Source organism: Chenopodium quinoa, unplaced genomic scaffold (assembly GCF_001683475.1).
Source record: "Chenopodium quinoa cultivar QQ74 unplaced genomic scaffold, ASM168347v1, whole genome shotgun sequence".
Lineage (NCBI taxonomy): Eukaryota > Viridiplantae > Streptophyta > Magnoliopsida > Caryophyllales > Amaranthaceae > Chenopodium > Chenopodium quinoa.
The window spans coordinates 503,607-572,195 of NW_018742556.1; the positions used below are offsets into that span (position 1 = coordinate 503,607).

At 37.6% G+C, this 68,589-nt stretch overlaps 10 protein-coding genes and 1 non-coding gene across 17 annotated transcripts; 7 read left to right on the forward strand and 4 right to left on the reverse strand.

Annotated features, from left to right (window-relative positions):
* Positions 1-1,206: 1,206 nt before the first annotated feature.
* On the forward strand, positions 1,207-2,707 carry LOC110720282 (protein PIN-LIKES 2-like). Its single transcript, XM_021899284.1, has one exon. It carries the CDS (start codon positions 1,234-1,236, stop codon positions 2,602-2,604), a length of 1,371 nt encoding a protein of 456 aa, XP_021754976.1. The 5' UTR covers positions 1,207-1,233; the 3' UTR covers positions 2,605-2,707.
* Positions 2,708-4,147: 1,440 nt separating this feature from the next.
* On the forward strand, positions 4,148-7,482 carry LOC110720346. 3 transcript variants are annotated; one of them, XM_021899363.1, is made up of 8 exons: positions 4,148-4,603; positions 4,899-5,292; positions 5,562-5,633; positions 5,735-5,802; positions 5,979-6,117; positions 6,402-6,482; positions 6,570-6,662; positions 6,995-7,482. In XM_021899363.1, exons 2-8 carry the CDS (start codon positions 5,152-5,154, stop codon positions 7,082-7,084), a joined length of 684 nt encoding a protein of 227 aa, XP_021755055.1. In that variant the 5' UTR covers positions 4,148-4,603; positions 4,899-5,151; the 3' UTR covers positions 7,085-7,482. The 3 variants fall into 3 exon arrangements, with proteins under 3 accessions (XP_021755055.1, XP_021755054.1, XP_021755056.1); XM_021899362.1 differs by having other exon boundaries at positions 4,148-4,514; XM_021899364.1 differs by lacking the exon at positions 4,148-4,603 and having other exon boundaries at positions 5,206-5,292; positions 5,525-5,633.
* A 3,252-nt stretch (positions 7,483-10,734) lies between these two features.
* Positions 10,735-13,715, forward strand: LOC110720347 (pentatricopeptide repeat-containing protein At4g02820, mitochondrial-like). Of its 2 annotated transcripts, none has more exons than XM_021899365.1 (2): positions 10,735-11,185; positions 12,051-13,715. In XM_021899365.1, exons 1-2 carry the CDS (start codon positions 10,832-10,834, stop codon positions 13,305-13,307), a joined length of 1,611 nt encoding a protein of 536 aa, XP_021755057.1. In that variant the 5' UTR covers positions 10,735-10,831; the 3' UTR covers positions 13,308-13,715. The 2 variants fall into 2 exon arrangements, with proteins under 2 accessions (XP_021755057.1, XP_021755058.1); XM_021899366.1 differs by having other exon boundaries at positions 11,107-11,185; positions 12,056-13,715.
* A 903-nt stretch (positions 13,716-14,618) lies between these two features.
* On the forward strand, positions 14,619-16,968 carry LOC110720348. The gene is made up of 7 exons (XM_021899367.1): positions 14,619-14,777; positions 15,086-15,159; positions 15,304-15,366; positions 15,454-15,501; positions 15,616-15,669; positions 16,500-16,557; positions 16,663-16,968. Exons 2-7 carry the CDS (start codon positions 15,115-15,117, stop codon positions 16,701-16,703), a joined length of 309 nt encoding a protein of 102 aa, XP_021755059.1. The 5' UTR covers positions 14,619-14,777; positions 15,086-15,114; the 3' UTR covers positions 16,704-16,968.
* Positions 16,969-17,828: 860 nt separating this feature from the next.
* Positions 17,829-23,324, reverse strand: LOC110720349 (EEF1A lysine methyltransferase 2-like). The gene is made up of 7 exons (XM_021899368.1): positions 22,971-23,324; positions 21,840-21,977; positions 20,929-21,129; positions 19,954-20,050; positions 18,902-19,005; positions 18,528-18,579; positions 17,829-18,358 (listed from the first exon to the last, which is right to left on the reverse strand). Exons 1-7 carry the CDS (start codon positions 23,192-23,194, stop codon positions 18,143-18,145), a joined length of 1,032 nt encoding a protein of 343 aa, XP_021755060.1. The 5' UTR covers positions 23,195-23,324; the 3' UTR covers positions 17,829-18,142.
* A 3,481-nt stretch (positions 23,325-26,805) lies between these two features.
* Positions 26,806-27,972, reverse strand: LOC110720350. The gene has a single exon (XM_021899369.1). The coding sequence runs from the start codon at positions 27,804-27,806 to the stop codon at positions 27,291-27,293; it is 516 nt and encodes a 171-aa protein (XP_021755061.1). The 5' UTR covers positions 27,807-27,972; the 3' UTR covers positions 26,806-27,290.
* Positions 27,973-43,731: 15,759 nt separating this feature from the next.
* Positions 43,732-55,040, forward strand: LOC110720351 (DNA ligase 6-like). 4 transcript variants are annotated; one of them, XM_021899370.1, is made up of 19 exons: positions 43,739-46,190; positions 46,295-46,412; positions 46,536-46,617; positions 48,129-48,231; positions 48,320-48,416; positions 48,492-48,594; positions 49,166-49,279; positions 49,484-49,531; positions 49,822-49,919; positions 50,011-50,076; positions 50,491-50,650; positions 50,728-50,835; positions 51,823-51,872; positions 52,227-52,261; positions 52,370-52,431; positions 52,516-52,677; positions 52,775-52,863; positions 53,041-53,140; positions 54,549-55,040. In XM_021899370.1, exons 1-19 carry the CDS (start codon positions 43,949-43,951, stop codon positions 54,855-54,857), a joined length of 4,146 nt encoding a protein of 1,381 aa, XP_021755062.1. In that variant the 5' UTR covers positions 43,739-43,948; the 3' UTR covers positions 54,858-55,040. The 4 variants fall into 4 exon arrangements, 3 of the variants coding, with proteins under 3 accessions (XP_021755063.1, XP_021755064.1, XP_021755062.1); XM_021899371.1 differs by lacking the exons at positions 52,227-52,261; positions 52,775-52,863; positions 53,041-53,140; positions 54,549-55,040 and having other exon boundaries at positions 43,732-46,190; positions 52,516-52,641; XM_021899372.1 differs by lacking the exons at positions 51,823-51,872; positions 52,775-52,863; positions 53,041-53,140; positions 54,549-55,040 and having other exon boundaries at positions 43,732-46,190; positions 52,516-52,641.
* Positions 55,041-55,200: 160 nt separating this feature from the next.
* Positions 55,201-58,297, reverse strand: LOC110720353 (RNA polymerase-associated protein LEO1-like). The gene is made up of 6 exons (XM_021899373.1): positions 57,769-58,297; positions 57,588-57,638; positions 56,178-56,413; positions 55,958-56,098; positions 55,612-55,671; positions 55,201-55,525 (listed from the first exon to the last, which is right to left on the reverse strand). Exons 1-6 carry the CDS (start codon positions 58,004-58,006, stop codon positions 55,448-55,450), a joined length of 804 nt encoding a protein of 267 aa, XP_021755065.1. The 5' UTR covers positions 58,007-58,297; the 3' UTR covers positions 55,201-55,447.
* Positions 58,298-60,447: 2,150 nt separating this feature from the next.
* LOC110720354 (2-hydroxyacyl-CoA lyase-like) lies at positions 60,448-64,883 on the forward strand. Its single transcript, XM_021899375.1, has 2 exons — positions 60,448-62,028; positions 64,190-64,883. Exons 1-2 carry the CDS (start codon positions 60,634-60,636, stop codon positions 64,502-64,504), a joined length of 1,710 nt encoding a protein of 569 aa, XP_021755067.1. The 5' UTR covers positions 60,448-60,633; the 3' UTR covers positions 64,505-64,883.
* A 97-nt stretch (positions 64,884-64,980) lies between these two features.
* Positions 64,981-65,053, forward strand: TRNAE-CUC. Its single transcript has one exon. It is a non-coding gene; the product is annotated as a tRNA-Glu (tRNA).
* Positions 65,054-65,369: 316 nt separating this feature from the next.
* Positions 65,370-65,807, reverse strand: LOC110720300 (extensin-like). The gene has a single exon (XM_021899302.1). It carries the CDS (start codon positions 65,805-65,807, stop codon positions 65,370-65,372), a length of 438 nt encoding a protein of 145 aa, XP_021754994.1.
* Between the last annotated feature and the right edge of the window lie 2,782 nt (positions 65,808-68,589).

A 68,589-nucleotide genomic window follows, 5' to 3' on the forward strand; every position in this document is an offset into this window, starting at 1 on the left:
TTATTTACAGACTTATTTTTAATTAATCTATTAACTATTATTAAAACAAAATGTTCTAATATCATCAACCCTCAAACTATCTTACGTGTCATTCTCACATTAAATTTTTTCCCTCCAATTTTATGTGTGATGTCATCAATTATTAAATTTTTTTAATCTACAATTTTGACTTCAATGCAAAAATTGTCTATATAAATTTCAATTAAGCAAGTTTTTCTCATAAATTATAATTTCACATACCTAAATTGTTTGATATTTGATCGTGATTTCAAATTTTTACTTCCTTAAATGTAAATTATTCGTATATCAATTTTAAACTTTTTATGCAATGTAATACAACAAAATATGAAGATTAACTCCAACCGAGCAACGCACGGGGATAACCTAATTAATAATAATCCACAGCTAATTAGCCAAGTTCCAGTAACTAATGGTGATAAATAAATCTGATTGTTTAAGAAAAACTCATAAAAATGCCACGTATTCACATCTACAGCATACTGCTAAAAATACAATTACACTTGCACCACCATTATCGTACAAATCAATTACTCCATAGAACTTTCAAATTTCGAATTATTAGTATTTTACAATAAAATACTAGTACATGCCCGTTTGCAAATTGCAATCAAATCACATGAAGATATTTGGAAAAAATATTTCATATTAAAAATAATATACGTGCTTTAGAAAGAAAAAAAAAATATACGTAAAGTTCGTAATTGGTTTAACCATTATATCCTTATTAAAATTGAGTGATGAAAAGAATTGAAAATGATAATGATCCAACTATATATAGAGGTTTTTACTTAAAACTGTGTTGTATATTCTTACTTATGACCTTATGAGGTGATGATTGGTTAGACAATATGATTATATTATTAATTATTGATTATAAAGGAAGCTCCTCTTAATTCTTTTAGCTTAAAAGTCCTTTTTAATGCATTTGTCCTATCATTCCTAAGCCTTTTCAAGGTTGCCTTAGGAATATTTCTCTGCTACTTTAATTTGAAGCAGTCCATAAAATGTTACTTGTTGTCCATTTCCTTTTAATTCAGAAAGACTTTAATTCCATTTGACTTAAAAATGTTGCTATTATCATCTTCAACCTTAGCTTAGCTTGCTAAGCATGTATGCCCTGATAATCTGATACTTATATTGCTTGTTCTTCCTTTAAAATTCTCTTTTTTTAGGAAACTTGGTCGTTTTGAAATTTTTGTAACAATTTCTAAGATGGCTGAATCATTGTTTTCTTTGAATGAGAGTTTGTATAGTGCTATAATACCATTACTAAAGCTTATCACCTTAACCTTAATTGGTGTTCTTTTAGCACATCCGAAAGCCAAACTTGTACCAAGAGCTACATTTAAGCTCCTAAGCAAGCTTGTATTTGTCCTGTTTTTGCCCTGTTTGATTTTCACCAATTTAGGCCAATCTATCACCTTTAAGAACTTCACCCTTTGGTGGTTCATCCCTTTAAATGTCGTTCTCTCAATCGTTATAGGCTCGTTCTTAGGGTACCTTGTGACCATCATATGCCGCCCTCCAGCTGAATATGTCCGGTTTACTGTGATCATGACCGCGTTAGGGAACATGGGAAATCTTCCTTTAGCTATTATAACCTCGGTTTGTCATTCAAAGAATCATCCCTTTGGAAAAGATTGTGAAAAGAATGGTGTGGCTTATGCTTCTTTTGCTCAATGGGTGGCTGTTGCTCTTGTTTATACCTTTGTTTATCATATGATGGAGCCTCCTTTAGACTACTATAAGGTTGTGGAAGAAAATGATTTTGATGATGAGATTCAAGATGAGGAATATGATACGATAATTCGCGATGATAATGAGCTAAGTATGCCACTTCTTCATGATGCAGAGTGGCCAGGGATGGATGATAAAGAAATTGATTACTCTAAGACACCCTTTGTTGCTCGAATCTTTAATTCTTTATTGTTTGATTCCCTTAGATCACTACCCGAGTTAGGGACACTTGAAGAAGGCCAAGAAAATGATGATCTTAAATCAAGTAGGTGTTTTCCAGAGCCAAAAGTGGTAAGAAAAATCAGGATTGTAGCAGAACAAACACCAATTAAGCACATTCTTAGCCCTCCAATAGTTGCTTCTTTCTTAGCCATAATTATTGGTATGGTGCCTGAGCTTAAAGGGTTTGTTTTTGGTGAGGATGCCCCTCTTTCTTTCATCACCGATAGTTTTCAATTCATGGCTAATGCAATGATGCCCTTTGCTATGCTTGTGTTGGGTGGGATGCTAGCCGAGGGTCCAGAGGAGTTTAGGCTCGGTATAAAATCTACTGTGGGGATCATTGTCACGAGGCTCTTGGTGCATCCTTTAGCCGGGATTGGAGTGCTTGTTTTGGCTGATAAGTTAGGTCTATTGGTTGAAGGTGATCAAATGTATAGGTTTGTGATTTTGCTGCATTATGTTACACCTAGTGCTATATTACTTGGTGCTATTGCTAGCTTAAGGGGTTTTGCAGTGCAAGAAGCCTCAGCGCTTTTGTTCTGGCAGCATGTACTTGCTGTTGTTTCAATTTCTGTGTATATTTTCGTGTTTTTTAAGTTTCTTCTCATGTCTTCGCTAATTTAAGGGTTATTCAGTTTTTGTTAGAGATATGCATGGGAGATCAGAGATATTGAAAATATATTGATGTGATATAACTTTCGATATCTCTAATATCTCATCTCTTACAGGTTGTAAGTGATGACTTTTGTTGTAAAAACATACTAATTTATATGATTTGTCACATGAGATTTGGCTTGAAAATGACGATTCCAAATCATTTTGGAAAAAGGGAGAAGCGCACAAAACAAAACCTTCATTATGGATGTATTCAATCAATGTGTATTGCTTTTGTGAGTGTTGAGCAACTAAACATGATTTGCTTTTATAAATATCCATGATTTTTTGTTGATCTTCTTTTATTGGAATAAAGAAGATTATATTTCCTCAATTTGATGTTATAAGTCAAACTATACTGTAGCTAATTTTTATTAAATCTTTGAAGTCTGTAAAACTAATGTAAATTGAATTTGATCATGGTTTTAGATATAATCTTTCAAGATTTTAACCAACTAATCTAACTGACATTGTAATACCCCTTATGATTGCTTTAAAAAGAGTTTGATATACTACTCATATCAACAATGCATCTTCCTTTTAGGGAGCTCATTTGCTAAGATACTCCATAGTTAAGCGTGCTTGGCTGGGAAGTTTTCTTGGGGTGCGCATGAGTGAGGACAAAATGCGCCAGAAGGACTTGTGTTGGTTTGTGGGGACAGTTGTTGGCCCTCGATGCGCATTTCATGACAATAGGCTCCTCCCTAATTTGTTTGGGGTCGGGGTGTTACAAATGGTATCAGAGCAATCCTGCGACAGCGTGCTGGCCGTGGATAATTAATCCAGACCCTTTTCTCGGGGTGCGCATGAGTGAGGACAAAATGCGCCGGAAGGACTTGTGTTGGTTTGTGGGGACAGTTGTTGGCCCTCGATGCGCATTTCGTGACAATAGGCCCCTCCCTGATTTGTTTGGGGTCGGGGTGTTACAGACGTCCACATATTTTAGTATATGTTAGAGTAATAACAAGCCACATTTATATGCATGTCATTGTACTAGTAATTTCAACTCCGTTCAACCAACCATCAACTTCAACTAAATGCGAGCTAAGCTAGTTATACTCATATCATTTTAACAAATGTAGTTAAAGGCCTTGTTTGATAAAGAGATTTTTGAAAAACTTTTAATTTATTGAACACTATTAGAGGTTTGACCATTTTTAAAAACTACTTTTGTTGTTTGGTAAATAGCTTGTTAAAAGAGCTTTTTAGGGTCAAAAAGCTTTTTTATAAACAGGTATTTATCAAACACTTTGACACAATCAACTATTTACATCCAGCTAGTCAAATCATCTAATATAACGAGCTAGTCAAATGTCAAACCAATTAATACAATCAATATATCAACCAGCTGAACAATATATAAATATGTGATTATTATTTTCGAAGGGATAGAGCAACTCGAATCGAATTGGGCTAATTGACCTTAAAAGACGAGATCCAAACAAATGAAAGCCCAAAAATTGGAGGAAGCAAACCGTCCACATACTCCACACCACACTTGTTGACAGGCTTGGAATCGTACGCAATGAGAATTCCAATCACAAATTCTGTTATTACATAATTCCCCTAAATTCCGTTGCTTTAAATCCAACTTTATTCAGAAAACAATTGCAGTAACACAATTATAGAAAGATTCGTTACTCGAATAATGCCTTCCTTTTTTTCCTTTCTTCTGGTTTTTGTACACTCTTATTTAACATAATAACAAGAACAACACGAAGAAGAAGATGAAGATTGTAGGAATAGTAATTTCTGGGCAAAGAAAAGAAAACTACTATTTAAGGAAAGACGGAGTATAGATAATAAAATCCAAATAATACCTTGCTTTTTTGGTTTGTTTAACATAATTTAAAGATAACTATTTCAAGAAATCATCGCTTGTAAGTCTTATTCTCTCTCTCCCCTCCCTTTAATATGCCCTTGCATGCCATTAATCTTCTCCTTCCTTCTTCATCAATCAATTTCAAAGGTGGGTTCTTTGATTTTTTTTTCTGGGTTTGTTCTGTTTTTATTCCTGTTTCCCAGAAATTTTGGATTATGAGATTAATCAAGTGAATGAGTTGTATTAGTAGCTTTGTTTCTGACATGGGTTCCTTGTAATTCCAACATATGTTTTTTGAACATTATATTGTACGAAAAATTAACTATCTCTTATTTATTGATTTTCGTGTCATATTTTTGGAAGAATTAACTTTTATGGGAGTGTTTTGTTGTTGATTTGCCCATTTATTTCTTGCTGATATGATGTTGTAAATTTAATGCAGGGATTTGCTTATGAGTTTGGGAGATTGTTGATGGAGAAGACATTTTGGGTGTCAAGATTACTTACTTGATTATTGTGATTATTGTGGATTGAGATTTAGTTGTGAAAGTACCTTGGTGTTGAACAAGTTTGGGAAAAACATTTTCCTTGGAGATTTCACTGGATGTACATATGGACATTTTGTCTGTTGATTAATGAACTAGCTAGTATTTCCTATCAAAGTAAAAAGTGTAAACAAGACAAGAATTGTAGGTATGGAGAAAAGTTTTTCATTTGATAGGATGGATGCAAATGATGGGTCATTCCCTAGAAAATTAGCTCAGTGTAGGATTTGCCATGATGAAGATGAATCGTCGAACATGGAAGCACCATGTGCTTGTTGTGGTAGCTTGAAGGTCGGTATAATGTCATGTTATAGTTGATTGTTGGTGTGTTCAATTGAATTTTGATTTGATCATTTGTCTTGTTACTTGTGTATGACTGAAGCTGTGAAGGTGTTTGTATTGCCTTGTTTACAAAAATGTTCTGATATGGAAATTTGTGTGTTTGATCATGGTCAATATATGGTGTTCTTGTGTTTTGATTTTTGTATAATGCTTTATATGCTTGTGTAATTTATGTGTTTAGATCTTCCAATCGAACCATAATGTCTCAATAATTGCAGTATGCTCACCGTAGATGTGTACAAATGTGGTGCAATCAAAAGGGTGACACTGTCTGTGAGATTTGCTTGCAGGTTCGCTCTAATCTTCTCCAATTATTTCTTTGTGGTCTAGTCTTTTGGTTAACTGTCCACTGTATTTAGTATTAAGTCTCTTCAATTTTATGAGGTTGCAGCCATATAAGCCTGGATATACTGCGCCACCCCCTAGATTGCCCTTTGCTGTCATTCCCGTGCGTTTGAGGTACCTCTTTCCTCTATATAAGTACATGCCAAGAGGTCTTGTTTATTGTTTCTGAGAAACATTAATATTGCTATATTAATGATGTTCCTGTATCTCTGAGATTATCCTCTGAAAGAGCAGAATTGCTGGTGCAAAGCAACTAGTAGTAAATTTAATATTTCTGCTAACTTCTGTAGGGAACCTTGGGAATTTGCAACAAGTAATCAATATAATCATCCATCAATAATTGCTGCACAGAATTTCTTCGATCATAGACTTGATGACTATACAGCTCCCACTGCAAGCATAATTTGTTGTCGGATCATTACAGTCATAGTAATCTCTCTTTCTCCTTGCTTGGTTTTTGCATATCTAAACTTGCTTGAATTGTAAGCATACTTCTGTTATCACACGAGTTAAAAAATGTCAATACAGTTATCTCCAGTGCAAATGAAATTTTTTATCTTTTCTTCTGCCACCATACTCAGTGGGTAGAGGAATGCAGTGTTACGGAGAATATTTACACACCTTTCTTCATGTAGTTTTTGTCTACACGGAAGAATGACAATCATTTCATGCATTGAGGATGACTGATTTTGCTTTTGTTTCTTTGTAAGCAGTTTATGATTTTGGTTGTTCTACGCCATACTCTTCCAATTGTATATAGTGGTGCTGGAGAATACTCTTTTACCTTATACACAGTGAGTTACCTTCTTACTTCAGCCCTTTTACCATGGTGGTGGTGTGGATATGTCAGTATAACATTCAGATTTTTAAACTACTTGCAGTTATTGATGCTGAGGACCATTGCTATTCTTCTGCCGATGTTTGTCATGCTTAAAGCATGCAGTATTATACGCCATCATCGGAGACACCGACAGGTCAGTGAAGTATGAAATCACTTCTTCAGTCTTTCAGATGTGAAAGCTTTGCCTTCTTTCACTCGTATGGAATATAATCTGGAGTTTGTCCATTTCCCTTTTTTTCCCTCAACTGCTTTAGATTGTACTTCAAATTTGAAACATTTCGTTGCAATCTTATATTGTTTTGTTTCAAATCTAATTCATGATGCCTTAGTAGAAAGATTATATGATCACTTCTTTGGCCATCGATCATTTCAGCACTTCTTTTGCCATGTAGAATCTGTGAGCGATAAGAAGATTGCACATACTCTTCACGATGTAATAATATTTTTCCTCTTTTACCCTACCAGACACCTGCAGCATTTTCTCACGCTTCATCAGATGAAGAAAATGAGCTAGCACAGCCACAGATTTCAGCTCATGTTATCCGCATTCAGTAATTTTCATGATGATCGTCATCTGAAAGTGCAGACCCTCACTGGCAATTTCTCATTCATCATAACATTCATAAGCGCCTGACCAATGTCAAATCAAATGAATGATATTTGTCAAACCGAATGCACATATTCTTGGATAAAGCATGAATGGGGTTGTCAAAAGTGCTGTTGTGGTCTTGTGGAAGTCATTGAGGAAAGAAGGATGTCATTTCTTCAGCATATGACTTCATTAGAGGGAAATTGTATCTCGCGTTCAGCAAATGTAAATAGTATTATCTCAGTATCTGTATATAAACTCATTTATAAGAAGCTCTTTAACCTCAGGCCTTTAATGGTTAGGAAAATCCAAAAATCAGGTTGGAAAAGGTTCAACATGCAAAGTACAAGCAGTCCAGCACAAATGTTGCTTTGGCAATTGTACAACTCCAACACACCCCTGCCCCTAATTCTTCAACATTGCATGATACCTTATATTGTAGTAAGTCATTGATCTAGCTAGCTAGCGGGATGGTAAACCACCAAGAGTGGTTGAAATTAGCATTCACGCTAATCATGCATAGGGCGTCTATAAATTCTAACATACGTAGGGACAAGATAAGTATTTTTCTAATCATACGCGGAAATTAGAAAAAAGGGGGATGTGTGTGAAGTGTGAGGGCTCAATAATCCACATGTGTGACTAGAATAAATTCTTCATAGGCAATCGCTTCACATGTGATACATAGGCTATTGCTCGTAAAGAAAATTGGGGTTTAACTCTCGACTTCACTTTCCTTTGTTCGTAATTGGGAGGAGGCGGCTTCTAATCTATGTCTCTTTCTAATTTTAGGAGGCTTATAATTTTCCTTAATGGGTACCCCTTAAGTTTGGAACTTCGGATAGTGGTCATAGTGCAAGTTATACTCATACATGGTTGGTTATCAGATACAATATCAACTCGGTCTAAATCAAATCCAATCCAATCTATAATTGTCGCATTTTATACCGTATATGTTATGACTTAAACCTTATGTAAAAATCAAATGAAGAAAACATATCAATACACTACGAGTATAAAGGCTACAACCAAAAAACCGATACCATATAAAGAAAAAGGCAGAACCCAAACAAAAAGCTCACTAGTCTACTAAATCATAACAAATTTTAGTTACCCAAAACTTAAACCTCTCTTTGCTGAAGTATTGAAAATGCTACAACGCCGCATCGGAGCAGCCGCCATTTTCGCCGCCCATCGTTTTTCAACGACGGCTAAGGCTTTATCGGCGGAATCTTTCGGCAAGAAAACCACCGTAACCCCAGTAGCAGAGGCTTTGACGTCGGAATCTTCCGGCAAGAAAACCACCCCAACAACCTCTTCTTCTCCAGGTGGGGGCAAACATACTGGGAAGAAGGCTGCTCGCACTAATACACTGGGTTAGCCCTTAATTTTGGAATGTTTAGACTTTTTTCGCCCGGAAATAATAATTGCCGAAATGTTTACCATGGTCCCTAATACCCTTCGGGAGTCCAATTAGGTGGGTGGAACCATCCACTTTGCCTTTAAACGTCCAATTTACCGGTTTATAACTTGCACCGATTTCATTAACTCAAGCCTACTACGAACATTTATGACAACAAATAATGATCATATATGGTTCCAAACGACATTAAATGGCCCCGAGATGTATCGCTTAGAATTTCAAGTCTTTTCGACACCGGGCCCCGAATCCTCCAAAATTTCTCAAAAAGTGTGGATATTAGCCTTCAATTTTGAAATTTTTGACTTTTTTTTCGCCCAGAAATAAAAATTGCCGAAATGTTTACCATGGTCCCTAATATCGTCTGGGAGTCCCATTGGGTGGGTGGAACCATCCAATTTGCCTTTAAACGACCAATTTACCGGGTTTACAACTTGTACCGATTTCATTAATTCAAGCATATCACAAACATTTATGACAACAAATAATGATCATATATGGTTCCAAACGGCATCATATGACCTCGAGATGTATCCCATAGAATTTCAAGACTTTTCGACACCGAGCCCCGAAACCTTCAAAATTTCTTAAAAAACGTGGATGTTAGCCTTCAATTTTGGAATTTTTTTGACTTTTTTTCGCCCGAAATTAAAAATTTCCGAAATGTTTACCATGGTTTCTAATACCTTTCGGGAGTCCAATTGGGTGTGTGGAACCATTCAGTTTGCTTTTAAACGGCCAATTTACCGGTTTACAACTTGCACCGATTTATCGGTTTTTACAATGGCCAATTTAATTAACTTACACCGAACCCGACTTGAACCGAAATTGACCCAAACCCGTTTTAACCCGTCAAAACCCAAATTTAACCCGACTTGTTACGAACCTGACCTGAATTCAACCCAACCCGTTCCTCACCCAACCCGAATTTAACCTAACCTGTTACAAACCCGACCCGAAATCAACCCGACTTGTTATTGACCTGACCCAAATTCAACCCGACTTGTTATTGACCCGACTCGAATTTTACCAAACCTATTACTTACCCAACCCAAAAATTCAAACCGATCTATTACTAACCCGACTCGAAATTAACACGACTTGTTATTGACCTGACCTAAATTCAACCCAAATTGTTCCTGACCCGATTTCAAATCACCTTAAATGCAATTTAGACCACCTTATTATTGTTGATTAAAGCATTTTGTCTTGGGAGACCAAGTCGGTCCAGGCCAACAAAAGAAAGGAGCATCATCCTCAAATATAAGAGTTAAATATAGTATATATCTGTTGTATGGTCAAAGGAAATAATTATCTTCCTAAATTATAGACTATAGTTCCCTAGTATATTGCCATATATATTATTGTTAAAGGAAATAACTAGCTTGATAAAAATGATAATTATCTGTTTATAGTTAGTTGAGTCCGAATATGACCTGACTTGGAAATGACCTAAACTGATTGTAACCTGCAAATTATTGACTTGAACATAAACTGACTTGAATCCGGAAATGACCCAACATGAAATTATTGACTTGAATCGAACCCGACTTGAACCCGAGAATGACCCGACTTGAAAATCCGGGACAATATAAGTATTTTCCTAATCATAGGCGGAGGTTAGAAAAAGGGAATGTGTGAGAGGGCTCAATAATCCATATGTATGACTAGAATACATTCTTCATAGGCAATCGCTTTACATTGATACATAGGCTGCTATTCATAAAGAGAATTGGGCTTTAATTATCGACTTCACCTTCCCATGTTCGTAATTGGGAGGAGGCGGCTTCTAATCTATGGGCCTGTTCTCATGGACTGAACTGAGCTGTACTGAAATGAACTGAACTTATTAGAACTAAACTGAATAGAAAATAATCGTATGAGAACGAGCCCTTTTTTCTCTTTCTAATTTTAGGGGGCTTATAGTTTGCCTTTATTGGCACCCCTAACTCCCTAAGTAAGTTCGAAACTTCAAATAGTACAGTCATGCTCATTCATGGTTGGTTATCAGATACAATATCAACTCAATCTAAAATCAAATCTAATCCAATCTATAATTGTCAAATTTTATACCGTATATCTTATGACTTAAACCCTATGTAAAAATCAAATGAAAAAAACATGTCAATCTACTATAAGTATAAAGACTACAACCAAAAACCCGATACCACATAAAGAAAAAGGTTGAACCCAATTTGGATTAAACAAAAGGCTCACTAATCTACTACATCAGAACAAATTTTAGTCACCCAAAAGGCCAAAACTTAAAACTCTCTTTGCTGAAGTATTAAAAATGCTACAACGCCGCATCGGAGCAGCCGCCATTTCTGCCGCCCGCCGTTTTTCAGCGGCGGCAGAGGCTTTACCGGCGGAATCCTCCGGCAAGAAAACCACCGTAACCCCGGCAGCAGAGACTTTGACGTCGGAATCTTCCGGCAAGAAAACCACCCCAACAACCTCTTCTTCTTCTTCAAGTGGAGGCAGAGATACACTGGGAAGAAGGCTGCTCGCACTGATACACCCAAAACGCAGCGCAGTGGTCACTATTCGTCAATGGAAAGAGGAAGGTCATACTGTTCGCAAGTATGAGCTTAATCGTATTGTTCGTGAGCTTCGTAAACTCAGGCGCTTCAAACATGCCCTTGAGGTTTATCTCTCTCTCTCTTTCTCTCTTTTCATATTAGGGTTTATGTAGGGTTTTAAAAAAAAAATATGATTTTGTGTTTTGGGTTTTTTATTTTAAAGTTGAAATTAGTTATATTTGTTAAAATGACTTATGGTTGTATTTTATATGTGCTAGATTGGAAATTGCTTGGAATTTGTATGTTAATATAGCATTGAGACATTGATTGAGCATTTGGATGAAGTAAACACTTGGAAATATATGCAAGTTTTAATATTTTGTCATATTAATCTGTGATAAATTGATACATTTGGGGTTATGCCAATCTAGCATCATCATTGCTAGAATTTGATATTGTTTTTCTAAATCCTATGATCTTATTTGACGAGGATTACGTTTTCGTGAACAATCACAATCCTACAAACACCTAGGAGCACCGGTTTCGTGTAGGAATTGGTAGTGAGGGTCGAAAAGGGGTAATAGACGGGTCAATTTGGATTAGCAGTAGTGAAAGAGTGGATTAACTTGTCAATTAAGTTGTTTGATGCTTTGATGAATAGACAATAGCTAGAGAAAATTGACCCCAATCTGTTGATTATCAGGATTCAGGAATGCTGCACTCCCTAGAGATTTTTAGGAAGAGCACTTGTTGCTTTCTGATTATAGTGAGCTGTGTCCTGTTTGTGATGGAACATTAGATTTATGAGACGAAATGAGGTGATTGTATAAATGTATAACCTGTAGAGAAGTGGTGACTAAATTTTAACGTCAGCTTGTGGTGTTGTATATGCTTAGGACTTACAAGCATTATTTCATGAACAGAAATTTTTCGTGTATTTGAAGATATGATGCTATATTATTTAGAGTTTTAATTCATTTAATTGCTTAGATTAGTGAATGGATGAGAACTCAAGAAGATATCAAGCTGTTGTGTGGAGATTATGCTGTTCACTTGGATTTGATTGCTAAAATCCGCGGCTTGGACAGTGCTGAGAAGTTTTTTGAAGATATACCTGAAACAATGAGAGCTGAACCTACACTTTCTGCACTGTTGCACACCTATGTACAGCATCGTGCCTATGATAAAGCTGAGGCACTGATGGTTAAGATGGCAGAATGCAGTTATGTGAGCTCCCCCCTTCCTTATAATCACATGATGTCCATGTACAAGGAGATTGGAAAATTGGAGAAGATTCCTGAGCTGATGAAAGAATTGAAAAAAAATACAAAACCAGATATTGTCTCATACAATTTGTGGTTAACCACATGTCAGTTTCAGAACGATATTAAAACTGCAGAAAATGTTTTCCTTGAAATGAAGAAGGCCAAAATTGAACTTGATTGGATGACATTTAGCATACTGACCAGTTTGTATACTAAGAAGGGAATGAATGACAAAGCTGAGTGTTCTTTGAAGGAAATGGAGAGCAGGATATCCCGCAAAAATCGTTCTGCATATTCTTCTCTTATCAGTTTGTATACAAATTTAGGAAAGAAAAATGAAGTCTATAATACATGGAAGAAGATGAAGTCAGTGTTCCGCAAATTGAATGATTCAGAATACACCTGCATAATAGCTTCCCTCATAAAGCTCGGGGAACTGAAAGATGCTGAGAAATTTTACGATGAGTGGGAGTCAGTTTCGACAAGTGGCGACTCCCGTGTCCCTAATTTACTCATTGGAGCCTACATCAACGCAAACCAGATGGAAAAAGCTACTGAATTTTTTGATCGATTTACACAAAAAGGCATTAAGCCTAGTTACACCACTTGGGAGCTTCTCACTAGTGGTTATCTTAAACTGAAGCAGGTAGAACAAGTTCTTGACTGTTTCAAAAAAGCCGTCACCAGTGTCAAGAAATGGGAACCCAATTTGACATTCATCCATGAGATTTACAAGCTTTTAGAGGAACAGGAGAGTATCAAGGGAGCTGAAGGTATGCTTACAGTGCTTCGTAATGCTGGGTATGTAACAACAGAGATCTACAACATGTTGCTCCGAACTTATGCAAGTGCTGGGAAGATGCCACCTATAATTGAAGAAAGGATGACAGAGGACAAGGTTTTGTTAAATGAAGAGACCAAGGAACTCATCCGACTAACAAGCACGATGTGTGTTGCTGATGTTTCAAACTGTTTATCTTGAGCTTTAGCAAACTTGGTCTTTTTTTTAAAATGCAACAAGCAAAGAAGTGTCGTGGTCACGGCCTAAATCAAGTTAAAAGTTAGAGTGATGCATCTGGCAAGGTCACTGAATGTGCTTGAATTGAAAGCATCTGCAGCAAGAACAGTTGATTGATCAGCATTTGAGGGCTGAAAGAATGCATGACTTATGCAGATGCAGTTGAAGATAGCAATTGAAAGTTTGGTACTCGAGCTTCATGCTTTATTATATTTTCAGATCTATGTCTATGCTTTTACAGGTATACAACCAATACAATACTCTAGTTATCTGATTGAGAATTGCTTAAGCTACTGAGTGCCGATTTTGATGGTGAAATTGAAGTTTGGACGATTAAATCAGTGATATTATTTACTGATGATCTTTGTTCCATTACTCGCATCATTTCTGGCTTAATTTGGTCCTTTGTTCTTCATCTTTACATAACTGCTATTGTTCAATTGTTATATAAGTAGGACTAGCCGACTAGCTACCATCGGATTTTCCAACAGGATCCAAGAAGAGAATCACTTATGGTTTCCTACTAAATGATTTCAATCCGAGTAGAAAATGATTTGTGGATTTTCCAACAGGATCCAAGTTGACGTTTTGTGTAACTAACCACAAGGCTGTATTTTTAATGATCCTTTCATGATTTCAAGTTTGGACAATCCTAATTTGTTTTGATTTATGTATGCAACCAATTTTTTTTATTTTTTTTTTTCTCTTTCTTTTATTTCAACTAGAAATCAATCTTCTATTTCACTTTTTTTAATCAACAAATCAAAGAGCAACAACAAGGATAATGTAATATTCAAACGTGCTCTATTGAATTTGGAGTGCTCCCACCACTTTTTGGAAACAGGGGCTTGAGTGTTTGACCAATAACTTTCAAAGTTTCAATACTAAGGTTATATACTTGAGTTAACTTTTAACAATATACGGCATGAACTAACGTCTGTTACTTTTTGTCTCAATTTACTTAATAATAAATCAAAATGGAGTAAATTTACATTAAACTTAGCGTATATAATTAAGTGTACCCTAAAACAAATATCATGTGGTAAGATGGATATAATTTTGTGAGTCATTTTTAAAGATAGTTCATATGACGACTCACCTTTTTTTTTAGGCGAAAACGATTGTGTCAAATATTAAAATAAAAAAATCAAATTCGAAATAAGATCCATTGCATTTCATCAGCAAGTCAATAATTAATAATTTTATATCCTCAAAAAAAAAAAAATTATTTATTGTCAGAAGATCTACAAAAATAAAAGATAACTTCACCTTTTTCTCAAAAAAAAAAAAAAAAAAAAAAAAAAAAAAAAAGGAAAAGACAAAAAAAATAAACAGAGGTTTTACATAAGAGAGATAGATAGATACAAAAGATTTGCTGCTGAGGGCGCCATAGCTTTTTGGACAGGGCAAGAACATTGAATTTGAAAACCCCAGGTACTTTCTTTCATTTTTCTGCATTCAATTTTTTCAGATGTACCTTCTTCTTGTATAATTCATTTCTGGGTAATTTTAAATCAAGTTAGATTAGGGTTTGTGCAATTGTTAGAAATTTCACCCAATTGGATTTCATTGTGATCTTGCTATCCTGAGCTTTGTTTTTGGTTTGATCCATTTCAAGAACACATTATTATATGGTGATTGTTTTTAATTTTGGTATTATTGATGGTGTAATTGTTACTGTTATAAATTTTCTCAGAATTTGTTTGATCTTGTATTTATATGGGTTGTGATTGAAATTTCAGCAGCAGAAGATATCAAGGAGTAAGAAAAAATGGAAGAAGATGGTTCTAGGTCAATGCCATCTACTCAAGAGCAGGTTCTCTGAGCCCATTTTCTTGATGGGTTTTTAAATTTTCATTATTATTTTACATTATCTTCAATTTATTGAAGATCAAATAAATGGGTTTGATTTTTTGAGTTGTAAAATGTTGATTTTTTTGAAAATTATCTGAACTTACAGGAAGCAACGCTTAAGAAAAAGTATGGAGGAATTGTACCTAAGAAACCACCACTCATCTCCAAGGTATGAACATGTCATTTGGAATATGGGAATCCCTTAATATCAATGTGGTGGATTAATAGATGAACTGAAGCTTTAATTTAATCCCAGGATCATGAGAGGGCATACTTTGATTCGGCCGATTGGGCTCTTGGGAAGGTACCTTCTTGCACTTTAATATGTCCCATTAACTAGCTTTTTAGTTTCATACAAAGATCTTATGTTCTGACTTCCAAAACCGTGTTAATGCTTTTTTTTTGTTTGGTGTCACAGCAAGGCGTAGAAAAGCCTAAAGGGCCTCTTGAGGCACTTCGGCCTAAGCTGCAGGTATTTGTCAAACTTCACCTTGTGAAATCCCTAATGCAATTATGTGAAATTCTTACAGTATTAATATGAATGATTTGTGCTGTTTCTTTGTTGCTGTTAGCTGTTACTTATCCTTTGCAGCACCCTAAGAACATTGAGCTAATCTCTATGTGGTACCCTAAGGAACTTGAGCCAGATTTTGGTTTTGAAATTTTAGTCATGTACACTACATACCAGGCTAACAATGTTATCAAATATTGCTGACCTGACATTGATATCCTTATTATTTTATTTTATTCTTGTTGTTGCTTGTTCGTTGTGTGCTTTACAACGTATGAAATTCTAGTTATCTTCTTACTTTATCAAGTTAAAATTGCTATACTTGCTTCTTTTGAACCAAACATCTGCCAGCTAATTGAAAGCCTTGCATTGTAATTATCCTGAACTTTGAGATGGTTCCTGTAGCATTTGGATCATCGATTATATTTTTAGCAGCAAACTAATTTGGGGAACTATTGACTACGGTCTGTTTGATAGTATTGAAGTATAGGCTGTAGTCTATTCTTTAAGGATCTTATGTGCTTAAAACCTAATTACTTCTTGATAAGGGGTGCTACTATTTTGGCTGTAGTCTAGTTACTTTGAGAAATCAGCTAACCCGGCTGAGTGCTTAATCTTATGTTAGATGCCTTTTGTATATCTTGTTGCTTAGTGACCTTGAAATTCTGCTTGCTTCTTTGTTCGCTGTATTCCCTCCTCAAAATGATTGTCACTATAGCTGTCTATTCAAACTAACAAGTGATTAGTAATCTGGATGATGGTGATACCTCATATTGTCTCTGTCTATGCAGCCTACTCAGCAACAAACACGGTACCGTAAATCTCCTTGTGCTCCAACAGATGGTGAAGGTAAGTGCTACATTAAAAACCTTTCTCTTATTACTGATGCTATGTTGTTTGTACATAGGTTCTGTACTGAGCTGAATTTTCATGTTCCATTTTTTGTTGTTGTAGATGGAGAAAATGCTGCTTCTGAGGAACCAGCTTCTACTTAAATGAGAACACACTGCAGCTTTTCTATATTGATCATTGTTACTCGATCTCTTTAAGATAAAATGTAATGCTCTGTTGTTTTTACTTAGAATAAGACTTCACAATTGACTGAACTGCACTGCACAATTATGTGCTGATGCTTCAATCGTAATTTCTCTTAGTTCCATGGTTATTTTTCTGATGTGGAACATTCTTATATGCAGTAGAGTAATTACACTATTCCTGGACTAATCTAGTTATTATTGAATTGAGTCATTGAGAGCTTTACATACAGATCTACTTAAGTGTGAGCTCATGTATTGTTTGTGTACTGCTTTAGTTTACGCACAAAGGCATTTATAATTGCGAAAGAAAACTTCAAACTTAATGGATTGTGTTGAGATTTTTCTAATTTTTTGTCTCATGCTCGCGTCTATATGGCAGCTTGTCTTTCCCCTAAGAGAGGGTGATTTGAGACATTCATATGGTAGTAGGTTTTCTTTGAACGATGTCCTGCAGGACAGTACATTAGTATATTATGGAGAGTTTGCTCGTTCTTATACTACTAAGTAAATATTAGGGCATGAGCAATAGGTTTGTTTACTTGCCACATCATCATCATACAAACCCCACACTTGACAAACCTTTCATCAACAATAAATAAACCTCTTCAAAGGTATATGGGATCTACTTACAACTCATTAAATTTATCTAAACAATAAAATAAGCCCTAACAAGATTTATTTTTTTTAAAAAAAAAAAAAGGAGAAAGTGGGCCATTTGGAGCAAATGAACCGAAACCTGTTCCTTATTTTGCTTTTCCCACAATAAAAGGTTTGTCAACAAACCTCAAAAAAGTTTCCACAAATCCAATAACAAACCTCTTATTGTGGATGCCCTTACGTATCATTTTACTAAACTCGAAAGTAACCCTTGCACTCTTTAAACTCAATTTGTTTGGGCAGAACACACTTAATTCTTGACTTGAACAGTTTAACTGGTAACATTTTATCCACTAGGCAAACAATTTTCCTGGCCTAAGAAATTATTTCTGTGAACACTACAGCACAAGAGGTTGCTTGACGTAGTCTCATTTTAGCACAACTGCACAAACCTAGTATTTCGAAGTTGTGAACTGCACATATATGTGAAAGTAAGGGAGATAGAGAGACAAATTCACCCTCTTTGATAATCGCAATTTAGAACAAATAATAAATGGAATCCAACAGGTTCAATTTACAGGGCATGCTTTTTACAACATTAGACTTCCCTTGTGTTAAATTTGACGATCCACAAGCGAAGTTGTTAACTCGAAAATGTTTCAACCATTGAATTGTAAACAACTTCAATCAATTCGCAGGCACTTTCATTTACAGTCAATATTTTGCCACCCACAAACTTGAACCATATAATAATATTAAGTTAGATGAAACATAGGCTGATATTAAAAATCTACTGATCTTCAGTTGCGGAGAAAAGCTACTGTAGCAACACGTGATCCCTCGACTCCTCCAAACATGAATGTCGGATAAGATCGTATATGGTCAACGTATTGGAAAGGAGCAGATGTTAGAGCACCCTGGTCTAGTGAGGTGTCTGGTTGGACAGCAGATCTTTGATTAAATCTTTCTACCTCTTGCATCAACTCATCTTTAGTACTGTTACACGATGTGACAACCTGCACATTTCATGGAAAGAAATCAAGCATGGAATAAGAAACAAGCAGGAGATCTTCAAAACAAGGTCAATCTTTTACCAACAAGGACCATCAAGAGCTAGAAATAAGTTTATACTCCTATAGACAAATAAAAGAAACCTGGGCAATAAAAATAGTAAGCAGAACTTACTAGTATTCCACCAGGCGCTACTAATTTTGCGACAGAATCCCAGTACATAAGCCTGAAACAAGAAAGCGAGTATGGGTAATTGTAGCTCAAAAATCTCAGTCAGTGTCACATAAAACAAACTGAATAATTGTAATGTCCTAATTGCTAATGTACTGCATAGGATTAGCAGTACTATGGGATACAAGATTACTAGTACAGTGATCTACTTGAGAAAAACTCTGTAACAAAATATGATGTAAGCCATTCACCAGTTCTTGAGAAGACAAGGTATACAAAAAGAGAGGAGTGGGTTATTGAAAAATAACTCTCTATGAAGTTAACAGTTGATCACCAGCTCTCTAACTCTTGAGAAGATTTAAAAAAATAAAGCCAACCTTTTAATAGGGCCATCAGGATGCAGGCCAATGGCATCCAAGGTTCCTTTATCCATCACAAGCTTAAACTGTTTTTCCAACTTGGTATCAAGAACATCATCAACCTGGGTTAAAACATTGAACAAAATAGTAAGACTAGAGCATTGCAAGGTCATATATATTTTGGAACTAAACATCATTAAAAGGTTCACCATAATATTGATGATGGTACAGTCGTACAGGCATAGAAAACAAGAGTAGTTCTCACCATCGAAGTAAGATGTTGAGACTTGAGACAAACTGAAAATAAGTGATCCAACTTTATAAAACCTACACAGGTACCTAGGCATACTATTTCTGTTTCCAGTTTAATTCAACAATTTCCTTTCTGGTCTATTTCAACTTCTATAATTGTGGCACCGTGGGCTCCCCATATCTTTCCTCATCCATTCTATTTGAAATCTCAGCAAAATGTCATAGTAACGAAAATTTGGAAATGGAGGGAGTAATATACATTGAACTATCTAGCCCTCTACCCCAAAAAAGGCAAAAAAGGGGAGAGAGGTAGAGAAGATGCCCCAAAACCACAGATTCCTTGAAAAAGGACAAATAAGCAAAAACAAAAAGAGAAAGGGTACAAGAGGAGGATTGTGAAGTGCGTAAGTGCTCTGTAGTTTCAACACAAACAGTACACTAGGCCTGCCCTGCATGAGACAGCATATACAATGGAGAACAACATATAAAAGACTAGTAAAACACATATACCTTCAACCTTGATAAACCCAAAAGGGGTGTTTGGTAAGTGGGGATTGAGGGTGGGATTGGGAGTTTTAATCCCAATATTAACACTAGTATTTAAATTGGTATGACTGAGTTGCTAGCTCAGTATAGGAAAAAATAAGACTCTCTCTCTCTCTCTCTCTCTCTCTCTCTCTCATACTACTAACAGCTAAGCTCAACAGATGTTGCAGATTTCTCCTCCTTCTAATCCTAATTATGTTTCCAAAAGTTATTTGAAAGCATAAAATATTTAATAAACCAGCTGATGAAAATATTTTGAATTAGAAATTTACCGAGAAAGCAATGTTATTAAATCCATCCCTCTCAGCAAGAGCACGAGCAAGGCCTATAGCCCCTTCACTGTAGTCAACGCCAGTTAAATTCGAGAACCTGAACCACACAGACAAAAGGCAGAGTCAGCAAATCTAGCAAGAGGGGGAATCAAGCGTGCATGCTTTTATTCTAAAAATATAAAAAATGGCACTCCATATGACAAGCAACAAAAATCCTCTAAAAACACCACTTATTCCTCTCTTTTGGCTTTTACAAGAAATAAACTTCAAACCACTCACAATCACCGTGCTCTCACTTAATAACTTATAACTCATATTTCCCAACATATCTTAAGAAGATTCTAAAAATGATGAGTAATTGTACGTTCAGTATACATTAAGATGCAAAAATAGTAGACCAGGAACTACATTAATCCCATAGAGCTTGCACAGTTAGTGGGAAAATAAATAAATACAAGCATGTCATCATCCCACATAATTTTTATTTATTTTTCCTCATGAGAGAGAGCATACACCAGTAACCAAACCAAATTGACCTGCACAGATATGCAGAACAAGCTAGACCCCAACTATCAATCATCCAGGAAGTAGACATCCAATAGTCAAATTTCTAATCAATAAGCTTATCTCCTTTCACAGATAGCATCAAACCCAATACTTGAGCAAATTATAATTAAGCATTGAATTCCATAGCATATTTTACCACCAAATATTCTGAGCATATTAATCAAATCCTTGATTACAAATAATAAATACTAGTGCCTATTCATCAAAACAACAGTAATCAATGTGTCAAATTTCTAAATATTTAAAAACCAGAAACCCATAATTGCGAATCATTCCCATTGCAATCAATTTCCATACATAAAGAACATTAAGGAGCATCAAACCAAATAGACATATTACTATGGGTGATAATCAAACTAGAGTTTAGGTAGTGCAAAATGTTGGAGACTAACAGTATGCAATTAATACCCATGCTTAGCAAGCTCTTGTAGAAGCAGACCGTTGCCAGTTCCAAGATCAAGTACGCTCCAACTTGACAGGTCATGAGCTGCATGATCATCATGTTCCGTCTTGTCATCACCAACATGATTTAACAAGCGACGCCGAGAAATATCAATGCATAAATTCTTTGTCCATGAAACAACAGTATCCATGACTTCAGGTCCAAACCTGACAGCAAGTAGCAGTGAGAAAATAAATATATGGCATCCAAAATCTCCGATCTAAATAATCTTCGCCTATGAGAAATTGATTTTGTCTCACATACAAAAAATCTACCAATGGGGTGAGGTGGGGTGGGGGTCGAGACTATTTTCAAAGACAGGAGAAATTTGAAAGATACTTTAGAGCTTATGTTAGGAGAAGAATCTATATTATATTTCTATCTACTACAGTGAAACCTTTTGGAGGGAGTTTTGCTCCTAAATCTTAATTTTTATCTATTTTTTTGTTATTAATTGATTTATAGATAATTTTGAAAGTCATTTTGGGTCTAAGACTTTGTTGTTGTTCAAAAATAATACTTCCTCTGTTTTTTTAAGTTGCATACCAAAAATATTGAACATACCAAAAATCAAAGGCTTGAAACTATCGACAAACAATACAGTCATCTGATTGAATGTTTTTAGAGCAGTTAGCAGTATCATAGGATATTATAGCTAACTATAACAAGACAATATCTATACTGGTAACTCACAATAAGCACAACCATAGCATAATAGAGCAATTATTTGGTTTCAAAAAAAAAATAATAGAGCAATTCTTTTGTGATGACTATACAAGCATAAGTAGTGAAAGGCTGAAAGCATGTAAATGAATTTTCCAACTAACATCAGGAAATTTGTGTGCAATATTAACAGAAACATGACAACAAAACGCACCAAATTTCACCAGCATGGCCATGCTGGCGGAAATTCTCAAGCTCGTCAGAATATGTCGCATCCCAATAGCTCTGAAGACCAAGCATTGAGGCTATCCCATCACCATCTTCTGCGTCTTTCTCTGAATCCTTATCTGAACTGTCGCTCACCAAAGGAAAAAAAACCCAATTTTTCGTTAACACAAACAAACAAACAAAAAGAAATTCAATTCAGCAAATAGGCAATAATTGTTCCTGTGAAGAGAAAAAAATTATTAAGAAGATTTCAACTCAAAATTATCGCAAAAACCTGGTGTATAATTAAATATCAAAGGTGTAAAATGTTAAAAGTAATGACAAATGAGCTAATTAACCTAAGGCAAAACTCCAATAAAAATATAGCGAATAAATTTCAGCAAGCAAACACTCCAATCACCAGATACATACATCAATTGCAATGAAAGGAGCCTAACTAAACATGATAGCGACCGATCAATTTAGCAAAATAAACCTCAATTCAGACAGTTTCAACCAACAAAATATGCTATCAAGCCAATAAGTGATCAAACAACAATATTTGATCAGAAAAAAAAAACAAATTTCAATGAAAACGAAAAGCAGAAAGATACCTGAAGTAAATGGGAGAGCAAGATAAACTTCAAAACGAATTGATCAGAAGTCAGAACACACATTTGAGCAAAAAAGGATACGGGATTAACGGAGTAACACATTTTGCAGAATGCAGACATTGAACACAACAAATAAACCTAATTCACAACAACATTAACTGTTTGATTAAGCAAATCCATTGATAAATATGTCTGGAACACCAAAAGTGGAGAGGAAAACACCAAATTAATCTAAGATTCAATATCAGAAAACAAAATGCTCAATTTTGCATAATGCTGACATTAATGACAATGAAAAATTAGCTAATTACACAGAAAATTTATCTGATTACACAAATTTCAACAAATTATCCAAGGAATCCCAAAATCGTTCAGCAAATTAACACTCATATCGCAAAATGCATACATCGATCACGCCGACAACAATATAAACCCTAATTGCACAAACACCTAATCAAAATACACAAATTCAAAAAAAAAAAAAAAAATGAAATCAAAAGCATAGAAATCGAAGGAGAGAGAACCTGTAATCAGAGGAAGGGCGGAGATTAGCGGCAGCGAGAGCTTCGGTAGCGTCAGCATGACGCTGCTCATCATCCAAAGTACTACCATACTCGCTCTTAATAGACCAAGAATCGGCGGCAATAGAACGATCATCGTCGGAAATGAGATCTCCGGTGACCGGAGTTCTAGGCTGTTGAGGAAGCTCCGCCGTATCTTCCGCCGGAGGAAGCTTGATTCCCGCCATTAATGGAGAAAAATCGGGATTTCTGGGGAAGATAGAGATAGGGGAGAAAAGAAGGATAAAACCCTACAATAGAGGAAAGAGAAAATTGATTGGATGGAGTATCCGGTGAAATGGAATGGAATAGAAACTCAGTCTTGATGTTTGACTAGTCCTTATATTTTGGACCCACGTTTACATACATTTTTTGAGGGAGGGTGTTAATTGTTTAACCCATTTCATAGGAAGATTGATTAATTAATTGATTATTTGATTGATCCATCATTCAATGTGATTGCTTACACTTACACCCAACTTTGATTCAAAATTTGAGGATCATGGAGTGGAGGACCGGAGTCAAGAGGGACCATCTCCTCTAGAAGGAACCTTGGCTCGATTCTCATCCCACCCTTCCTTCTATGATAAGATTTTAGGAAGAACACCTTCCATATTTTACCGTGGTGAAAAAGATTTACCCCGAGCACTTACCGCAATGAGAGGAGGTTGCTGGTCAACCCACCAAAGTCCGGGTTTAAGGTGAAAAATAATGTTAACCATGTGTATAAAAATAATTTTTGATGAATTCTAGTAATGAAAACGTGTAACTTCTGATCTCGCATATGCTACTTAGTATTTATTTATTGACTGTTATAGCAATCATATATTCATATGTTGTGGTATACTGGATTACCGATAGTGTCTAGTTTATACAAAGACCTTTTTTGTTCTCTTTGTTACCATGGAGTACTCAGCTTTCACATCCAAATAAGAAAAGTTTCAAATGACAATTAAGAAAGTAATTCACTAATTTGCTATAACAATTTGTGTGGCTAATAAAAAGGAGGCAGCCAACAAAAACTAGATAAGGTTGAGTAAGAAGAAAGGTGCATGTGCATTACGTCTAAGATTCCATATTCCAAACTTCCAACTTAACAGCTGCAATAACATAATAATCCATCATTATAGATTTATAGCTTGATAAAATGATACTCATGATCAACATAGATAGAAGACAATAGAACCGACGCACGAAACATGGGCCCTTTAGTCCACAACTAGTGGACCACAACATCAGACAGGCCCAACTGGAAAACTGTCCATTATACACACAATGGCCCACTTATACGGTATAATACAAATGAGTACTAATAGTATACTTTTATGTACTATGAATCCTCACCATCAACTATGGCCCACTGGACCCTTATTGTGTTTGAACCACATGGTTCCAAATGTGTCATGGTCCCATGAAAATATGCAATGTAGCTCAAGATATGGAGTCATTAAGTTGTGTGTTTCAATGCTCTTTCTAGGAAAATGCTAGTTTGGTTTGAGGAATTGACCTCCTCATAAATTTGATGAGGAAATGAATAGGACCACTTGTGGTTCTTTAAAGTTTAAGGTTAAGACCTCAATTTCATGTTTCTAGATTAACATTTCCAAATTCTAATGCATTTCTCATGGTCGTTATTGTATATTGCGTACGAAGTATCAGATCCACCTCTTTTAAGTACATTCGCTATTGACCAATAAAAAGCAAGCTAAGAGTACATTAATCAATAATTTAATGTGGACCTAATTGCTAGAATGTTGAAGTGTTAAAAAAATGATGATGATATGTACTCTCTCTCACGAATATTTTTGAAATAAATCTATGTTTTGACCAACAATTAATTTTCACACGCAATTAATGTGAAATTTTAGAGGGAATACAAATAATTAACATGATCAACATGTATTGTTTATATCGAGGTATTTTCGAGATTTTACCTAGGGCATAGAAATACGTGGAGATGACGGCGATAAGCCGATAACTATAGACGGCTAAAATTGAAGCAAATGGTTTCAATGAAGATATTTTATGTTATACATATATTTTCATTCAAGTATTTTCACATATAAGTAAAATAATTTGCATCCATATTATCAAAAATATAATTTTTTTAAAAAAATTTAATTATTGATTAAAGTTTAACGTCCTTAATTCTTAATAGTCAAACGTTGGTATTTAACTTCAAATGGAACAAAATTTGCATGGTATTTAGCAAATTGTAACAATCAAGGTTTAGCAAATTTCAATCGATATACACATTGTATTTGTAGCTAATAAATTAGTTAATTTAGAGATCAGATAACATGAAAGCGAAAAAAGTAATCCATGGCGCTTCATTAATGTGGGGGGTCAAATATTGATAAGAAGATCTGAATTGGAGCAGCCATACAACGCTTTGAAGCTACTTAATGCGTTATAGACGATATTACGTGTTAAAATTGTCAAACAATACATGCATAAAGAAAGGGTAAATTCCACTTTGGACTACTTTTATAACTAAATTCAACCAATTTCACATCACCAACAAACCTCCTACCATATTAAAGCTACCATACATATACCATTCTACTAATTAATAATAATAATAACATTTGAATAATAATTAATGAATTATTATTATGCGTAGAAAATGGGCATTAATTATCGTTTGTTAAATTGGTCGTAATTTACGTCGACAAAACTCAAAGTACAAACCCCATATGACTGCCTATTAAGTGGCAATGCCATGTTTTTCATCCTTCATTCCTCTGTTTTGTGAGTTGTGAGCCTTGTGACCCTAGCATTATTTTGCGTGTGGACTTTTTCTGTTTATTTAATGGATAGGATTGAAAGGATTTTATACATACAATATTGTTGCATATATTGATTGAAAGGATTTTATGATGGACTATTTGATCATTTATGAGATGATGATAATATATATATATACTCGTATATTACCATATCAGTATATATAAATATTCCATAAATAAATAAAAGTGTAAAAATAATATCAATAATTTTAAATTTATTATTACGGAATACATGACTATATTCTATCACGCTCTTTCATACATAGGTTACTACTCTGAAAAAACATAGCTATCAAGCCTATTATCATTAACATGAAGATTATGAAGGGAGTCGCTATAAATAATTTTGAACTTATGGTCTATAACTATGCAACAGTGTAGATAAGTAGATACGTCTATCGCCACACATTGCCTCTAGCTGGGATACACATACAAGCAACGTATGGTAGGCTGATAATAGCTAGTGAAGGTTTCATCATTAGGAAATTAAAAAAGACTAATAACATTATTATCATTAGTAAGGCCATAACTTATTGTAGTTATTAGTACGCCATCGCGCATTGTTTGAGAAATTTAACTTGATAAATTACAAAGTGTACTATTTTAAGGTGTTTTCATTTGAACTCGATGAAAATAAATACTACCTCCGTTAACTATTATTTGCAACAAAGAGGTATTATTTGTTAGATATAAAATATTCTTCTTTTGCAAATAATAGGTAATGGAGGTAGTAGATTATAAGTTGAAAGAACTTTAAGAAACAATAGAACTAGTATATGTTATTATAAAATTTTTGTTTTAATATTTTAAAGGGTGTTTTAATTAATCAAGTTGATCATATTAATAATTAAATTATTTTTCATTGAATAATTATTTTGGATGTAGCTTCCTATTATCAAACATGTCCATATGCCATCCAGAAATATGTCCCATCTGTTATGTTGCTTAATTGCGTTGGCACAATCAAATACTAACAAAATCCATTATTAGTTTTAAAGAACGATAGATAATTGAGGGAGGGGGTTAAAATAAGACAAAGATTTATACAACCAATTTACATAATAGTAATTTTTTTTTCTTGACAATTTACATAAGAATATATATTTTTATGAGAATTAAGGGTTACAACAATAACTTGATTAGGTGATTAAGCACCTCTCAAGTCACAAAAAAAACCCCTAAAACCATTAATACAATTCAAATCAAAAGAATACATATCTTCAATACGCACATCTTTTCACACCCTTAAAAATCTACCCCTTCACCCGAAATTAATAATTATCTTAAATTTCGAATAGAACGAGTAATAAACCACGAGATTTTTTTTTTTTTTTTTTTTCTCCCAGCAGATATGAATTCAGTCTCTCTCCCTCCATCTAAAACTAGCAAGAGAGCCTCCAAATTCAATCCAAAAAGCCCAATTTTTTCATTTTTTTTTTCTTTTTTCTTTTTATTCCTACCTTAATAACATAAGGATAAAAACTTGATTGCTTGTTCACCTTCTTGAAAAAATGCTAACAGGTTCTTCCACAATAGTTTCCAACACCGGCTTTTTAGACCGGGAAACAGACCTCCTATGCTTAAACTCCGACAACAACTCCTCAACTACAACTTTCATCTCTAGCGCGTCCTCCTCATGCGCCAGTGGTAATTCTGACTCACTCTCAACGGAGTATGAAGGAACAACCCTCACCTTTCCGTTAGAGCCGCGTTTGGCAGCAAGGAAAACAGCTCCCATATCGGCAGCAGTAATAAAGGAATTCACCCTTTTCATGCCAAACATGATGTAAACTTGGCCAATCTCAAGATCTTCATCTGCATTAAGAGCTGAAAATCTCTTTCCAATTTGTAAAGCCTTTGAATTTACAAGGAAAAACCCGGGCATTTCAAGCATAAGTTCCGCCGCTTTCGTAGGTTGTTGAAATTGCTTGATTTCTCCGGTTGGAAACACCACTTTAGCTGATTTATGTTTGCCCATTGATGATAGCGCACAAGATGCGTAGTTGCCCATATTTTTTTTAACTTTCGTGTGGTCGGAATGTTTAAACTTAGATAAGAATCGAACCCTCAACCTCTTAACTCGAGACGAAAATGAAAATAATAAGTTGATAACTCAAATAAGTTTTTGAGAAAAAAATGGGTTTTGGTGGATATGAATTTGAAGGGAGAGGGAAGACAGGGTTTGTTTATATAGGAGAGGTTGGTGGAAGTCAACTACGGTTAAAAAAGAGGTAAGTGGAAGATTCATTTGCCAGTTGTTGAAGTAATGAAAGTTTGACAAGTGGAAATTCTATCTTATTTTCCATTTTAAAAGGGAAAATAAAATTTAAGGTTTTGTTTGTTTTTGGTATTTTAAAAGGTATTGCCGCGTTATATAGTTGTGATCCGTCAATATTTGTATTTTTGTACATTGTTTTTGAGTTAATCAAATTATTGATCATAATTATTGTTATGGTTATAATGCGATGGGGTTGAGCTCGCATGGGGTCCATTTTGTGATTAAAGGTCCCACCATTAGCCATGATACAATGCATGAGCTTAAGGACTAATTGTATCATTATCTGTGTATAATTATTTCTCTATTTTGTTGATTAAACTAAATGAAGATGAGCATAGTATAAACTGCTAATTTCACATACTATTCCATACTATTACACCTTTCATGACCTTAGATTGTTAGGTGGTGGCATTAGAGGTTGCGGTTATGGTTTTGATTAGGTCAAATCTCATATTACATTTAATTATAAACAAATTTGATTACTGGCATCATATTTGGTAGTTTTCAATAAATAAATTATCAAATAAATTACGTACTTGTATAATTTATTGATGATGAGAATTTTTTAAAATTGAACTCTAACTATAATGGCGTGTAAAACTAAGACAAACGAAATCTATCATCACTAACTAATTGTCCAACATTTACAACACCGGCCTTTAGATTGTTCAACCAATATAAATGGACTCTCTATTCTCATCTTTTGCTAAGGTATATACTAAGTGTTAACGAGGTAAAGCGTTTCTAGCTAAGGAGTAAATTAAAATATGTATTTGGATGACGAAATTCAATCTCAAAACTTGAATACTACTCATAAAGGCATAAACTCAATTAACAAAAATAATTAGTTAGATGACATGATCATATTGACTACTTACACTTATTTCTTGGTGCTCGTTGTAAATATAGTTTAATTAATACCTAAGCAAGCATTACAAAATACAAGTATGTAGTAACTTTTTCAATTTAAAGAGAGTAGTACCAGACGTATAAAAGTAAGACTTTTTATTTTAATTTTTTGGGAGGCAAGTAAAGCTTAGTTAGTTAGCTTCTTGATTGGGTATAGTGGGCAAACTTTCCTTTAAGCTGGCAAAGTAAGATGTGTTATGTTGTGTTGTCCACTTAAAACAATGATTTTTGTCATTTTCAAACATCAACTGTTAAATTAAATACAATGTGTTTGGGTCCAATTTAGTCCAATTGGGCCTGGTCACTGAATGATCCAATTAAAAGCCCAAGGCAAAGGTTCAACTCTCCAAATATGCTAAAGTCAAAAATCAACATCCTCAAAGCCATGTCAAGGTCAGTCAACGGCCCAATCAGCTTGGCCCAGCCCAACTGATTTCCGGGCCCAATCCGCCTCCTTCATTAGCCAAGGTATAAAAGCCAACAATTTGGTCAATTCTTGGTAAGACAAAGACAATAAGCCTCAAGCAACTAAACTCTTGCACAGCTTTCTCTCTCTAATATACTGACTTAAGCATCGGAGGGGCCTTCCTCGGCGTCCCCCCCGAGGCTAGTTTACGTGTATTTGTTGTGCAGGAAACCCTCGGCTCCGGCGTCGTTCGGACCGAGACCAAGTTCCCTCAAGATAAAAGGATCTTCCGAGATTCGATTGTTTTCATCCGAAACAATTTGGCGCCGTCTGTGGGGAACGCTACTAAATTTCGCGTCAGTCATCAAACACTCCGGCAGTCGCCATGACTAAGAGTGGAAAGAGTTCCAAGAAGGCTAAGAAGGGAGGAGGCCGGATTACGGTGAGGGAACGCCAGCCGGTTTATCCCTCCCCGGAGCAAGCCTCTTCCGAATCGGAGGCCCCCATTTCTCCGGAAAGGGGAGCCTCAAGAGGTCCTAGCCTCCAGGAGGAGAACACCTCGCACCACACTCGGCAGCCGGGGCCATCCCCGAGACCGAGTGGCTCAGGTGCGAGGAATTCCCCGCCGCGCCATAGCGTGCAATCCAGGTCACATCCGCAGGAGACTCCTCCCTCCGGACCCTCCACCGAGGAAGTGGCCAGAGCAGTGGCCATCTGCATGGAGTTCCTTAAAGCTCAAGGGGCTCCAATCCAGATGCCTGATGATCACCAGCCGAGAAACCTGAAAAGGAGGATCGGTCAGGATGATGGTGGACAAGTTCCACCACATAGACAGCTCGGCCAGAGGTGGCGAGGGGACACCCGAAACTCCAGTAAGGAGAGGAGGAGGAACCCTCAACCCTCTGACCACTCTGAAGCTCAGAATTCTATGGGGCCCTCCAAGGACCCGGAATTCGCCCGCCGAAGCATTCACGAACGCTTGGGTTCGAGGGAGGTGAGTGTGCATAGCCGCCTCACCTTCCCAGAGGATACCGGACCCCACCCAACCTTGTCTCAGCCGGGGACGAAAACCACTTCCACCTCTGAGAGAGGAGGGAGCGAGGTCCCTGAGGCTGGGTACAAGGGGAAGGCGGTCATGGTTCCATCGAACTCGCCCTTCCAGAAGTGGATTCTGGAAGAGCATGTGCCAACGGTCAAAATCCCGGCACATATTACTTACGATGGTACCTCAGATCCTAAGGATCACATTGCCTCTTACGAGGGGCACATGTATCTGAACCCGAGGTCTGAGGCTACCTGGTGTAAATACTTTCCTACGACCCTCAAAGGTGTTGCCCAATCCTGGATCACCAAAGGGCTCAAGGAAGGCTCCATAACCGGTTGGAACGACCTCTCCAACAAGTTCAAGAGCAAATTCTCTACGGCCAACCGCCGAGAGAAGACCACTGCAGAGCTAATGAGTCTGCAGCAGGCGGAGGACGAGAGCCTCCGCGACTATCTGACTCGCTTCAGCAACGAGTCATCCGGAATCACAAGCCTGGATCAAGGCCTGGCCGTGTTCGCGCTACGGAACGGCCTCCAAGCTGGAAAGTTCCTGGACTTCATGGTCATGCATCCCCCGCAGACCCTGGAGGAAGCCTTGGAAGCATCGGATAGGTTCATCCGAGCCGAGGAGTGGAACAGATCCAGGTCTCAGTCTTGTCCGAGAATTGAGAAGCCGAAAGGGCAGCAGCCCGAAGTCTCGGCGCAGAGGAAAGGGAAGGCTAAGGCCTCAGAACCGTCCTCTGCTGCCGAGCCGAAGAAGGAAAGACACTTTCCCTACACGGGAAGGTACGATTCATACACTCCACTCTCCCTTCCCCGTGCTAAGATTTTCAGCACGACGAAGGACGAGGGGAGATTTAAAAAACCTCGTCCGTTGCCTCCCTGGCATCAGACGAGGGGAAAGGACCAGTGGTGCGAGTTCCATGACTCACCCGGACATCGCACCGAGGACTGCGTCCAGCTGAAGGACCAGATTGAGGATCTGGTCCGCAAGGGGTACCTGAGCCAATACCTCGCGGACAGGCGCGAGGAGAAAAAAGCTGAAAAAGATTCTCGGCAAGACCTCAACTTCGCTCGGAAGAAGGATAAGGGACCTCAGGGCAAGGAGTCCCTCGACATCCTGGTTATTTCCGGGGGAATCTCGCAAGGCACAGCCAAACGCCAACTGAGGGGTCTAACCCATCAGATTCATCAGGCTGAGCTTCGGCAGTCCCAATCACCGGCGCCGAACATCCTGTTCACAGCCGAAGACTGTGAGGGGGTGGTATACCCCCACGATGACCCCCTAGTAATCATTCTGGGCATCGCCAACCGCAACGTCTGGCGGACCCTCGTCGACGGCGGTAGCGGGGCGAACATCCTCTTCCGAGGAACGTTCGACCAGCTGAGGATGGGAGCCGAGCACCTGGCCCCCGCACCCTACCCGGTGTCTGGATTCAACGGCTCTTCCTCGTATCCTGACGGGAAGATTACACTTCCTGTCACCATCGGCGAAGGCCGAGCAGCTAGGAATATCATGGCCGAATTTTTGGTCGTAGATGCTCCATCTGCATACAACGTGATCATGGGGAGACCCCTCATTCACGGCATTCAAGGAGTCGTCTCCACGTATCATCAAATCATGATATACGTTTCAGACGAGGGACGCTCCGAGAAAATAAAGGGCAGTCAAAAAGAAGCCCGCCGATGCAATCACCTCAAGCCATCCACGTCTCGCCGAGGCGACCGTGGCGATGGGGAGGAAAAGCACCGGGACCGAAACGCCAAAAAGCCGAGAGGCTCAGACGTTTCGGCTAATGAAGCCCCAGACAACGAGAAATCTGATGGGGGCCAAAAGGCTGACTCCGCCTCAGAGCCGAACGACTCTGATGGCCAGCCGCGGTCAGGAAAGTCTGCTAATATTGATAGCAGGCCGGAATTCGAGGAATCCAACTCTAAGAGCATGGAGACGGATGACCTGACCGAGTCAATAGAACTGACCGTAGGAGATCCGAACAGATGTGTTAGCATCGGGTCGTCACTGGAGCCAGACACCCGTGCGGCACTCGTCCAACTCCTACGGGCCAGTGGAGACGTGTTCGCCTTCTCAGCCGCAGAAATGCCCGGGATTGATCCGGACTTCGTCTCCCATAGGCTTAATGTCGACCCCTCCAGTCGACCCATTAAGCAGAAAAAGCGGAACTACTCCGCCGAAAAGAACCAGAACATCGCAGCTGAGGTCGATAAGCTCCTAGATGCTGGGTTCATTGAACCCTGTCAGTATCCGGAGTGGCTGGCCAATGTTGTAATGGTTCAGAAGGCAAATGGTAACTGGAGGATGTGCGTTGACTTCACGGACCTGAATAGGGCATGTCCCAAGGACTCCTATCCGCTGCCGAGGATCGACCAACTGGTCGACTCGACAAGCGGGCATGCTCTGCTCAGTTTCATGGACGCATTCTCGGGATACCATCAGATCTTCATGCACCCCGAGGACCGAGCTAAAACAGCGTTCATAACAAGTTCCGGGTTGTACAATTACAGAATGATGCCCTTCGGATTGAAAAATGCGGGGGCAACATATCAGAGGTTGGTTGATCAGGTTTTCGCCGAGCAGAAAGGCCGAAACATGGAGGTTTATGTTGACGACTCAATCGTCAAAAGCATAAAAGAAAAAGATCATGTCACGGACCTAGCCGAAACCTTCGCCACCCTCAGAAAATACAAAATGAAGCTGAATCCGAAGAAATGTGTCTTCGGCGTGAAGTCAGGCAAGTTCCTCGGCTTCATGGTCAGCAAGAGGGGGATTGATGCAAACCCCGCCAAAGTACAAGCTGCTTTAGACCTCCCCGAGCCGAAGACAAAAAGGGATATTCAGCGTCTAGCCGGGAGAATGGCTGCCTTGTCCAGGTTCATCTCACGAGCCTCAGACAAAGGGCTCCCTTTCTTCAAGGCGCTGAAGCTCCAAAATTCAAAAGGCATTGAATGGGGAGACGAACAAAAGTCAGCCTTTCAGCAGCTCCGTGAACACCTGGCTCAACTCCCAACACTGGCAAGGCCAGTCGTAGGAGACATCCTATACTTATACGTGGCGGTCAGTCCAGCCACGGTAAGCGCGGTGCTGCTAAGGGAAGAAGAAAAAGTTCAACAGCCGATCTATTTCGTCAGCCACACCCTGACGGATGCCGAGACGCGCTACCCATTGTTAGAAAAAGTGGCTTATGCAGTGGTGGTGGCTGCTCGGAAGTTGCGACCCTATTTTGATTCTCATCAAATAGCGGTTCTAACTGATCAGCCGTTAGAGAAAGTCCTCGGCAAGGTTGAAAAATCCGGTAGACTAGCAAAGTGGGCTTTCGAGCTCACCGAGTTCAGTATCGGTTATCAGCCGAGAACAGCCATCAAGGCGCAAGCCTTGGCAGACTTCTTGGCCGAGTGCTCCTATCAGGAAACTCTGGATGCAAGGAGGAAAATATGGACCGTCTTCACGGATGGGTCCTCCACCGTGAACGGTTCGGGGGCAGGGGTCGTCATTACCTCTCCCGAAGGCAAAACCTTCGAGTATGCACTAAAATTTTCATTCAAAACCTCTAACAACGAGGCCGAATATGAAGCAGCCATTGCTGGCTTAGACCTGTGCATATCGTTGGAAGCCGAGCATGTCTACCTCAAGACAGATTCTCAGCTGGTCGCCAATCAGATCCGGGGGGAGTATGAGGCTAAAGAGCCTTCAATGGCAGCTTACCTCACAAGGATCAAATCGACAATTGCGAAGCTGAGATCTTTCGAAGTAGAGCTGATCCCAAGGGGTCAAAATGCTCAAGCGGACGCACTCTCCAAACTTGCAAGCTCAACTCTGACTGAGTTAAGCCGTTCTGTCTATGTGGAGGTGCGCCGAGAAAAGAGTGTAGCCGAAGCAATATCAATCTGCTGCGCTGCACTCGAGCCGAGCTGGATGGATGACATCCTGGCTTATAAACTCAGGGACGAGCTCCCCGAGGATAGGAATTCGGCCTCCAAGATAAAGCGGATCAGTTCACGATTCCTCGTCTTCGGCGGCCAACTCCTCAGAAAATCCTTCTCCGCTCCATTGTTGAAATGCGTGGGTCCAACGGATGCCGACTATATTCTCCGAGAGATTCACCTCGGCATCTGCGGAAACCACATAGGAGGGAGAACCTTAGCCCACAAAGCTCTCAGGGCAGGGTATTTTTGGCCTACAATGATCTCGGATGCAAAGAACATGGTCAGAAAATGCGAGAAATGCCAAAAATTTGCACCGGTAATCCATCGGCCATGCCTAGATCTCCAGCCAATTCTTAATCCTCTTCCATTTGCGCAATGGGGGTTGGATATTCTGGGACCCTTTCCCGAGGCCCCATACAAAAGAAAGTGGCTGATAGTCGGAATCGACTATTTCAGCAAATGGATTGAAGCGGAAGCTGCTTCAAGCATATCTGAGCAAACTGTCAGACAGTTCATCTGGCAGAACATAATAACTCGGTTCGGCATCCCAAAAGTTTTTGTGTTCGACCACGGCAGACAGTTTGACAACCTGCCCTTGCGCCGATACACTGATCAATTCGGGATAAAATTGGCTTACTCCGCGGTTTGCCACCCTCAGAGTAATGGCCAAGCCGAAGCCGCAAATAAACAGATCCTTAACGCTCTCAGAAAAAGAGTAGAGGATCAAAAGTCCAAGTGGGTAGAGGAACTTCCGGGAACCCTCTGGTCACTCCGGACAACCGAGAAGGAGGCAACGGGGCATTCACCTTTTCAGCTGGTGTATGGATCCGAAGCAGTGCTTCCAGTGGAAGTGGGCTCAGAAAGCCTACGAGTGAATCTCTTCTCAGCCGAGGAAAATGAGCAGCTCATGAAAGAGTCCCTCGACTTCCTTGACGAGATTAGAGATCTAGCCCGAGAAAGGATGGCTGCACACAAGCTCAGAATGAGCAAGTCCTACAACCGAAGAGTCTATCAACGACCTCTCAGAGTTGGGGATTTAGTTCTGAGGAATGCTGCAGCTGTTCAAAAAAGTCGCATTCATGGCAAACTCTCAGCATCTTGGGAGGGACCTTATGAAATTTATCAAGAGCTTCAGCCCGGTACTTTCAGACTCAAACAAATGGATGGCACCGAGCTGAAAAACCATTGGAATGCCGATGTGCTCAAAAAATACTATGTGTAAATCCTTCGGATAGTACAATCTATGTAAGTACACTGATTTTGTTTACAAAAAGGCCATCGAGCCAGTATTCATTCAGATTGCGTGTATTCTTTAAGTCTTTATGCTTTCTACGGTTTTTCAAAAATTCAAGGTTTCATTCGGCGCTGTCCGGGGTATTGCATAATGATGCCTTGTACCTCGGCAAGCCGTAAAACCTGCCAAAAAAGGATACAAGCCCGAAGTATTGCATAGTGATGCCTTGTACTTCGGAGAATCTGTTCCTTTGGGCAAAAAGGCCATAGACTTATCCGAAACATAGCCTAAAAAATAGGAACTGATAAAGCCCCGAAGTATTGCATAGTGATGCCTTGTACTTCGGATGAATCAGTTCCGGGTGGTAGTTGCAACTCTGAAGTATTGCATGATGATGCCTCGTACTTCAGATAAACTGCTGCCCCGGCATGGTGTTTCGGATAGTTGTTCCCTTGGATGAATTGAAGAAAGTGTCACAAGAGTACCATCTCTAGAGTGAAAACTCTCAGGTGGGAAATCAGTACTTTAAAAACAGATGTAGAAAATAAAGCAAAGTGTTCAAAGATCCTCGGCTTAGCCGAGAAAAATTATCAGCCATTCCAGAATTCAGAAGACCTCATCTTCAGATTTCTGGGGGGCAGAGGGAAATAGAGAAATGGCACAACTGATCTAATACCCTTCAGCTCATCCGAAGTTTGATACTTATGTCAGTTTTTTCACAAGTTGAAAACATCCGAGTACAAACGGCAAAAAGAAGTCTCAGCAGAAATGATTCTCGCTAGCCGAAGTTCTGCACTTAGCAAATATTTGAAAGATCATTCAAAGAAAGCAGTAAAGTGCGAAGACTGGTAAAGCGAAGAAAAAAAAAAATACACAAGAAAGCTGAGAAAGTGAACTTCTTTGAAATAAAAATGTTGAATTACAAAAATAGTCGGCAGCCGCCCACAAGCGGAAAGTAACAGCTGCCGAAATACGTACAGGCAAAATAAAAATATAATAAGCTGTTGTACGATAAGGCAAGCTGAAGCAAAAAAAACAAAAGGCAAAAAATCAGAAAGCGGCAAGTCTAAAGTTGAGCGCATGATGAACCGCAAGATTCTGAAGACGACTGCCCGAGTTCCTATGCTTCAGCCTGAGGATCAGACTGATCAGCTTCATTGGGCCCAATGGTGGTCTCAGCTCCAGCAGCAGAAGAAGCAGGCTTTGCACTCTGCCGAGCCTCCCTTTCCCTCTGCTCAGCCTCCAACTCCATCCTCTCAGCTTCTTCCTCGGCTTCCTCAGCCTTAAGGATTTCAGCTTCGATTGGAGTGGCATACTTCATGTGAGGGTCTTCGGGATCTTGGACCCATTCAGCACATTTGGACCAGTCCAGCTTCGGCTCAGCATGAAGGCAGACCCTTCGGCACACTCTGAACCCGTTTCTAAAACCCATTTCATACTCTTCTTGGGTATAGATACGGACTTTGAGTAGAGCCTCAGCATCGGCCAACTTCTTCTTCGTCTCCTCCAAGTCTTCCTCGGATCTCTTCAGCTCATCGACGAGCTTGGAGGAGGAGCCTTTCAGCTCGGTAAACTCTTGCTGAACCTGGGAAGCCTCGGCCTGAACTTGGACCATTTCTTCCTTCTTGGCAGTGAGCTGATCCTCAGCCTCTTGTAGCTTAGCTCTTTGAGCTTCAGCAGCAGCAGCAGCCCTTGAGAGTTGGACATCCCTAGCTTGGAGCATCTCTTCAGCAGCCATTCTGCTGGCTTCAAGAGATTCTAGCTGATGCTGCACCTCAGCCTGTGCAGCAGCTCCTTGGATTCGGCTCTCGATAGCAGCCTTGAACTTGGAGATGTCCACCCCCAGGTGCTCTTGGAGGAATTTTTCCCCTTCCATCAGTGGGGGAAAAACCTCCATCTCCATAGCATCACAGAAGGTTTTCAGAGCTTCGGCAGCTTTTTTACCGTACTCCTCAACCTCCTGCTGCTTCTCTTCAGCTGCTGCCTGCTTCAGCTTAGCAAGCTTTAGCTCTTCCTCGGCTACCCTTTGATCGTGCTCGGCAGCGTCCACCCTATCTTGTAGGGAATCTATCAGCTCTACAGTGAGAGTCTGATTGTGCACGAACTGAAAACAGGGGCACAAGTTAAAAAAGTAAAAAATAATAGCTGAAAGGTTGAGTTCAGAAAGAAATCAAGGCAAGGAAAATTACCTGCATCATCAGCAGTTGGTTAGACCTGGCTGGGTCAGGAACTGATCTACTGGATTCGCCCATCCCAGCAGTGGCCTTCAGCGACCAGATCCTTGCCCTGTCTACTTCGGACATGCCAGCAAAATTGCCGAAGTAGGCTGCAGCTCCTTCTCGGTTTTGACCCCATATGAGGTCCCAGATGTGATCTGGGATTGGAATTCGGGGGGCCGAGAAACCCATTTCTCCAGAATGCAGAGTCTGGAAAGAAGGGAAGGACGACGATGGAGCTTGATTAGCTTTGGTTGTCTCAGCATCGTCCTTCTCAGAGGAGTCAAGTACTATGACCTCCTCTTCTTCAGGGGTGAGGACGAAAGCCTCAACCTCTCTTGCGATATCTGCCGTGAAGCCTTCAGCACTTGACATCACGGCATCTTTATTTCCGTGCTCAGCAGCACTCTCCTTGATTTCTTCTTGGACCCCTCCCTTAGGTCCGGGAGTTCTCTGATCCACCTCCATCTCAGGAGGTGGTGGAGGGGTCTTTTGAGGAGATTGGGGTGTTGGCTGGGGAACCCTCGGCGATCCATTGCCTTCCTCAGGTTCCCTTATTGCGACGCCGATGGTCATCGGCCTCTGCTGAAAATCATGAGGGCCGATGATGGCCATCCTTCGGCGCCTTTTCAGAAGGGGCTGCTCGTCCATATCTGAGTCTGAAGACTCTTGTATTTGATCTTCGGGACGAACAGGAGCTTTGCCTTCTCTGTGTCTGTTACTCTCTTCAGACTGTAACAGACAGGGGGGAAGAAGAGTGTGAGTAAAAAAAAAAAAAAGAAAGAAAAAAGTTGTCTAAAAACTCACCGAGGTCTTCAGCAAAGCCTCGTCTTCTTCAGCTGCTCTAGCTGCAGCTTCGGCTTCAGCAGCTCTGGAGGACCCTTCTCCTCCTTCACAAGCTTCAATAACCCGTGCAACCTCTTCGGCTGTACGGGCAGCTTCAGCTTCTTCTTCCAGCAGCTGAAACAAGGGATCCCTCTTCTTCCACCAAGGCTTCTGCCTCTGATACAGAGCAACAGCCTCAATTTGGAAGTGGGAAGAGTCTAGGTGAACCTCTCGGCGCCTTGGTTCAGTGATAGGGGGAGCCCGATCAGTTACGACTCGTTCTCGGTTGACGCCAAGGCGAGCGTAATCAATGCCGATGTTGGTCTCGTCCCGTTCTGAAAAAGAAAAGGGGAGAAGTCGATTCAGTTAGTTCGGCACATCACAAGAAAGCAAAATGAAAGAAGAAAAGAGATAATTAAAAGGCCTCGGCCCCAGCCGAAGAAGATTACCATCCCTAAACTTTCGGCTGAGGCCGACAGCTGCCAGCATATTCTCTTGGAAAACATAGTGCGTATCGGGGAGCCAAGTCTCCGGGATATGCTGCATTCGGCCGCTGCCTCCCCGGTTCGGCAGCTTGCCGAAGATGTTCTGCTGATTAAGGTTCGGGTCTGGCCCGCTATCTTCGGGAGGACCTAAACTTCCCATGTCAGGATCCGGCTCGGCAAGATACCGGGGAGCGCTGAAAACATAAGGATGGCTCGGCTCCGTGGGCGCCCTAACCCAAATCCATTGACCTCTCCAGTCCTTGTCTGAAGAGTCGTTCGGCCACATGGTTAGGAACGGGGGCCGAGACTCAATCCGATACCACCCAGAACCATGGCTTCCGTGCCCACTCTGAATATTTGGCACTAGCCGATGGAGCTTTCTGAAGCAGTGCAGGTTCGGCACGTATCTGAAGAATTTGCAGACCCATAAGTACGTCATTACCCTTCGGATGCTGGTGGGGGTCAGCTGGCACAGGGAAATGTTGTAATGGATCAGCAAGTCTCGGACGAATACGTCCAAAGGGAACCTCAGCCCATACTGAAGCTGTCTCGTGTACACCCCCACATACCCCGGGGGTGGACGATGGATTCTATCGGATGCTGAGGGCATTCGGCACCAATATCCATCAGCTTCAAAAATGCCGTAGTGCAACTCAATTTGCTCAGCAAATCGATATTGATCGGCGTTCTCTACCCACCATGAGTAGGGACGGTTCTTTATCATGGCCGAAGCTACTTCGGCATCCTCCCACTCTGAAAACCCTGGGAGGATATCCCAAAGGACAGCGGGAACTTCATCATCCCGTCCTGAAGCTCTCACCCCCTCAGCCCTCTGAGGAGGAGCCGAAGAAATGGGAGTCGCCCTAACCCCTTCAGCAGGGTCAGACTCTGTCCTTCGTCCATTCCAGGTCCCAATCCTGTCCCTGGGATCGGGGATTAGCCTTGCTCTCCTTGGAGCACGGGCTCCACCTCTAACTCCCCTCACCATTGACGAATTTCGAAGGAAAAAGTCGAAAAAGGGGAAAGAGTGCAAAGTCGAAGAAAGATGAAATAAAATCAAAGGAATTTACCTTGATCTGAAGCAAAAGCCGCCGATTTACGAATTGGTAGTGACAAGTCTCAGCTTCTAAGCTTAATGCTCGGGGAATTTGCGAAGTTTTGATGCGGGCTCTTGAGCGTTCTTGAGAATTCTGGGTTTGTGTTGATGAGTGAGTGGGGAGAGAAGACGCGCCTCTATTTATATCTCCAGAAATGGGAATTCAAGGAGTCTGCGTTTCAATTTCTCTCAAGCACCCCACTAAGTAACCGTTAAACACACAACCTTGCAGTTAAATCGCCCACTACCCGTCCAACTTCCGCAATCACCCACATTAACTGTTGTTATCTCATTAATCATGGGTTAATTACGGTTTAAATTCACATTTTTGGATCAGCAAATCATTCACTTCCCTCCTTTTCTGGTTAAATCAAACCCGACCCGTCATCCTTCCAAATCGGGTCTGGGGGGCAAGTTGTTTGGGTCCAATTTAGTCCAATTGGGCCTGGTCACTGAATGATCCAATTAAAAGCCCAAGGCAAAGGTTCAACTCTCCAAATATGCTAAAGTCAAAAATCAACATCCTCAAAGCCATGTCAAGGTCAGTCAACGGCCCAATCAGCTTGGCCCAGCCCAACTGATTTCCGGGCCCAATCCGCCTCCTTCATTAGCCAAGGTATAAAAGCCAACAATTTGGTCAATTCTTGGTAAGACAAAGACAATAAGCCTCAAGCAACTAAACTCTTGCACAGCTTTCTCTCTCTAATATACTGACTTAAGCATCGGAGGGGCCTTCCTCGGCGTCCCCCCCGAGGCTAGTTTACGTGTATTTGTTGTGCAGGAAACCCTCGGCTCCGGCGTCGTTCGGACCGAGACCAAGTTCCCTCAAGATAAAAGGATCTTCCGAGATTCGATTGTTTTCATCCGAAACACAATGTATCTTTCTGATTTGATTCCTTGTTTTATGATTATGACTTTTTTATTTTTATTTTATTTACTCCGTATCTTTGCTTGTTAGATTAGAAAATAAAGATGGCTGTCAAAGTTAGACAAAATATGCGTAAAGATTTGACACGGTTATTACATCTCAGTCTAACTCACATGGCTTGGATATTGGATTCTTACCAAATTATTCCACTTTCCAAATCACTATTCGTCAATATTAGTCATTCTTTCGTTTATGCATGTACTATATGTATGTTTGTTTAAGGTAAACCTACTAATGTTCCATACTTCCATCAAAGGATATATTGATCGATGATGTTTCCTGTCTCCATAGGTTTCATGTTATTGTAACGATGGAATGAAGCAACTTGCAAGATAGGAAACTAACAAGAATACGAGATTATGTAGTATATGGAGAAAACAAACATTTGGAGAAGTCGTTGATAACAATAATAATATATATATATTTTTTTTGACAGAAAATTAATAATGGTTTTAAGAAAAAATAATTAACATTAATATCCCATCAATAAAAAAAATAATTTGTAGGGCCTCAACCATCAGCTTAAGCTTTTGGTTGAGTTGGTCCTCTAACACCTTCATACCAAGCTTATAAGTTAGTCATCAATTCATCATTCCTCTTCTTACTTCAACGAACATGGATCGATCAAATATAGTCTCTACACACATCACACATGTTCTAAACTTCTGATCAAAATTTATATAGAGTTGATTATTCTTAATTATAATAATCTGTAGACAAATATAACTTAATAATAATCTTAATGCATAGTAATTAAGTAGCAACAATTTCAAAAAGTGAACAAATTATGTACTCAATGATATATTGATAAACTTGAATAATAATCATAATGTAAAAAATAATACGGAAGTAATAAACTTGAATAATATTTTATTTATTTTTTATTAAAAAAAAAAATCAAGTAGTGAATTATTACATGATCCCTGCTTCTGTCTTTAAAAAAAAAAAAAACAAAAAAAAAAAACATGATCCCTGCTTCTTGGATGTTTATTAGTGATGATAATAATATACCAAAGATTACGTAGTCATAATGTGTAGTCATTAAATAAATAAATCTCAAAAATCTTATAAAATGAAGAATATTGATCACCAAACATGATTGTACTAACATTATTAAAAACAATTATATATTTATGTCAGTATGTAAAATAGAGAATGTATGATGAGAAGAGAGAATTATTCGTACATTCGGAAAAGAGGTAGGATGTCACACAGCACATGATCGATAGATTAAGCCGGTGAGAAGTCGATATCGCAGCTTCGGTTGAGCTTCTTTGGAATTATACACTCTACTAATATGGCCTTACATATTCATATAAGATCAATTTTCATAAAAACTATATATTATATTTTTCTTGATAATATAGATATGTTTCCGGTTGTCGCGTCACAAGATAGTATCATTCACCAGTTTAAGTACAAGTAATGTATTAGTAATTATAAGTTTCATGAATTATTGATACTATAATTTAATATTTTTCGTACTAGCTACTCGTTTAATCTATATTTAATGTATACATTACAACTATCAACGTAATAAAAATGTAACTACTTTTATTTTGTATGCAAGAAAATGCTAGTGATCTCATGATCTGCCCTTTGCATAGTGTTTTTTATATGATTGGAATTTAGGTGCTCATCAACATCATAATATTAATCACCTCGTCAATGAAGATAAGGTAGGAAAATCATATTGTAGTTCATACCATGTTTGAACAAGTATGTTCAAACATTAATAAACATTGTTCATAGGCGGTCCTTATTTGTAATATGTAGGTACTCATGACTTATACCTAAAGTCAAACCATACTTATATGAGATCGATATTGCCTCCATATTATGTCAATTATCTCGACACTTAACACATAGTTTTAGGCTAGGTGGTAAATTGATTTTATTATCAACTGTTATTTAATCAAATAGGAGAATAAACCTCAAAATTTCCATGTTGATTAGACTCAAATAACTCTAATATTGTGTTTAACGACCCATCATCATAAGAATTGAGGGGACATGAAATCAACACTTCATTATCTTCCTATATCTAATTATATTGTTTTTCTCATGTTTTTTTTACTCACTTTTAGTTTTGATGTGATTTTTTAAAATTAATCCACCTCCGTACTTCCATAGTATCCAGTACTTAAGTATTATTACTCCGTACTTCCGTAGTATCCAGTACTTAAGTATTACTCCCTTCGCCTCTTAATTTTGGCTCCACTTTTCTTTTTGAGGTGTCTCTTTATTTACGCTCCATTCTATATATGCTTATAGAGACCACTATTTATCTCTCACAACCAATATTTTGGACCCATTATTTTTTCTCATCTATGGGACAAAACTAAGGGGACGGAGATATCAACTATACTTAACTATAACTCAATATCAACCCTTATGAATTGTGAATTTGTGATGAATTGTTATTCTTGTGAACTTGTGAGTTTGTGAGTTTAGTCTTGTGAATTGTGACCAAAATGTCTTGAATTTTAGAAGTTTTAAGTAGCGTTAGGATTAATGATACTACATTACTACTTATAATGCTGCAAATAATCTGGCCCAATGGGCTATTTGGGCCAGAAAATATGGGCAATTTATATCTTCATCGTAACCGGTTTCTGGACTACTAGTTCCCCAAAAAAAACATACAGTAACTTCTTTTGGCGCACAAATCCATAATTTTCCATTTTCCACCACCATTTCAACTAACACCTCCCCTTCCAAAAATGCTCCGATTAAACCGCCATTAAAACCGCCATTAAAACCACCATTAAATCCGCCATTAAAACCACCATGTCAACCTCCAAAACTCTAACTCTAAATTCCTCCGAACTCTTCCTTCAATCGGAAAACCCTCTTCCATCATCTCTTCCTCAATTTCCCGCCAATTTCCCACCCTCAAAACTCATTCCCAAAACCCGCTTCATCGTCGATGGCTTCCGAAACTCCGGCGAGTTTTCTCTCTCCTACTTCCTCTCACACTTCCACTCCGATCACTACACCGGACTCACTTCAACTTGGTCTCGCGGCATCGTCTTTTGCTCGGAAACCACCGCTCGTCTCGTCGTTAAAGTTCTCGGTGTTTCGGCGTCGCTTGTTGTTGGTTTACCGATTGACGATACTGTGATCATCGATGATTGTGAGGTAACCCTAATTGATGCTAATCATTGTCCTGGTGCTGTTCAATTTTTGTTTAAGGTTCCTGTTAATGGTGGCAAATTTGAGCGTTATGTTCATACTGGTGATTTTAGGTTTTGTGATGATATGAAACTGATGCCTAAATTGAGTGAATTTGTTGGTTGTGATGCTGTTTTTCTTGATACGACGTATTGTGACCCGAAATTTGTGTTTCCTTTGCAAGAGGAATCGATTGATTATGTAGTTAGTGTGATTGATAGGATTAGGAGTGAGAATAGGGATGATGGGAAGAATGTATTGTTTCTTGTTGCGACTTATGTAATTGGAAAGGAGAGGATTTTGTTGGAAATTTCGCGTAGGTGTGGTTGTAAGATACATGTAGATAGTAGGAAAATGGGGATTTTGCGCGCTTTAGGTTATGAGGATGATGGGGTGTTTACGGAAGATGAGTTAGCTAGTGATGTTCATGTTGTTGGGTGGAATGTGTTGGGTGAGACTTGGCCGTATTTTCGGCCTAATTTTGTGAAGGTGAGTGAAATTATGGTTGAGAAGGATTATAAGAAGGTTGTGGGATTTGTTCCTACTGGGTGGACTTATGAAGTGAAGAGAAATAAGTTTGCAGTTAGGACGAAAGATTTGTTTGAGATTCATCTGGTTCCTTACAGTGAGCATTCAAACTACAATGAGCTTAGAGAATATGTGAGGTTTTTGAAGCCTAAGCGTGTACTTCCTACCGTTGGTTCTGATGTTGAGAATGTGGACAGTAAACATGCTATTAAAATGCAGAAGCATTTTGCAGGATTGGTGGATGAGATGGCTAATAAACAAGAGTTTTTGATGGGTTTTTATCAGGGAAAAGCAAAGGTCAAGGTGGATGATCCGTTGACCGAGTTGGACAAAGGTGTAGAACATTTCAAAGAGGAGTTTGATGTGTCCACATTGAATAACGAACATAAAACTGACTTTGGTTCCACGTGTTCCGTAGTTCCTATGGACGATCCTGGTTCACATATTGTAGCCTCATTGAGTGATAAGGAAAAGGAGGAGATCATGCAAGAGCTTAGGGATTGTTTGCCTACTTGGGTTTCTGTAGATCAGATGCTAGAACTTGTCAAAACATATGGAAGAAATATCGTTGATGCAGTTTCTCATTTTTATGAACATGAAACAGATTTTCATGAGCAGATCGGAAAACCTTTCCCTTCATCATTGTCAAACTTAGAAAGTCATTCCACAACATTTATTAATCCTTGTTCTGTTGATAACAGTTTGCAGACACTAGTGAAGTCACCTAATCAAAAGGCCAAGTTTCTTCCATTGAAGCAGTCAGTTGCAAGCAGTGTTTCTCCTGGAAAAAGAAAGAAAAATTCTGAAAATAAGAAGAGTAAGAAAGGGAAAATTAACTCAAATCTTGATTCTGGTGGCATAAAACAATCTACAATAACCAAGTTTTTTAGTAAAAATAGCAGTGTTTGTCCGGGAAGCATTGCTGGTCCCCTGTCTGGGACAAGTACCGAAGACACGAATTTATCTTCTGAACATTCAGCTGTATGTTATAAGGAAGAGCTGGCACAATTTATTCAGATCATTGATGGTAGCGAATCAATGAAAAACTATGCTGCTGAGCTGTTACAAAAGGCTGAAGGAAATGTTGGCTTGGCACTAGACATGTATTACAGTAATTCTGAAGCTCACGTTGGTGGTAATCAGAAAAGTATAGATGTTAATAGCAAATTGCTACCCTGTGAAGTTCCGGATGAGAGCCTCTCCTGCCAAGGGAAAGAAAGGTCTGAAACTGGCAACAAAAATTTTCAACTGGCACAAGATTTATTGGTTGACAATATTGCTGTTAACTATGTATCACTGCCACCAGAGAAGTATTCTCCAATAGAACATGGTTGGCCTTAAAATTTCACTTATATTTAAATTCTTGCAGTCTTGGGTTTGCTTCTGTTTCTTTTCCTGGGCAGTGTGTGCTAATTTCATGTGCACTTCATGTAGCTTGCTGGAAGCAAGGTCAGCCTGCTCCATATTTACATTTGGCACGGACTTTTGATATTGTTGAAGGTGAAAAGGGAAAAATTAAAGCTACCTCTATGCTTTCCAATATGTTTAGAAGGTTTTGTGCTATGTTGTGTATCAGTTATATAACTTACATTTAGTTCTTTTTGTTCCATTCGGTATCTTTTCTTCTGAAACAGATAGTTTGCAAGTTTCAGAGTTTCCATTTAATTGCATGCAGTTTGCTGGCTTTGTCTCCAGAGGATGTCCTACCTGCTATTTATCTCTGCACTGATAAGATTGCGGCTGAACATGAGAATATGGTTGGTGAACAACTTGCTTTATATAAATTGCTCTATATTTGCAGAAGATTTTCTTTTCTTTGTAATAATACTACATATAGGGTGGTATTCTCATTTCTTTCTAGTAACAATTTGCTTAGCATTAATTAGTATGACCTACTATAATTTGAAAAGGTATTCCGGTGAATGAAACAACCACCACCAATCGGTTTGGAATTTGGATCCTTGAAGTAGGATCGAAGTGGTCTAGGTTTATTTAATACTAGTTTTGTTCCAGGGGTGTTGATTAAATTTTAGGATAATTTTTTTTTTTTTTTTTTTTGCTTGAATGCTAAATTTTATCATACAGGAGTACTCTATAAAGGACATATAATCCCTTTGGAGAATTTAGACATACAATGTCATTGATTTATACAATATTGTACTTTTTGTAGTTTTATTAGTAAATAGAGAAGTACTATCATATAGATCTTTATTAGACAAATATATATTTAAATCAAATAGAATATAATACATGTAATTATTTATTATTGTGCTAATTTTTAATTATTTGTGGTGTTAAGCCAGTAAATCAGTAATACTCTTAGTATTTTGTAGACATTACATATAAGGTTGAAAACTGGTTATGTATTTATTACATTATGATTAGAATGTTAAATTTACATGTATTACAGTAGTATTTTATTATGTTAATTTTGAAATCATTACAAATTTAGTATGTACACAGTTTAAAAATACTTTATATTCTTGGAAATCTAGAAAAATAAAATTTTCACTATTTTTTCCATGTATGTTAATTTAAAAATAAAGTATTTTGAAAAATTTATCCGATATCACTTACCTAACGTCTAATCTAACATGGCTATGTATAGTTGTTGCCTACGTGTCGCAGCATTTGGCAAAAACTTGGAATGCCAAGTGTTGTTTTTAGGATATGTATGTTTATAATTTCTTACCCTTAAACAAATACCCTCTTTGGAGAGGGCTTAAATTAAACGAAGTAAATTAATTATGTTTGTTTGCAAGAGTTCCTTTAATTTAAATAATAAAGGGTGAATATTAATGAAATAATTCACCTGAAACAGAATAAGGTCTTGAACTTATAAAAGGAGGAATTTGGATTGACTAAAGTGAGACCAAAAACGGAACCTAAGTGATTTAAAAGGATAGTAGGTGAAGGTATTTAAATCAAAATAGACTTCTCTGGACATTTTTCAACAATTGTTTAATGAGTAGTTCTGAGTATTTGAAGATTTCTGCAAAATATATAATGATACTAATATATTATGCTTGAGATGGGAAGACCTGGCATCTATTGGCTTTACTTGGAAATTATGTTTGTGATAGCTATGTAATTTGCTGATTGAAATTCTCTAATTTCATGTCTGATTTATCTTTGTTGTCGTTAATTCCTATACAACTGCTATGTGATTTGGGTGGTGTTGGTCGTTTGGATTTGGGCAATAGGAAACAAGCTGTTATGAATTTATTATTTAAATGCCTCGAATTTTGTTTCTTTAATCTAAATGTAGGAATTAAACATCGGTGGGAGTTTGGTCGCATCTGCTCTTGAAGAGGCATGTGGAACCAATAGAGCTAAGATTAGAGAAAGGTACAACAATCTTGGTGATCTTGGTATGTGCTACTCAATAATCTGTCTCATTATGATTAATCTTTGTGCATATAATTATGTGCATGGTATATTGATATTATATATTAATAGGTGATGTTGCACAAGAGTGTCGGCAATCACAGTCACTACTTCTTCCTCCTTCACCCCTTTTGATACGTGAAGTATATTCCATACTACGGAAAATTAGGTAAGATTCATATCTGGTTTATTTACATCTTTAGCTCAAGGTATGATGTTTGCTATTGTGCCTATCTATGGTCAGCGTACAGACAGGCAGTGGAAGCATGGGTAGGAGAAAAGGCCTAATTGTAAGTATGATGCGATCTTGCAGAGAGAAGGAAATGAAGTTTCTTGTCAGAACCTTGGTGAGTTATGAAAGAAATCCTTTTTACATACACCTATATGGAGAAGCTGACTGCTTTGAGTCTTTCTGTATTCTTTTTTGAGATTTGACAGCAGGCTTGACCACCTGATAATTTTTTACTTGTCTTGGGCCTTTTCTTCTCTTGCCAGCTTCCCTTCTGGTCATCTTACTTGCACAATCGCACTTGTTTCCAATGCAACATTAGATTGCTTGCTTTTTCAATAATCTAAAAGGGTAGGATAAGAGGATGGAACTGGGTCAAGTCAAATGCTGTTATAATTCATAAACAAATTCAAATCATCTTAAAGATAAACTAAACATGTTTTCATTGGTTCATATGCTCAGTATTGGTTGAGAAGATTCTTATGATTATATAATCAGTGAGTACTTTGAAGATGGTGATGCTTACATAGTTATGCTATATCTACAACAAGAATAGTAGTGTATGATCTTGATAATATAGCTTATTGTTTAAACATCAATTAAGTCAGCATAGGCTCCTAGGTCAATATATTTATTAAGCAGCACATGAAATAGTCTTGTTAAATATATTGAAAATATTCTGCTTTCAGGTTAAGAACCTTAGAATTGGAGCCATGATGAGAACAGTTCTTCCTGCATTGGCTCAAGCAGTTACTTTGAACTTTTATGATGGGGCAGGAAAAAATCAAAAAGAACTGCTTCAGGTCAGACACCTATCTCAGTATTGACTGTTGATTTTAGAAGTTATTTGTTTGAGTTATTGGCACACGGCACAATAAATGTCAGTAGTCAACAATGGGAATGATCTATTCCTTTTCTCTCTCATTGTTACTTTATATTAGATGTGAAATTGTCAATTCAGGTCACATGTTTACATTCTTATTTTGGAGATTTGTTATTGCTTGTAGGGCCTTTCTGCTGCTGTTGTTGAAGCTTATAATATTCTTCCAGACTTGGTAAGTTGTGCAGTGTGCTCTTTCTCCGTCTTCTCATTTTTTTTATTTATTATTTTTTTTTTTTCATTTTCTCTAATGTTCAATTTGCTTAATCTGTGAACGTGTATGGTAAATGTTTAATAATTTAATAATAAGTTTGTGTTGCTACATTAGATGAATATGCATATGGTTATTTTTTAGTTCAGCTATACTTAGGGATGTCCAATTTCTTACTTGACTTTTGTCATAGTTTAATACATTTCGTTGTCTGTTATATACTTTCTGATACAATTTGCGTCTTTGTTATGAAGAATATATTGGTGCCTTCTCTTATGAGCAAAGGCCTAAAGTTTTCGACCACTGCGCTGGCTATGGTACCAGGCATTCCTATCAGGCCCATGCTTGCTAAGTAAGTTCCTTTCTTTGATACTTTCTTTTTAATGATATGCTTTTCCGTGCTCTATTGTATTTTATTGCCCTTTTGCTTTCACTCTTAACAGAATAACTAATGGGGTTCCGCAAGCACTGAAGCTTTTCCAGAATAAAGCTTTCACGTGTGAGTACAAGTAAGTTCATTATTCGGTTTGTTCATTAGTCATTGCTTTGTGTCTCCCATGCACATCTGAGTTCATAGATTATTCTGATGATGCTCTCCTGTATGTTCTATGATATTATACTTATTTGGTTTTTGTGACAAACTTGATACTCATACTAAATGCACCAGGTGGAAGTGTGAAATACTGTCTTTAGGCTCTTCGGGTGCCATGATTTTTTCTTTGACTTGTCTTAATCTGAGACTTTTTGTGGCTGAAGAGAAACTTAATAAAAGATACAATTAATACATTGAAACCTTCTGTTGGAAAGTTGTTCTAGAACTTGATTAATTACCTGTGATGTGTCATGAGAGTATAGAATAAGAAGTAAATAGAATTCCTAGAGGTTATTTTGAATGCTTTCTGATTGTTTCTGCATTTGTATAGGTATGATGGTCAACGTGCTCAAATACACAAACTTGATAATGGTTCTGTGCGCATCTTTTCAAGAAAGGGGGATGAGACGACCTCAAAATTCCCGGATTTGGTGCACATTATTCAGGATTTATGTAAACCTTCTGCAAAGTCTTTTATTATAGATGCGGAGGTATTCCATGTCCCCTTGCTTGTGTGGTCAACATCTCTTTTGTTTTCTGTTTGAGTAAAGATTTTTTTTTTTCCCAGGTGGTTGGAATTGATCGCACGAATGAAAACAAGTTTATATCCTTTCAAGAACTATCTTCCAGAAAGAGAGGGAGTAAAGCTTCCTCGGTTTCATTGGATAGAATAAAGGTTCATCAATTATTTATTAATTTATTTTTATAAGCTTCATAATATTTTTTCCATATATTTCTTGAAAGCTATTGTATTTGGAGGTTGGTTGGTTTTTGACAATCATTTTTTAAGGATCTTTTTTTAACTAGTAACTTAGTTTGTGGCACATTCATCCTTCAGTTAGTACAAGTGATATCTTGCCATTCATCCTTCACTTTGTCCTATTTCATATGGACCTGCTAGATCCTTTGCAAGGAATCAATATTTGGGAGAAGGGCATATTAGTCATAGTCTATTATTAGTGACTTGGGGAATAAGCTGGAGTTTGTTAGGAGAGTCTTTCTATATATAGACCTCATTAGGAGGAATAATCATCATGTTGAATATTATTGAGGTTATGTTATTGGGAGAGAGTGAGCCTCTCGAAAGCTCATATTAGGAGAGAATCCACCTCTAGAAGTGGAATTATCCTTCTATTAGTGTAATTCACCTATTATCAATATAATCATCATTGTTCTTCCTAATTTCTGCCATATTTAAAGCTGTAATCTGGTCAGAAACCATGCTAATTCCTAGCATCCTTTCATCGTGATGCAAGTGATTATTTTATATATCTGTTCCTTGGATAGTCCAATGATGTGAATATGTGATCATGTCTGTTTTTTTTTTTTTTTTTTTTTTTTTTTTTTTTTTTTTTTTTTTGTCCAATTCTCTACTGACTTATGAAAACCTAAAAGTTTGTCAGGTGCTCAGTGTCACCCTTACTCAAAAATGTTTATTGATGACATTTTTTGGTTGAATTTTAATTGTTATTCTTTTATAAAGGTTTTTATTATTAGGGAGTTTTCATACTAATATACTTCGCATTAGGTTAGAGAAATTCATATTGATGGATATTTTGATCATCATGTCCAAGGCCTCAAAAATCATTTTAAAGATACTCCAAATCCCTCCCCCTTTTGCTCGTTTTATGATTTTCATTCACCCAAAATTGCGGAATTGCAGGTTGACATCTGTGTCTATGTGTTCGATGTCATGTTCGTCAATGGACAGAAGTAATCATCTAGACTTTTCTGCCTAGATTTTATGTATTTTCATTTTATGCCTTTCTTTTCTATGTTTTCTGTTCATTGTGTGGTCTTTCCCAGTTTCATTCCTTCTTTTCCAAATACTCTTTCTGTATTGTGGGAGTTATTTTTTTTTTTTTTGAGGAAAATGTATTGTGGGAGTTATTGATCTCTATATTAAGTTGAAAAGGGTTTTTTTTTTTTTTTTTTTCCCCTTTCATAATTGATGATTAATTCTCTGTTTTATAGATAATCTTGAATATATTTCATTTTGGCTCCAAATTATTTTTGTATTAGATTTATGCAATTTTGTGCTGACTTAAAATAAATTATGTGATCCAGGCTGTTGCCTTGCCCACTCAGGCAAAGACGGCAGTGTATGCATTTTTTATCCTTTGATTATTCATTTTTCTTTTCCAATGAGAAAATAAATATTATGCGGGGTGTCTGATCTAATATTGTTCTGAAATTTGAAATATGCATAGGCATGAACGATCTTTTTAGAGGGGAAAAGCCTGGTTATTTGGAATACGCAAAGGAATTAACTGTAAGTGCTTTATTTGCTGATTGAATATTGATGGAGTTTGACCTTTTTAATGGCCGTTCTTGAAAATAGCCCCTTGGTCCCCAGGTGGAAGCAGATGAAGCTCGTCCAGGCTGTGAAGCCACAGTGATAAAGATTAATGCTTTTCTTGAAGATGCGTTCCAGTCTTCTTGTGAAGGAATTATTGTTAAATCACTAGATGCTGATGCTGGCTACTTTGCTTCAAAGCGTGCTGATACATGGTTGAAGGTGCTGTCTGGGTTATTTCACTGTTCATTTATGTTGAATGTTGATAAAAAAATCGTTATGGGGTCTGTTAAGTTTTAACAGTAACTATTTTCCTCAGGTAAAGCGAGATTATATGGACGGTATGGGGGACTCCCTTGATTTAGTTCCCATTGGTGCTTGGCATGGCAATGGGAGAAAGGCAGGATGGTAATTCTACTGTGCATCGAAATTCTCATGATTGTCTTGGAATTTAAGTTCATGATAGCAGTGTGATACATTTTTAAGTGCGGCATATATCACAATGTCAATATGAATTGACTATTTGATTTCTATATCTTTTTTTTATTTTTTATTTTTTAATCATTGTTTGAATCATCTTTGCAGGTATAGTCCATTTCTTATGGCTTGTTACAATCCTGATACAGAGGAATTTGAAAGTTTATGCCGTGTTATGACAGGATTTACTGATGCTTTTTACAAAGAGGTAATATATTCTGGCTTGTTCTGCTGAAGTCTTGTCAAGACGGTTTTACTAGTAAAATTTTTAAAATTTTCCCCTTCTGTTTAAGCCTTTGGGGAAAGAGTGGGTTGAGGGGAAATTCTGAAAATGTATGGAGTAATTGAAGATGGATTGTTCCAGACTTACAGACTATAAATTGAAAGGTGCACAATACTTTAATTAGGAGTTTTCACTCAGAATGTCCCCTTTTAGATTGGCAAGTAGTTAATGACTGATTCACATGATGTCAAAGATCATGAAACTATGAGAGAATAGACCTTTTGTTTCCCCCACCCTTTCACATATCATTGTTTTTTTGTTTTTTTTTTTTTTGGGAAGGGTCCTGTACTCAAGGTGTTAGGTGAGTGATAGAGCAGTAACTAGTACCACTAAGGGCATGCTTGGATTGAGGGAAATGTATTATTAGGGAATTAAAAGTCAAATTAAGCAAAATGAAAGTGAACATAGGGAAGGAGGAGATAGTAATGGTGTGATTGTAAGGAAATTATGTAGTGATGGTGTGATATGAGGTGAAGAAAGGAGAATTCCCTCAAAAAAAAGGTGATATAAGTTACTCTAGGGAGGTTGGGTAACTATTACCCTCAAATTCCTATATCTCTCTCTTTTCTTCATGGCCAACTACCTTATTTTATTGTATAATCAACTTGCCTCCTACAACACCTCTCATTACTTGTGTTTTTCAAGTTTGACATTTTAAGTTGAGTTGGGCAAAAATGAAATTGTGACCTTTTCTTTTGATAAATGTAGGAGACAGGATCCATAATTCTAAGTCGTTTTGGTTTAGATACATGACGATGTATCAGCAAAACTGATTATATAAGAGCGTCTCTAGGATCGACATTGGTCCTAAAGGGAGAACTTTGCGCTAAAGCTCGATTAGCTAATGGCTATTTTAGAATTCCTCGTTTAGGTTTTGCCATTCCTACCTACCTATCTATCATTGGTCACTCGGAAATCAGCTCCTAATTCATGCATCTCTCGGTTTGAGAAATCAAATTAAGAGGATCGATCCACTTCCTACTTGATTAACATTAATCCCCATCCCTGTTAGTTTGGTATTGGATGCATAATCTTTTTATGTTAAGGTCATCATTTGCTGCATGTGGAATGGAATGCTCTTGGTGATTACTAGCTGGCCGGCTGGTTGGATCTCTTTTTTGTTCTATGGGCCTGACCTCATTTATAGTTATTTTCTTTCAATTATAACTGATACTGTGAGTATCAACTTTCTATAGTGTTTCTTTTGGGAGTTGGGATGATATGAATGAAGTTGTCTTTCTGATCCTTGGCATAAGTAGCTTTATAATCTTCAGTATATAAATCCATAATATTGAAGGATAAATATTTATTTTTTACCATTAATGAACTACAGATGAAAGAGTTTCTCTCTGGAGATAAGATCTTGATCAAGAAGCCCTTGTATTACCGAACAGATGAAGTTCCCGATATGTGGTTTTCAGCTGAAATGGTGTGGGAGATAAGAGGTGCAGACCTCACTGTATCACCTGTCCACAAGGCTGCAGTAGGAATCGTTCATCCTTCAAAAGGTATTTCTATGAGGTTTCCAAGATTCATCCGTACCCGCCCAGACAGACGACCAGAAGATTGTAGTACCTCTACAGATACTGCCGAAATGTTTCATTCTCAGACTCGGAAAATGGATGTAAGCGGTGTTCATTAGACTTGGTCTTTATATATGTACATAAATGTAGCATGTACGGAGTATTAGATATTTTCCTTTTGTCAGTTAGTTCAATGTAATTCCCCATTTAACCTACGCATAAATTTTATAGCCTCATGCCTGTATACTCGTAGATGTAAATTTTTAGTCTAGGTTTCAAATATGATCTTTTATTCATCCGCAGAATAGCAGTTCGTAACTTCGTATTACTATTTGATCGGTCGTTTATCATTCCAATCTCTCTTTTTTGATTGAATTTTACCAAGCATTCTTGGCCGTTTGCAAAAATAATCATATTGCAAACCAAAGCTGAAGTAGGTTATAAACCTTGTTACGGTAAGAATTAATTTTTGCTAACAAATTTTCAACGAAAGGCTACCACTGGCCACTGCAACAAACTATGCAAACCACCCCCGCAAATGTATACAATAACATCAAGAATCAAGATATGAATAAAAGATTATAGGTGTTTGGAATGTAAAATTTGGATGACAAAACAGTATCCGGTATCACAACAGTTTACAGGCTATAACAAATTGCTACGGTGTATATGTAACAGCACTGTCTTCCCCATGTATGAAACACTCGGATCAATCTGCATTTTTTCTTCTCCTCTTAGCACGGTTCTCCTTCTGTTGTCCGGAGCCTGGCTCGGTCGAAGGATTCTTCTGCAATTTAAACAAAGCAACGCTTTAAAATCTGATAGTGCACATATATATATAAAGCTCAATTGTAAAACATGAGACTAATTCACCTTTCTTTTTAATCGTTGTCTTTGCCGTTGCCGCCCTTTGCTTTTCTTCACTGATGTGTCCTAAAATGACAAGTGAAGAAATTCATGAGGATAATGTTGCCATGTCTCAAAGCCCTAAGGGAAAGACTGTTGAATACTGAACCAAACTCAGCTAAATTTGAACAGGAATGTACTGTTCTTCCCTTCCTTCCAAAAGTCTAATGGCTGATAGTCAAGTCACTATAACAAGAATAGAGGTATTGGGTTTTTTCCGGGATATGATAGTGCACAAGGTCCTGTTCTTGCTTTTTTCCGGGCAGGGGAGGGGGGGAGATATCACAATTCTGCCAGCAGAGAATTGACAAACCTGTGCCAGGGCAATAATCCTTGCATGTCTTTCGGCATGAGTCTCACAATCATCGTCAGATACTACTTCTTCTTCCCCATCGCTATTGAGATAACGCCTCAATCTTCCTTCATTCAGTAATTTCTGTGATCTTGAATGTCTCTGAATGGAAAGAGTGAGTGTAATAGAGAAACATTTCAAGATAAAAAGCATGTTGAATCTTTCAGGTCAAATGTCAAACCTTGGATTTGAGGTGGGTTTTCAAACTCTCCTCGTTCAGACAGACAATTTTCGGACAAAGCCTGCACTTGAATACTGATTTGCTTTTCAAAACGCATCTTGGAAGATCATCCACAGCTGATTGATCTTCAGTCTGTGTCTCAATTGTTTCACCACTATCTTTGCTGGATAAGAGGCTCTCCTTTAGTTGATCACCATCTTTCTCAGATCCACTGTCATCATCATTTTCGAGTAAACCTGCCAATATACAGAATTCCTTAAAATTTTGAATAGTTGCTTTAATATTACTGAACTACTGATTAATGTTCATACAAAAATACACCAGATGATGGATATAGAACAGCCATTCGTAGAGTTTTATTTTTTCTCTTCTTTTTTTTCACCCCTTTTATCGTAATTTTTTTTCTTCAAAGTATGGACTCAAACCATTTGTTTGTTTTTTATGTTTGGTTGTGTATCCATACCTTTTTTAATTTGAGCAAGACGGTGTGTAAATTTGTAAGATCAATATCCACTAGACATACAGGGGAAAAAACAGAAATTTATAAGAAATTCGCTCAAATCAAAGAGTGTCTGTCAGTCATGTTTCCTCGCACATATCATGCAATTGATAGATGAATAAACCTAGCAATCTTTCCCCTATTTTCCCAAAACGAATACTCATGGACTTATCTAATTGCCAAGAAGCCATTTAGTTAGTAGTAAACCTTTTCCATCCATAGTGAATCCTCCCAGTCATTTCACAAATGCTTGACCTATGTCCACAAAATTTCTAAACTGGCCATGAAAGTTGCAATCATCAATGTTACTCGCAATGAAGGGCATACTATACCTCTACTCATTGCGATCATCTATATTTCTAACCTAGCAATAACACGTAACTAAGGAATCTAATAGAGCCACTCCGTACTCATGAGCAAAATGCCACCTTCTCAAGGCAGCCGCGCAGAAATTAAGCACTTCAGTGCAAAGCAAAAGCTCAAGATCATCATAAACATCCACTATCAACTCTCACCAATGAAAATCAGCCTCTAATACTCCTTCTATACCTTATTCTTACCTCAGTAGCATTAAACCACACAACAGCAATCCAACATAATACAAACAGCCTTCTTTCTCTTTCTCTTTTCCTTTGTTTTCAATTTTTCCGATTAAGCCAAAAACAATGCCTAATCATCTAAATTATAACTTGAAACATAGCTAATGAATTTGGCAGTACCCATGTAAAAATGAAAATTAACAGGAACAGGAATACCATTTGCCTCACTAATCAATAATCAACTTAACTCACAACAATCAAGGATATAAGAACCAATTCAAAATCCAAACTTTCCAGCTTCAAATAACATCAATCACATTATCTATCAATCCTATTAATGAAAATTACTAAAAGAAGAACAAAGTAAATTACCTCCTGATTCAGCATCAATTTCATTAGCAGAACTATCTTCACTCTCATACCCTACAAAATTAAAACCAATAAACAAAAACCCATTACAAATCAAAACCAATAAACAAAACCCAATTACAAATTTAAAATTCAAAGAAACCCAGAAAAAAAAAAAAAAAAAAAAAAAAAAGAGAGAGAGAACCAGAAGAAGAGGAAGAAGGGTGTTGGAGTTTCGAAGGAGCTGGAACATCATCTTCATTGTCGTCATCATCATCAGCATCAACGTTGGAATCGGGTTCGTCTTGATTGTGTGTTGGTTCATCTTCTTCCGATTCATCGGAGCTCCGAACTTCAACCTCGGAATCCGATGAAGAATCCGATGATGCGTCGTCTTTGTCGTTGTCGCCGCGGTCTGCTCTGTAGAATCTTCTCTTTATCATTTTTTTAGATTTTTATTTATTTTTTTATTTTAAATTTTGTTCTGCAATTGAAGTGCAAAGAAAGAGAGAAAGATGAAGAAGAAAGTGTAGGGTTTATGTGAGATTTTGGGGAAGAGAAGACAGTTAACTATTCAGGAAATTCGGGTCGGGTTGGATTAATTCGGGTCACCCGTATGATGAATTGACGGGTAATTGGGTAAACTCTTTTCTGAATCTCTAATTCTAAATTGGTGAAGAAAACTTGGGTTGTTTTAACTTGGCAAGACTAACGCCAAATCATTTAGCCTGATTAGATTTGATTTGATTTGATAATTGATTAATTGATTTGTTTTACGAAGTATAATTATTGTTGGTGGTGAACTTGGAATCAAATCAACAATTTTGCGCATGATATAACCTGTTTTGACAAGATCCAAATATGATTCGAGTGATATAATTATACTGATTACTACCTTTAGTTGTTAGACTACGAATTTTGGCATTTATGAAGTAAGGACCGCCAAATATTATTGTTCCTTACTAAGTACTAACCTTCATAAATAGTCAAATGATATGGAGTATTATTTTTAATTAAGAAGATTTCTCTTAATCAACACAGTTTCAAACTAATATTTGTCCAAAATATCAAACACAAACTTATAATGCATACGTAGACTTATGCGACCACTAAGTACCACACACATGTATATTTGTATCACTAAAAAGTAAAAGCAAATGACTTGTTTTGATCATTATATTACTTATTTACTTTACTTATAATTGATCGATTACCATTCAATCTGCTTCAAATACATATTATTGTAATTAACATTGATTAGATTTAATCAATAGTACCAATCTTGCAATTATTGTGTACAAGTTGTCGAACATACAAACAACCTTAATTTCGTACATCAATTCTTTATATTGTCCAAATCAGTTGTTGCTTCAAGAAGTAAGTAATGTTGCATGCATATTTCCATTAGAAAAAGTTAAGTTTATTATGTTTCCACAAATTCCGTTTTGAATGAAAAAGAATTACTCCACCCAATTTAGCAAATATATTCAAGGCAAAGATGATACTTGTATATACAATTTATTATTACAACATTAAACCATTACAAATATCAACAAAATAGTAATCAAATCATCACCAAACTACCAAGATTTGAGGATGATGTTATCAACTTTAACTTCGCTTTCTCCCATTCAATTCCTTGGCGTGCCGTTCACCTAATCTCAACTTTTTTTAGACTAACTTTGCCTTCATATTTTCCACTCCTCACCCAAAAAGAGGAACCACTAATGCCCCTAAATATCTAAGACGACTAGACGAGTAATAAATGTCAATGACAAAACTTGTCATTTGAAAAGCACTCTTTATTGACTATATACTTCATAGTAAACCTTTTGTTATGTGGAAGTGAAAAAACAATAAAGAGTATACGTTTACAATGTGTTTTTTCATGTATGAATTACAAAAAGATAGGTAAAAAAAAAATGTGTATAAACTGTGCAAGAGGGGAATTTTATAGTCAAATATGTATATTTATAATCTTGGGGTCTGTTCTGATTGACTGAATTGAGTTGAACTGAATTGGACTTAATAGAGCTGAACTGAACTGAATTGAAATGAACTGGACTGAATATTTTATGTGAAAAGGATATCAAAAACTGAACTAAACTTATTGAAGCTGAATTGAACTGAAAATAATCTGAAGAGAACAGGCCCTTATAGTCAAGTATATAAATTTATAGCAAAACGATTTTGGAGATACTTAATATACATTTTTTTATGAAGGAATATTAGTAGAATGTCCTAATTTGTTATTGAATTTATTATTTGATTTGATTATAATAAATTAATAAATATATTGAATATTAACAGTTGGGATACTATAATAAAGAGCAAATATAATTGATTATTTGATCATATATGCATGGTAAATGTCCACAAATGAGGGGTTTATATAGGGAGAGAAAAAAAAGGGATATGGATAATATGTTAGAGATAGAAGGAATGTAGTGTTAGTTTTTTTTTTTTTGGGGGGGGGGGGTGATGATTGAGTCCATAGAGATAAAAACAATCCGTATCCCTCCATTTCTATACCTAAGGTGTGTTATTCCGTATAATGAACATGAATATGACATAAATTTAATAAGACCAACTCAACCTTAATGAAATTGAAAGCGTAAGAATACAAGGAATGTTGGGTCACTAATTCCCTTACCCCAAATTTATTTTTAAATAAAGTCATACTTAACATGGTATTACAATTATTTATCTTTATGCCACTCACTAGTTCCCTATCCTTATCCTATCTTTTGTACTCAACCCCAGGTATAATCAATTGTCGCCTACTCGCCTTGTCGGAATGTTGGGTCACACTCAATTGCAATTACTTGTAGATTACTACATGTTCAATTGCTCGTGTAATCATGTATTATTGTATGAACATAAGAAAATATTCACTTCACTCTACAAATCTACAATAACCTCATAAACCGCGTACTACAAAAACAAACTCATATATAAACCCCAAAATTTCTGATTTCCCCCTTATTTCTCCTTCCACTCATCCACACTCTACGTCCCTATCCACTACCTTACTCACCACCACAAACTCCGACCTCACTTACCTCCTTCAATGGCGGAAATCGACGGCAACACTCTCGTCGCCAAAACCCTCGCTCATTCCGGCGTCACCCACATGTTCGGCGTCGTCGGAATCCCCGTCACCTCCGTCGCAACCCGCGCAGTTTCCCAAGGTATCCGCTTCATCGCCTTCCACAACGAACAATCCGCCGGTTACGCCGCCTCCTCCTACGGCTACCTCACCGGAAAACCCGGAATTCTCCTCACTGTTTCCGGGCCGGGTTGCGTCCATGGGCTTGCCGGGCTCTCCAACGCCGCAATTAACACCTGGCCCATGGTCCTCATCTCGGGCTCATCCGATCAGCGTGATTCTGGTAAAGGAGATTTCCAAGAGCTTGATCAAATCTCAGCCGTTCAACCCTTTTCGAAATTATCCGTAAAACCCACCTCCATTTCCGAAGTTCCGGGCGCAGTTCTCCGGGTTCTGAACGGGGCTGTTTCGGGTCGGCCCGGTGGGTGTTACCTGGACCTTCCCACGGATGTTCTCCACCAGACTGTGTCGGAGGCTGAGGCAGAGGATCTCATTTCAAAGGCGGAAGAACAAGTGAGAAAGGAACAAGAATCATCGGATTCGTCGAATTCGACGCCAATTTCCGATGTAGAGAAGGCGGTGGCTGCGCTGAGGAGCGCGCAAAGGCCGCTGATTGTGTTCGGAAAAGGGGCTGCGTATTCGAAGGCCGAGGATGAATTAAGGAAGTTGGTTGATAGTACTGGGATGCCCTTCTTGCCCACTCCAATGGGGAAGGGTTTGATCTCAGACAATCATGAATTGGCCGCAACCGCGGCGAGGTCGCTTGCAATTGGGCAATGTGATGTTGCTCTTGTTGTTGGGGCAAGGCTAAATTGGTTGCTTCATTTTGGGGAGCCCCCAAAATGGTCTAAGGATGTCAAGTTTATATTGGTTGATGTTTGTGAGGAGGAAATTGAGCTTAGGAAGCCTTATGTAGGGCTAGTTGGGGATGCTAAGAAGGTGGTTGGTTTGATTAATAAGGTGATCAAGGATGATCCCTTTTGTTTAGGGAGGAATCATCCTTGGGTCGAGGCGATTTCGAAGAAGGCTAAGGATAATGTGTCTAGGATGGAGGGTCAGTTGGCTAAGGATGTTGTGCCCTTTAATTTTTTCACTCCTTTGAGGATTATTAGGGATGCTATTATTGGAGTTGGGAGTCCTGCACCTGTTTTGGTGTCTGAAGGGGCTAATACTATGGATGTTGGGCGAGCTGTGTTGCTTCAGACGGAGCCTAGGACGAGGTTGGATGCCGGTACTTGGGGAACTATGGGAGTTGGTTTAGGTTACTGTATTGCGGCCGCTGTGGCTTGCCCTGATCGCTTGGTGGTTGCTGTTGAAGGAGATTCTGGTTTCGGGTTTAGTGCTATGGAAGTAGAGGTATGCCTATCTGCCTTTTATATTGTATGGTCCATTGAAATCATGTGGTATTTGTTTATCTATAGATGCAATGCAATTTATTATGTGATTATCATTAATTTTGATAGTGCAATATGTTTTTCTGTTGAATGATACTAATGTAGCTTTGTTACTTGAGATCATGCTATGAATTCCCATTTTTAGTAGTAATTATCAATTTGTCATAGTAAAAGGATTGGATTGCCTTTGTTGGAGCTTTAACAAAGACAGAGAGTCATTAGCATCTTTTATGGATTTTGGTTCACTATAGTGAATCATAAATCAATTAGACTATGATTGGGAATATTGAAAAACTTTTTAATAAGCTTGGGAGTGTTGAATTGTGAAGTGAATAGTGTTTCTGAATGGTAGTTTTGACATTGATCTTTTACTTCATAGTATACACTTCTTGTGTTTCCATTTCTTGCCTGCTGCTCGTCTCCAATTGAGTTCCTCCTAATCAATTGTGAAACTGTAGAGATTTTCAATTACTTTTCTTTCTTTTATTTATTTGGTTACCCTTTCCATAGCTTGGTGCACAACAAATTTCAAATCCTCAAGCCTCTTCACATTATGATCACCATAGCTATTGTATAGTATTGGGGGTTTTGTTTTCTGTCCTTGGGGACATCGTCATCTGAACATCTGGTAGATGATTCTTCTAGTTGTTTTCATTAGTGTTAGTGGTCCAGAGTAGATTGCAGAGATGTGTTACTTTCTTATTTATGCTGGATCAAACATTTGGTGATGTGAGCATGCAATTTTTAAGTCTGTAAATCAGCAAAAACGCTCTGAGAGCATTAGTATAAATTAAAATCTTATATGAGATTAGGATTATTTTCATATGTTCACATAGGTTTGCTTTGTTGGTTGCATTGTTTACTAAAAAGTGTAAGTTAAAATTCTGTCCTTGTATCTTTGCTCTACTGTCTTGTATATGTGCAAGTTGGATTCAGCTGATCCTTGTGTTCCTTCAGAGAACTAACACGAGGGCAGATGCAATTTTACCTCTAATATTGTGTACAGATCAAAGAGCCTGCGTGTGGGTTACAATTATAATGTGCTGTAGATGATCGTTTTGTGCTCTGACATGTTTGTATCTAATATTTTATTTAGAATTGGTTTAGCTCTTTATACACCATCAGTTGTTTTTGCTAATGAAATATGATAAGTTGGATTTGTGACAGTCTACCATGCATACCCCAAATGCTAATAGTTTTCATGAGGTTGTCACCTGTGGTGGGTTTTGTGAAGGGTGAAAAGCTCCTGGCTTTATAAGTTTGTAAGCCATACCCTTGATTTGGAATTAGGCATTGATTGGCCTAGTACTTTACAACAAATGCTGTAGCTGCTTTACTATACCCTGAATTTGGCATCTGCTTTTCTAATATGCTGTAATTGCTGTTGCTCTCTTTATTATTAATAGAGCAAATAAAATCACTATTTATTGTCTTTTAGGATTATGCTATATTAAACTAAGTTTTTTTTTTCTATTTTTTTTTTTTTTTAACTTTGCCTAAATAATTCATCTTATGTATGTGAATATGTAAAAATTTGTGGGTAACCTTCTTTAAACTAATTACATACATCTTAAATTATCAAAAACTATGCAAGCATAATGCTAATAGATTAAGGCCCTTTTTTTTTTCCTAAAATGGTTCATTAGTTTAATATCATGTGAAAGTAACTTAAATCTTGAATCTTGTACTAGGTAAATACATTTTTAAATTTTTTTTTTTTGGTGATGTGTGCATAATGAAAAGCATAAGCCATTAGGTATTGTTGATATTATTGTGTGAAGTATAACTTGACAGTGTTGGTAAACATTGTCATATTAATACATTATGCATCAACCACATACTGAATATTATCATGTAATTTTATGATAAAAATAGAACAAAACAAGTCGTGTACTGTAGTGTTATTACAAGATCAACATGTTATTCTCTAAAATGCCTGCCTGCATTCTCATCATCTGATGAGTTTTACGGTTATATACCCATTCATTTCCTAGAAATATGTGAATTGTTAATACAAGTTGTGCTTCAACATAATCTGTGAATTGTTATGGCCAAGTGATTCCTATGAATATAATTGTGTAACTTTCACTGTCAACTTGTATCTCATCTTAACCTCTCTGCAGACTGTAGTTCGATATCAGTTGCCTGTTATAGTTATAGTCTTCAACAACAATGGTGTTTATGGTGGTGACCGAAGAAGTCCTGAAGAGCTCACAGGCCCTCATAAAGAAGACCCTGCCCCAACTTCTTTTGTTCCAGAAGCAAAATACCATGTTTTAATTGAAGCTTTTGGTGGAAAAGGCTATCTTGTCAAGAATCCTGCTGAACTGAAGTCAGCCTTGGACGAGTCTTTCACAGCGAAAAAACCTGCTGTGATAAATGTCATAATCGATCCTTATGCTGGCTCAGAGAGTGGACGGATGCAACACAAGAACTGAGGTACAAACATATCATATAACGGAAATCCACGACCTCTTCTTGAGTGTAAGTATGTGAGTACAGTGTGGATTGCGCCTTGAGCATCCACTGCCCTTTCGATTTTTCCAAAATGATTCACATCACTAAGTTTATATTTGTTGAAATAAGTTGTATTAAGTAGTATAAATCTGTTATTTTCCTATGAATTGAAGTTGGGATGTATCATTTAAGCTGAGTGCTTGCTGATTAATGTAGGATGTGTAAATCAGATACTTGAATTTATCCTATTAGGCTTATTTACCTTATACTCTACTTTCTAAGGTTTAACCGAGTAGGCATGTACAAGTATATACTTCGTATTTTTTTTCCTTAATATATTAATATCATATAAATTCTGGAATTAGTACTGCGCCAAAAGACTTTAGATTGGTTAAAATTTAATTAAATTTCAGATATTACTTTAAGTTAATTAATTCTTTCCTTAATAATAATAAGATCCGTTGTAGTCTAGTTGGTCAGGATACTCGGCTCTCACCCGAGAGACCCGGGTTCAAGTCCCGGCAACGGAACTACTTTTTCTTCTTTTTTTTTTTTTTTTTTTTTTTTTTTTTTTTTTTCCAAACTAAAGATAAGCTTAATACATAGATTTATTTTGTATATAAAAAAAAATCTGAACAAACATTGAACATAGCTCAAAATCAGCTTGATTTTCATAGATCTTCCTAGAAGAGCATACAGATACAATAAGATATACTAATACCAATAACACTGTAGGTCTTTAGGATACACAAAATTTTATTTATAGAATATGAAAGGAGGATGAAAGAGATATCAATCCATAATCCATTTAACTCTGAAGTAGGATCATGATCATCTTCAGCTGGCTTAATAAGGCCGAGGCGGTGGCGGTGCACCCTGGCGAGGCCAAGGAGTAGGTGGACCGTAAGGATCACGGTCCATGTACGGTGGTGGAGGACTATAAGGATCACGGTCCATGTATGGAGGTGGAGGAGGACCATAAGGTTCACGGTCCATATACGGCGGTGATGGGCCGTAAGGATCACGGTCCATGTAGGGTGGTGGAGCCGGGCCAGGGCCAGGACGGTGATGGGGTTGTTGATGATGATGTGAGTAATAAGGAGGTGAAGGTGGGCCTGGTGGCCCATGATGAGGTTGGGGAGCATAGTAATTAGGCCGAGGTGGCGGTGGTGGGCCAGGCCCATATTCGGGCCGTGGCTGACCGTATATTGGTGGTTGTGGCGGTGGCGGGCCGTAAGGATCAGGTGGTGATGGTCCTGAGGGATAAGGACCTCTATAGGCCATAATGGTCTTGGCAGAGTGTATGGTGTAAAAAAAGGGTGATATGAAGAAATTGGTTTATTTAGAAAAAAAAAAGGGAGGTTGTTTATGAGGTTAAGAAACTAATAGATTGATGTAAATAAGGTCGGTGAAGTAGCTTTCAATGTTTATATTTTTGGATTACAAATTGAATAATAGTGGGGGCTAGAAGTGGTTGAGGTCGTGTCCAATTTTTCTTGGCAAATATCCATGTGGTTCACACATTTTCTATGCAAGCTATCACATGAATCACTAGTACCCTTTTTATTTATTGTGATATCTAACATTCTAACAATCTAACATTAGTAACATGTCTTCCATTTTTCTTTTACCCCACCAAAAATTACTTTTAACTTTGTGAATATCACTTTTTTTATTTTTATGCTTCACATGAAATAAAGTACTCTATAATTGATTTGAATTTATTTACTTTGTATGTAATGTGGTTAAATACTTAAATATAGTGTAATTTACTAAGGCTTGTTGTCCTTTTATTTTAGTGTTAAAAAAAATTATATAGTACAATTGTACAAATATGTTAGATTTGTTTTAAAGTGTATATATTTCAAACATGTAACTTTTGTAATTATTTTAATTAAAAAGCAATTAAAGTTGTTTAGTAAAAAGTAGGCACTAATTAAAGTTATTAAGTTTTATGTGTTATGTTTATTTGGTTTGATCTAAAGTGATTTTGCTTAGAATAAGTTCAATAAACATCTTCATGCTCCATAATTGTTATAGTTTATTTATAGTTATACAATCCACTAATATATTTGCCTCATTTGATCCTTTTTTTTTTTTTAATAAAAAATGTAATATAATTGACTTGTAATTTGATACGATAAAAAAGAGAAGGTGCTTGCAAAAGTTGCAATTTGACAAGTATTTTGATTTAGTCAATTGTTGTAACTTGTAAGTCTTGTAACCTGAATTAATTAGAAATGAATAGAGTAGTTTGAATAGATTTCAAATTTCACCAAGCTAGGATAAATTTGCAAAGGGATTGAATTCACAAATATTAAACATACTATCTAACATTAATCCATGACTTTAAATATTTAACATATCAGTATATCTCTGATCATCAGCCATATTTATACGTACAATAAGGCCATAAAAACTATTGTAACATACTAGAGGTACTGCTACTACTACCTTCTGCCACTAGAACATGGTGATTCTAGTTCGAGATTTATTTATGCTTTCATTTAACACTCTAACATAAGCTAAGTACAAACATTACTATCCATTACAACGCGATTTTCTACTATCACAAACTTATGGAGGAGGAGGTGGGCCGAAAGGTGGTTGTGGCCCAGGAGGAGGACCTGGTGGGCTTGGTGGAGGTGGACGATAAAATGAGCCTCGAGGTGAATGAGGATGGACAGGGCCTGGGGGTGGTGGTGTTGTACAGAACGGCATAGGTGGTGGTGGGCCAGAAGGTCCATGTGGTGGTGGTGGTTGTCGCGGTGGCGGCATTGGTGGATCATGGCTGTGGCCTTGCCCAGGATGTGGCATATTGATTGTTTTCTTGTAGACCAAAGTTTGAGATTTTATTTAGAGGTTATGTATTGGGCCTTAGCTAAGATATAACTCAATATGGAGGCCTCATTTATAAAGACGAAATGCAATGGGCAAGGCTAAGATTTTGTTGACTTTTAGGTAGGAAAAATGTGGACTACTAAGTAGTCACATTGTTTACAGTTAGACTGGTAGATATGTATAATGGCAAAATGTGAATAATATCTTTGAATAATTTTTTCTTGATTACTAGGTAGAATGTCAATTTTACTTGGCAATTTAGGGAACCCATGCTTAATTATAACTCAGATCGTTTGGTGTTTGCTCTTTGACCGTCCGTTTAGTGTAGTTTTCGGCTTGTTGACAGCTCTAGTTGAGGTCTTTTTTGGGGCATGTGACGACAACTCGTGAAAAATATACTCCCTCCGTGTTTTTTTAAGTGATACATTTTTCATTTCCGAACGTGTTTTTTTAAGTGATACATTTCCTTTTTTGGCAAAACAATACATTAAAATATTATATCTCTCTCCTCTCATGGCCCCCACCCAAACCCACTACTACTTTTTTATTATATCTTTCCTCTCACATTCATTACTTTTCAATAAACTATTAACCCCACTATCTTTCTTTAACAATTTGTTAATACTCCACTACCCCACTTACCTCTTATTTTATTTAAGTCAATTAAATTGCCTAAAACTATTTGCCGGTCAATATATATCACTTAAAAAAACACGGAGGGAGTAATCATTTTGGAGGGAGTATAAATGGAGTGTTGTAAGACATGGTACAACTATTAAAAAAACACATAAAGGTATAAGGAGTAGAGAGAAAGGAGGAGATAGGAAGAGTGAAAAAGGTGATGTGTGCTACACTAAACTTTCCAAACATAAGAAGTATATATTTAGTGTAAAATGGACAAAATTTATGAGGATCACTACCACTGAGTCTATATTTTGTTCCACTGAAACTCCAATGGAACTTTTGTACCACTAGAATTATGTTTTGTACAACTTAGGGCATGTTCACTTCATAATAATATTTTCACTTCAGTTCAATTCTTAATTTCCTTCTCTTATAAAATATTCAGTTCAGTCAATCAGAACAGACCCTTAGAGTATACTTTGTATCACTGAGATTCTAGTGGTATTATTTGACAACTCAATAAGATATTTTTTAAAATGACGCCTGAAATGCCTACATTACCTTTGTGAGACATGACTTTGTTTTCTCACAATCCCCGGTT

What these genes read in the sequence shown, in the direction of transcription:
- LOC110720349 (XM_021899368.1), bottom strand. Translation starts at nt 23,194, where the DNA reads ATGGCGGGAATCAAGCTTCCTCCGGCGGAAGATACGGCGGAGCTTCCT. An exon ending in CAAGAGCTTGCTAAGCATGG is followed by an intron (nt 20,051 to 20,928) that starts GTATTAATTGCA and finishes TGTGTGGTTCAG; the next exon opens with GTTCTCGAATTTAACTGGCG. An exon ending in CCTGATGGCCCTATTAAAAG is followed by an intron (nt 18,580 to 18,901) that starts GTTGGCTTTATT and finishes TTCTTGTTTCAG; the next exon opens with GCTTATGTACTGGGATTCTG.
- LOC110720300 (XM_021899302.1), bottom strand. Translation starts at nt 65,807, where the DNA reads ATGGCCTATAGAGGTCCTTATCCCTCAGGACCATCACCACCTGATCCT.
- LOC110720348 (XM_021899367.1), top strand. Translation starts at nt 15,115, where the DNA reads ATGGAAGAAGATGGTTCTAGGTCAATGCCATCTACTCAAGAGCAG. An exon ending in CACTTCGGCCTAAGCTGCAG is followed by an intron (nt 15,670 to 16,499) that starts GTATTTGTCAAA and finishes CTGTCTATGCAG; the next exon opens with CCTACTCAGCAACAAACACG. An exon ending in TGCTCCAACAGATGGTGAAG is followed by an intron (nt 16,558 to 16,662) that starts GTAAGTGCTACA and finishes TTGTTGTTGTAG; the next exon opens with ATGGAGAAAATGCTGCTTCT.
- LOC110720353 (XM_021899373.1), bottom strand. Translation starts at nt 58,006, where the DNA reads ATGATAAAGAGAAGATTCTACAGAGCAGACCGCGGCGACAACGACAAA. An exon ending in AATTGATGCTGAATCAGGAG is followed by an intron (nt 56,414 to 57,587) that starts GTAATTTACTTT and finishes GTATATTGGCAG; the next exon opens with GTTTACTCGAAAATGATGAT. An exon ending in AAACCCACCTCAAATCCAAG is followed by an intron (nt 56,099 to 56,177) that starts GTTTGACATTTG and finishes CTTTCCATTCAG; the next exon opens with AGACATTCAAGATCACAGAA.
- LOC110720346 (XM_021899363.1), top strand. Translation starts at nt 5,152, where the DNA reads ATGGAGAAAAGTTTTTCATTTGATAGGATGGATGCAAATGATGGGTCA. An exon ending in TCTGTGAGATTTGCTTGCAG is followed by an intron (nt 5,634 to 5,734) that starts GTTCGCTCTAAT and finishes ATGAGGTTGCAG; the next exon opens with CCATATAAGCCTGGATATAC. An exon ending in ATCATCGGAGACACCGACAG is followed by an intron (nt 6,663 to 6,994) that starts GTCAGTGAAGTA and finishes TTACCCTACCAG; the next exon opens with ACACCTGCAGCATTTTCTCA.
- LOC110720347 (XM_021899365.1), top strand. Translation starts at nt 10,832, where the DNA reads ATGCTACAACGCCGCATCGGAGCAGCCGCCATTTCTGCCGCCCGCCGT. An exon ending in GCTTCAAACATGCCCTTGAG is followed by an intron (nt 11,186 to 12,050) that starts GTTTATCTCTCT and finishes TTAATTGCTTAG; the next exon opens with ATTAGTGAATGGATGAGAAC.
- LOC110720350 (XM_021899369.1), bottom strand. Translation starts at nt 27,806, where the DNA reads ATGGGCAACTACGCATCTTGTGCGCTATCATCAATGGGCAAACATAAA.
- LOC110720282 (XM_021899284.1), top strand. Translation starts at nt 1,234, where the DNA reads ATGGCTGAATCATTGTTTTCTTTGAATGAGAGTTTGTATAGTGCTATA.
- LOC110720354 (XM_021899375.1), top strand. Translation starts at nt 60,634, where the DNA reads ATGGCGGAAATCGACGGCAACACTCTCGTCGCCAAAACCCTCGCTCAT. An exon ending in TTAGTGCTATGGAAGTAGAG is followed by an intron (nt 62,029 to 64,189) that starts GTATGCCTATCT and finishes ACCTCTCTGCAG; the next exon opens with ACTGTAGTTCGATATCAGTT.
- LOC110720351 (XM_021899370.1), top strand. Translation starts at nt 43,949, where the DNA reads ATGTCAACCTCCAAAACTCTAACTCTAAATTCCTCCGAACTCTTCCTT. An exon ending in ATAATATTCTTCCAGACTTG is followed by an intron (nt 49,532 to 49,821) that starts GTAAGTTGTGCA and finishes TTTGTTATGAAG; the next exon opens with AATATATTGGTGCCTTCTCT. An exon ending in ATCAGGCCCATGCTTGCTAA is followed by an intron (nt 49,920 to 50,010) that starts GTAAGTTCCTTT and finishes CACTCTTAACAG; the next exon opens with AATAACTAATGGGGTTCCGC.